Source organism: Seriola dumerili, unplaced genomic scaffold (assembly GCF_002260705.1).
Source record: "Seriola dumerili isolate Sdu_G_001 unplaced genomic scaffold, Sdu_1.0 BDQW01000193.1, whole genome shotgun sequence".
Taxonomy (NCBI): Eukaryota; Metazoa; Chordata; class Actinopteri; order Carangiformes; family Carangidae; genus Seriola; species Seriola dumerili.
In genome coordinates, this window is record NW_019174448.1 from 1,668,308 (window position 1) to 1,739,822 (window position 71,515).

The 71,515-nt window shown below is 41.0% G+C and overlaps 4 protein-coding genes, 1 long non-coding RNA gene and 1 pseudogene across 5 annotated transcripts in view; 5 read left to right on the forward strand and 1 right to left on the reverse strand.

The window, feature by feature from the left end:
• LOC111228009 overlaps positions 1-897 on the reverse strand; it is a 3,336-nt pseudogene extending 2,439 nt beyond the window's left edge.
• Positions 891-3,813, forward strand: LOC111227991 (histone H2A.V). The gene is made up of 5 exons (XM_022753757.1): positions 891-998; positions 2,067-2,144; positions 2,261-2,374; positions 2,501-2,630; positions 2,820-3,813. The coding sequence occupies exons 1-5, from the start codon at positions 996-998 to the stop codon at positions 2,879-2,881; spliced, it is 387 nt and encodes a 128-aa protein (XP_022609478.1). The 5' UTR covers positions 891-995; the 3' UTR covers positions 2,882-3,813.
• A 2,072-nt stretch (positions 3,814-5,885) lies between these two features.
• Positions 5,886-7,176, forward strand: LOC111228018. Its single transcript, XR_002665363.1, has 3 exons — positions 5,886-5,918; positions 6,444-6,535; positions 7,139-7,176. It is a non-coding gene; the product is annotated as an uncharacterized LOC111228018 (long non-coding RNA).
• Positions 7,177-16,379: 9,203 nt separating this feature from the next.
• On the forward strand, positions 16,380-55,369 carry rusc2 (RUN and SH3 domain containing 2). The gene is made up of 13 exons (XM_022753760.1): positions 16,380-16,473; positions 36,472-38,271; positions 39,010-39,591; positions 45,236-45,919; positions 46,802-47,017; positions 47,276-47,446; positions 48,237-48,313; positions 49,114-49,288; positions 49,413-49,518; positions 49,966-50,012; positions 50,118-51,198; positions 51,660-51,824; positions 52,342-55,369. The coding sequence occupies exons 2-13, from the start codon at positions 36,666-36,668 to the stop codon at positions 52,547-52,549; spliced, it is 5,118 nt and encodes a 1,705-aa protein (XP_022609481.1). The 5' UTR covers positions 16,380-16,473; positions 36,472-36,665; the 3' UTR covers positions 52,550-55,369.
• A 1,893-nt stretch (positions 55,370-57,262) lies between these two features.
• LOC111227992 (fructose-1,6-bisphosphatase 1-like) lies at positions 57,263-63,193 on the forward strand. The gene is made up of 7 exons (XM_022753758.1): positions 57,263-57,506; positions 58,772-58,934; positions 59,891-59,983; positions 60,284-60,424; positions 60,515-60,652; positions 61,079-61,198; positions 62,471-63,193. Exons 1-7 carry the CDS (start codon positions 57,337-57,339, stop codon positions 62,660-62,662), a joined length of 1,017 nt encoding a protein of 338 aa, XP_022609479.1. The 5' UTR covers positions 57,263-57,336; the 3' UTR covers positions 62,663-63,193.
• Positions 63,194-64,311: 1,118 nt separating this feature from the next.
• Positions 64,312-71,515, forward strand: part of LOC111227995 (fructose-1,6-bisphosphatase isozyme 2-like) — an 11,044-nt gene continuing 3,840 nt past the window's right edge. The window contains exons 1-5 of the mRNA XM_022753761.1: positions 64,312-64,534; positions 65,677-65,839; positions 67,093-67,185; positions 68,136-68,276; positions 69,047-69,184. Of these exons, the coding sequence (XP_022609482.1) occupies positions 64,362-64,534; positions 65,677-65,839; positions 67,093-67,185; positions 68,136-68,276; positions 69,047-69,184 (708 nt within the window). The 5' untranslated portion in view covers positions 64,312-64,361. The remainder of the gene's footprint in view (positions 64,535-65,676; positions 65,840-67,092; positions 67,186-68,135; positions 68,277-69,046; positions 69,185-71,515) is intronic.

Sequence of the window (71,515 nt, forward strand, 5' to 3'; positions counted from 1 at the left end):
TTTTAACCACACAGCTTCTGGTCGAATTTCCTCAGTTCAAATTCAAAACAGCACTTTCTCAGTTGCACAATAATTACAATACAAATGCAACGACATCCCGATAATGCATTTAGCATCAGCCGAAGCCAACGTACCATTTTTTCCTTGTCGTTATTTGATTGTAAGAAGTGAGTAGATAGCAAACAATTTCGGCTCCCGAAAGCAAAGAAACAATAAACCTTTTCGCAAATCTTTTGCATGCGACCCCTCGTGGGAGTCTGGAAGGCCAATCATAGTGTGCGTTCTTACTTCGAATCTCGGTTTCGACCAATCGCCAAGCGGCTTGCAGAGCTGTCACCCATACCCCCCCACCCTGAGATCGTCGTGCCTGCCTTTGCGCACGAAACCAACAAGTAGGCGGGACTATGAATGCAGTGTGTGTGTGTGTGTGTGTGTTGTGTGTGTGGTGTGTGTGTGTGTGTGTGTGTGTGTGTGTGTGTGTGTGTGTGTGTGTGTGTGTGTGTGTGTGGTGTGTGTGTGGGTGGTTGTGAACAAAATGCGCCAGATTTTTGTCAGTGCACGCAACCACTGAGCTAATCAAACACATCCAAGTGTGTAATCAAAACACAATCAAATCAATGTGGGTAATCTGAGACACTTCAGCAGCTGCAATGAAAAGGCATGAACACACACACACACACACACACACACACACACACACACACACACACACACACACACACACTGCATTCATAGTCCCGCCTACTTGTTGGTTTCGTGCGCAAAGGCAGGCACGACGATCTCAGGGTGGGGGATGGGTGACAGCTCTGCAAGCCGCTTGGCGATTGGTCGAAACCGAGATTCGAAGTAAGAACGCACACTATGATTGGCCTTCCAGACTCCCACGAGGGGTCGCATGCAAAAGATTTGCGAAAGGGTTTATTGTTTCTTTGCTTTCGGGAGCCGAAATTGTTTGCTATCTACTCACTTCTACAATCAAATAACGACAAGGAAAAATGGTACGTTGGCTTCGGCTGATGCTAAATGCATTATCGGGGATGTCGTTGCATTTGTATTGTAATTATTGTGCAACTGTAGAAAGTGCTGTTTTGAATTTGAACTGAGGAAATTCGACCAGAAGCTGTGTGGTTAAAAAGCTCGCTAAAGCGCTAACTGTCAGCTAACAGGTTAGCATTAACATTAGCGTGAGAAGTCCGAGTTTTGTTGCTTTCCAGTCAAAGATAACTTAATATTTTTATGCGACGAGTTGTTCGGATGGTTCGTCTTTTACAGAAGTGGAGTGCATCACTAGAAATATAAACTCTGATTCATATAAAAGTGTTATTTGACGCGGTGTTGCCTCTGAAATGTGGATTAGCAACCATTAGCAAGCTAAGTTTAGCTATTTCATTGGCTTAACGGTCGGTTAGTAGATCATAAGTCTTTGATAATTGGTCTGTAATCAAGGAGAGCGGAGTAAACCCGAGAGGGTGATTTCTGTGCACCTTGGTGAATTCGTGAGGTGAACTTTTTTCCTGTTGAAATTCGTGAATGAAAACTTAAAAGCTGACCGTCTTAAAGCGCCGCGTCTGTTTTCTATTTGCCGCGGGGTCGGAGGCATCAGTCCACTGACAGCGTCTCATGTTTTTGTCAGAATGGCAGGGTATTAGCTTGGTCTACTTAGTCAATTAATTGTTACTCTATGCATGTGATATCTGGCAACCGGTATTGTTGCCGCCTTCGATTTGTTATGTTTTATGCTGGATTGGCGGGAAAGCATAACAGTTTAGCCGGGCATCTGTAACGTTACCCGTAGAACCGCTAATGCGGTGCGTTTAATATCGTCCTTCTGATTTGTTGAATTACCTTTTTTGAAATGATTCCACCTCATGCGCTATTACTTGGTTTTGTTAGCATCTTTGTCCGCGAATTTGACATTCTAAAAAGCTGTTGTGCTTAGTTTGTGTTATATTCCTGCTCAAATCCAAACACCATAACCTCACACATCTGTGCCTTGGTTTTGCTTCTGTTACTTATCTGATTTCATGCTCTTAATGGTTTCCTGTTGTAACTTTCTTTTACAACAGGCTGGTGGCAAGGCAGGAAAAGACAGTGGCAAAGCCAAGGCAAAAGCAGTGTCGCGCTCCCAGAGGGCTGGTCTGCAGGTAAGATTTTTTATCCTCATGTGGCAGTTTGTGGCTTATGTACCATGCTCCTTGATGACAGATAGTTTTTCCCTTTGTTTTACTTCAACCACTGTCTTGTGTCTGTTTCCTGTCAGTTCCCAGTGGGTCGTATCCACAGGCACTTGAAGACTCGCACAACCAGCCACGGTCGTGTAGGAGCCACAGCAGCTGTGTACAGTGCTGCTATCCTTGAGTACCTCACTGCTGAAGTAAGCCTTCCATTTTTTGTGCACATATGTGGTCAGCGGTAGCAGTAGATATCACATCATGCAGTGTTTCTTTGTGGGATGTTGCTTTTTGCATTAATGTGTATTCATGGTCATTTTTGTTTTCAGGTACTAGAGTTGGCGGGTAATGCCTCCAAAGACTTGAAGGTGAAGCGTATCACTCCCCGTCACTTGCAGCTGGCCATCCGTGGTGACGAGGAGTTGGACTCCCTTATCAAGGCAACAATCGCTGGAGGAGGTGAGCTGAGAGTTTTGTTAACAGATGGATTGTTTATATTTTCCATCTTTTATCTAACTTTTTTGTCCAGATTGTATAAGCATTATTTTGCTCATTCTGTGTGGTTTCCTGATTCTGTACTACACATTTCAGGTCACAGCTATGCCTGCGTGAAACTTTTCATCTCACCAGTTTTGTTTTTGTTTTCAGGTGTCATTCCCCACATCCACAAATCCCTCATTGGGAAGAAAGGCCAGCAGAAGACTGCATAGATGCCATGTTGACCAGAAGTTTCGGGGCTTGGGCTTTGATCGGACCAGGAGTTCACATTTGTTCTTTTTTATTATTAATATTATAGCAAACGAAGAGTGATTGTTAGGCTTTGTGTTGTTATATTTTCCCATAACTAGAAAAAAGTACAGAAAACCCCTTAACGACAACAAACCCTTTGTATGTTATTGTAGAAAGTTTGACTGGGGAGTTCATGATTATTTCAAATGGTGACAGTGAATTTGTTTGATTGGCCTGGGACTCTGTAATGTTTTATACTGAAAAAATTGTTAAACCATTTTTTATATAAAAAAAAAAAACTTGTTTTGTGGTTATTTTCTTGAAGTTACAATATTTACTATAATAAAAGTTTTTAAGGAACTGAGTTTTTTTGAACAACAAATTAGGTAACAACAGCTAATGTGAGATGGTGCTTATTTTCCTTTTGACTTACTGTAATCTTTTGAACTGCACAAGAATAGTGATGTATTAAAAGTTGAATTTTTTACATCAAACTGAAAAATGATTGGGAAAAAAATCATTACGACTGTCTGCTACAGTGTCTTGTGTTGGATGTTAAAAGCAGTAAACCTACATGTTTGACAGTGTGACTCTTGGCTGCTGTGACCAGGTGACACTGGTCCTGCAGTTTTAATGTCACTGTGGAAGAAGTGTCCTGTCGTTTGTCAACCTCATATCATGACTGGATTTAGTTGGTACCCTGATATGTGGAGAGGATGGGTCAAAGATTTTAGATCTGGCAGATTTGAACCACATCAGTGCTTCACACCTTTACCTCCAATACTGAAATGTCCCTATACCTAAAGACCATTACAGTTTTCAAGTAAAGAAGTTAGAACCTTTTATAAAAGCTACGTGTTCAGGGAAATGACTTTGCGTATTTTATCTTTGAATAAATACCATTTGCATGTTGTCCATGGCTCAGTTTGAAAGCACTACTTGAAATTATTTTTGCAGTAATGAATTTTGTAAGTTTTATATGTAAGGTGCTATGATTGTCCAACAATACACAAACAAAACTGCAAAATGGGTTTCAGTTTGGTTTTTAAATATTTACATTTTAGATATTTAAGAAATTTTAGGTTTTTTGAAGTCAGCAGGAGAAGTTGGTGTTTTGATCACTTCAAACAGCATTGTTCGGAGTTTTTGCCCATTATAATGTAGAGTGAATTCACATTAGTTCACACATAAACAAAATATCTCATGTCTCACAGACTGGCTACAGATAGTTAATGGTTTCAGTTTAAGACTTGTCTTTAAACAAATCATCGCTTTATTTACATTATTGTCACGACTCATCACTTTCTCATTTCTAACAGCCTCACCACTGAATCGGTCATACATATTTACAGCCTACCAGGAGGGGGAGCCACTTGATTTAAAATAACATCTTCACTGAACGATCACTAAGAACTAATTGAAATGTAAAATAACATATAATATTCATATAATATATAATATTCTTCATTCAGCCAACAAGATGTGCATGTTAGAAATACCTCAAACTGCAAAATGGATGTTTACAAAAATAAAAGTTTTGGAAAAGCTTAAAGCAACATAGAAAGTCTTTGATTAATTATAAATTCAGGAAAAACAGTGTGTTGTGATTTCTATACTGTGCTGCTGCTACTGTTAAAATTCATACCAGACACACTCCATAAAAACCATCAACAAAGCAAAGCTTCATAAAAAAACTTTATTTCACATTAAAACTGTATTAATTTCAACAATTTACAATCAACTGGAGACGTGAACAAAAGAATGTAATAAATGGATGAATTAAATAATGTGTGCAATTTACAATCAACTGTAACTGACAAATTAAAAATAAAAGTTTGCATAATAAAGAGAGGTGGATAAATCCTATTTAGTAGTAAGTATAAAATTATAATAGAAATGTAAAAAATAATACTTCATAGCTTAGCCAAATATGGTTTCTTCTGGCTCCAAAAAAAGATGGCGACGTCCATTAAGCCAAACTAGAGGCAGTTCACAAACCAATGGGTGACGTCACGGCAGTTTGCCACTTGGTCCAGAGTTCAGACTCTCAGGCGGGACAGTCAGCTAGCCGGACTCCGTAAAACTTCAGCAACATGGAATATGATGAGAGCCTCTTAATGCAGCGTTTTGACGATTTTAAACTGATCACAGAGGCACGACACGAGGAACAGATGACTCTCCACTGCGCGCGATGTAACACCGTCCTGGGGGACTCCTTCAGCGTCTGTGGGGAGATTAAATGTATGGACTCTATTTATGTGTTTAAGTAGTTCTCAGTTCGCCGACTCAGGAAGTAATACAAGAATTGTTTGCGTGTTTTAGATATTGAGAATAACGCTCGTGTTGGTAATGTCACCTGTTTGTGTGTGGTGTCCCGACTGTTTGTCTATGACCGTTGACCTTATGGCGGCCCTGAGTGCAAGACTGAACACTTCAGCGAAACACATTAAAGCAGTTAATTGAGACATTTTGGAAATTAAGAAAATAGAGAAAAGTAGCATTTCATAGAAAGATTAATGTGTTTGGACAAAATCTTAACTCAGTACCACCTATGACTTTTTCTGGACCTTTCCACCACATCTCATGGTCTACTAAATGATGCAGCTCAGTTAGTTAGTTGGTTGTTATGGAGATTACACATGATTTTCTAACATTTAGTGGTCTCCATGACAAACTGAGCAAGACTTAATGTTGCATTTTAAAGCTTTATAAATGTCTTTTTGTATTGACAGCATGTTTTTAGTTTGTGTGTTGCAAGACTACTGCTCATTATTAATCACAAAAAATGCTATAGTACCTTTTTAATGATTGGTGATTCATCACATTCAGGCAATTTTGAATTTACTTAAATTTTGTATGCTAGTCTTACAATAATTCATTGTGATATATATATAAAATACTACAGTAGGTATACATGTGCACACATGTTGACATTGCGCTTGTCTCTCCAGGGTAACCCAATGATGTGGTCATCAGTGATGCAATGGAGTCAGGGCATACAGGGGTAATGGCTAATTGGTGAGTGAAAGCAGCAATTGTATGTTTGCATTTGAGATTCCCTGAACAAACTACTACAGAAAGAGGTGAAGAAGAGGGAAGAGACATCTTGCTTTTTGGTCCAGAGCACAGACTGTATAAAAAAAATGGACGTCAACTCCGGGTCTGGAAAACGAAGCCAATGCAGAAGTTCGTTAAACTTGCTTTCTATCGAATGACCATCATGGTGACTCCACTGGTTGCAAAAAGAAGTCCGATTGTATTTAAGTCTATGGGAAAATGACCCAACCTGTCACTTGATTTGTTACCTCAGTAAACGTTTTCATTATGTGTTTATGGTCTGAATCGCTAGTTTGAAGTTTTTGTTCAATACAACATGATGTTCATTTTTCAAATTAATGTCCTATTTAAAAAGGTAATAGACGTTAAAGCAGAGTGATCTTAGGGCGTGGCTACCGCGTGATTGCACACGGGGGACCTGCCTATTAATCCGGATATGAGGTCAGAGTGACGTGTCTGACATTTGACTTGTTATTGTGTTTTCAGTTCATCAAAGTTAGCTCCAACATGTCTGCCTGAAACTGCGTTCAGTTGTTCTGAAAGACACTCAGAGGAGTCTGCGGTTCAATTTTTTTCCGGTAAGTACATTTTGTTTTAAGCCTATTTCTTTGCTAGACTAAATTAGCATCCCTGTTAATATCACAGTTCAGTTAAAAATGCACCTTGCTAACCAAGCTAGTGCTAGTGCTAGCGTTAGCTGATAACTTAGCGATTGCGATGCTAATGGTACCTGGCCCGGCTGGGCTGATAACCTGTGTCAACCTGGGTTAGCCCGTGGAGGTGTTCAGTCAAAGCCCAATAGGAAGGTGAATTTAATCGACGTTAATCTAACGACGTTTGGTTTGTGTTTCTCCACATGTGACCCAGTTTAAGTGATCTGAGTTAGTGTAATGCGCAGCGTTAATGTAAATTAATACATTGCCCATCAAGACGTCATGATAGTTCAAGTTAAGATTACGTGACGTATAAAAAATGTGTAGACAAATATTTGTCATATAGAAGATTGTTCATTTAATACTCAAATCAGTCCTCAACTGAAGTAGACATTCATGCACCTATCCTGACAGCTGATCGATATTTGTGATTAACTGTGATCCACCGCATCTTAACTCAAGTGTTTGTGTTTTCTTGTCATTTGAAAGGTTTCCACACTGTGAAAACTGAGTGATCTGTGCCAACAGAAGGAGGACCTCATGTACAGAGCAGCCCGTTTGTTTCCATTCATCTGGTTGTGGAGAAGGGAGACTGCACGGACATCCTTAGTTCTCAAATGTGCTGTGATGATGATGATGATGCTAGAAAACCACTCCCACTTCAGCTTCCTCTGATGAAATGACAGACCAACTGCTGATGAGTTTGTTTATTATTCTCTGTCTTCACTATTCACGGGTTCAGTTTCTTACCTGAAACTTCTTTTCTGCTGTTGTTGACTGGTGATGGTAGCAACACTTTTAAGATCAGAATTTATAAATATTAAACTGTGATTAAGTGATGGATCAACTCTAGCACTGTCACCACCTCCACAGGTGAAAGTATTTACCGATTAACATCAGGATGTTTCTTGATCCTTCATTGTCAGTGTTGTCGGACAGCAACATTTAAATATTTCTAGTATTTATGTTGTCGATTAAAGCTAACAGAAAAAGTCACACAGTGCTGTACGTGTTACTATTGTGAAAATTCATACCAGATGTGTTCTATAAGTTAAAGCAAGAGCTTCATAAATAACTTTATTGGACATTATAAACTACATTAATTTAAACAATTTACAACACTGGAAACATGTCTAAAAGAATGCAATAAATGGATGAATTAAATGGTGTACAATTTACAATCAACCATTTAAAATCAATAAATAGTTGTGGATCAAGTTAAAGCTGAATTTCGCTGTCATATGTAAGTTTGTTTGATAAAAAGAAGTAGGTGAATCAACAGTGCAACAGAATTTTTATTAACAAGTATAATAATTATTCATCATGAGTTCTAATGTGTGAGACAGTTAATATTTATTTGCTCCAGTAACAATCTCCCTCTAAATAAGTGATGCTGTTGGAACAGCACACTGATATTAACTATAATGGCTGAGGACTATGAAATATGAACTCTAATGTTTTAAACTATTGACAGTTTGTTACAGCTACAGTGGAGTCCAAAAGTCATGTGATTGTATGTCTGACACGGGGCAGAGAGTGTAATACGACAGTGAGGGTGTAGGGAACAAGGAAGAGCATAGCTGATCAGACTGAACAATGTTATGGCCACAAGTGTTACATTAAAAAATACTATATTATCATGTAAGACACTGTGTTTATGTTTGGGAAGAAAAAATCTTCATGTGTGGACACTGCAGGTTGTTGAAGAAAATTCACTCAAGTCCTTGGTTTCAAGTTTGCTGTAGTGATGTAAGTTTATTGGTATCCCAGGATACGGTGAGCCAACTGACACAGAGCGGGTCTGAGGCAGTAGACTGACCCAGAGTGAAGGGCAGGGGGACAGTTATACAGTTGAAGACAAGGGGATAGACAATTGTATTTGCATAGACCTGGGGTTACAGACATTTGGTCAGACAGGATAACAAGTTGGAAAGGAGGTTAGAAGCAAAAGGTAACGTTCTCTAAAGGTCTTGCAATGTAACACCTAGGTTCAAGTTATCAAGGGGGTAGGAGGGGCTCTTAGGCTGGATCAGCATATCCACAGGTAGGGCAGGAAGAGCCCTTGGACTGAATCAACATATCTACAGGTAAGATGTTAAGACGATGAGGCCTCGGTGATGTAAGAGGGAAGAAGATGAAAGGATCAAGGGGCCAACTCAGTAGGGTTGTAGAGTTGTTCCTAGGTGTCAGCAAGTCACACTGAATACACTGAAGACTGTGTATATTCTTCCTCAAGGTGGAGGTGGTGCAGGGCCTCCATCATTGCTGCAAGAGGTTGTAGGTGTCCCCAAAGATCCAGACCTTGCCTGGATAGAAAAAAAACATAATGGAGAGAAATCATATCAATATCATATTGTAGAGTATAGAGAAAAAGACAAAAGAAACAGCACTCTGATTAGATGATCACAGATATCTGAAAATACATTATTCCCTCAGCTTAGTTGTAATAAACAGTCTGCTGAACGGTTTTACATGAAATAACAATAGAATAGAAAGTAATACTCAGTTTGGTGTCATTGTGCAGGTGCACATGTCATGATGGTTCTCAGCTCTCAGTGATGTTCTTTATTCTGACAGAGAGACAGAATCAGTCCAACAGATGTTTTGACTCCTGTCATCAATAATGAAAAGAACTAGAGCTGAAAACTAGCCGACTAACACTGAACCAAACTTAATATGAACAAACACGACACACACGTCCGCTGCTCTGCTCTTTAACAGCGCGTCCAGACACGACAGTTCACTGTAATAACGGGATCGTTTAGTGACCGTGACTTACCGACATTGACAACCCGCTGTCTCTGTTAACACTAAGTTCGGTGACGTCACCTTCACTTTGCAGAACTCATTTTAAAACACGTTATAACATATTTTCCCTTGGTCTATGGTTTTAATACAAGCGGTTACACCACACAGTTAGCTTACACACAGTAACTTCAGCTAATATTACAAGCTTTCTCCTCATATACGTGATATTTACCAAATGTGGACATGTATGCAATTAGCTACTAAGATTATTTTAACACTAAGATATAAAGTTTACCTCGAATTATGAATGCTAACTGTGTTAGCAGCGACTTCGTAGCGCGTATCCAGGAGCCTGCTGCGGTCCGGTAGCAGGTGTAGGCGGCCGTGCAGAGCAAAGACTCTCTACAGTTGTTCTTGTTATTACAGCCTGTTGCTGCACAAAGCTCGGGCATTTTAACACTAACTGATGGATTACCTGTCCCTGTCGGAGCAGAGAGGAGGAGCCTCCGACTCCACGGCTTCTCCTATTGGTGCAGCAATGATCCTGCAGCCCTCACCACAGCTGTTGCCGTTTGAGCATCAGAGGAAGAGAGTTTAAGAGCCCGGCCCGCACATCATTAGTGGCGGCTGACATGATAGGCAGCTCGCCTCTGTACCGCCTTTGTGAACATTTGTGTGTAATTTGTGATTTGGTTTGAGATGCTGGTGTTGATTGTTGGGGACTGGGCGAGGTTTAAAATTCTGATTGCGCATCACACCCTTAGAAGAAGACTTTTGGACACATTAGGAACAGGGGCGCTGATTCTAGCGTTTTTGGGTTGGTTAGAATCTCATAGTTAGGCTCTTTGTTGGCGCCTGTTCCCCTACTTCAGTTATCCTCTTGCCTTGTTTATATTTATGTTTACTTATTTACCCTCCTGGTTACGCAATAAATTAAATCAGTAAATTTGATTTAGCAATAACACCTGGTTTTATGTTGCTTCCCTTTTCCCCTAGCTGGGTCATAACATAAAGACTGTCAAAATACGGTGACTGGTAAGACAGCCCATGACTACATATACGGACACCAGAATCAACATAGCAGCAGTGAGCAGTCCGTGGTCAGTAAGTGAAATACTTAGTGAGTAAAATTTCCCGGGCTGTTCTTCTTTGCTTGCAGAGATCAACTGCCTAGTACTGGACGTGAGTCCCGCAGCGTCGGAGGTTTTACTTTTCTCAGCATAGTGGTTCCACAAAGGGTTTATATCTTGATGCTTCATGTGAACAGTGCAACATCTACTGGCCTGAATGCAAAATGGGCAAATATAAATGTTTGTATATCACAGATTTTATGTAAGCATAAGGGAAAGCATGATTGTATTTTATATCCCATGCATAGATTGATATACCATAAAAGTAAATCAAAATGTTTTGTATGCATCAAATGTGTCAATATCAGTCAAGTTAAGCTCAATGTCTTTGTTTTAATTCAAGTGTGAAAACTAAGTTGGTTTGTAATGTGGACAATTAACATGTAGCTTTACTTTTTAAATGTCAGTTTGGTGCTTGTGCTGTAAAGGTGCAATATAAGATGTGGCCAGAACCTTATTTTTAAAAAAAAAAAAAAAAAAAAGTGAAGCAAGCCACAGTGAGGATGTCATGATCAAGACCTCCATCTTTGGTATTTCAGAGTTATCTACTGAAATGCGCATGCTCACCAGCCAGCCCCGACCTGTCCTGTCCTGTGATACCACTTTGTGACGCTAGACGCTGTGTGAGTCGGTGGCGCATCAAGTCTGGTCTTAGTCCCACGAAGAAGAACAACTTCCGGCAGCGCGTCAAGTTAGCATTACAGAAACACATGAATGGCTGAACCTCCTAAAAGGCGATATTCATCTGCATCCCGAAGGACCGCTCCCGACAAGAAACCACGTTCAACGGCAAAGAAAAGAAGCGACACGAGTAAATCTCGATGTGGGTTTCCGCCGCTGGAGACCGCTCCTGAGAGTAAAGAGATGCGGTTTGATGCTGAGCTCGCAACTTTCCTGTTAGCCTGGTGAGTAGCGTCAATGTTGGCTCTGAAGCTAAAAGTATAATCAGTGCAACGACTGACAAACATTTCAGGTGGTGATATTGACGTTGTCGACAGACGTTTTAGCGGTTACTATGATTGTGTCTGTTGCTCTCGGCTGTTGTACAGCTAGTTACGTCAGTAACTTTAGGCTCATTTTGTAACTGATGACTGTAACTTGAGATTGTATGGACCCAGTAGACCATGTTGTAACCACTTTACATTACTGTTAGATCAGCCATGATTGAAAGTGCACTAGGTCTTTACATTTCTCAGGAGATTTCAGCATACCTGTCTTTTTCAGGACCTGAGCCAGTACAGATGCAATACCGCCTCCACCGGTCTCACCAATGGCAGAGTCCAGACAGTGAGGAGGGTCTAGGTGAGTAACATGCTATCATTCACTTTGAAAAGTAAGACTTGTCTATACCACTGATTAAATCAGACCCACAGTGTAAACATGTTCATACTGCTGATTCTTAATAATGAATATATGACTGTATATGTTTATGTATTTTACAGTATATCCATATTTGTACTACTCAATTTGTTGGTTATATAGTGTGTGTACATTGAATTCTTATCACACTTGGTTGTTTACTCTTAATTTTCTTGCATTTACATTTCATGATATTCATACGGTATTTATATTTGCATATTCATATCTATCCTGATTATTGCACACATGAATATAAAGAACTTATATGATGTGAAGAAATTGTCCTATAACATGTCTGTCTCAGGACCAGAAGTCCAGTCTAATCACCAATGATGGACCAGCACCAGCCTTTTCTTCTGCATCTGGCCTCATCCGTTATCAACCATATTACAGTAACACCTTGAGGTATTATCCCTGTACATAACATTGTCTATACTGTGATCATTTGCACATCTTGCCTAGCAGGAGTTTTGTCATTCTAAAACACTTTAGTACATAGTTGTGTGGTATCATTTTCATTGTTTTATATATTTATATTTGAGTGTTGCAGTATTTTATATATTTTGTCATCCTATGAATAAGTTAATTAGTTACTACACCAAGTCAAACATCTTGTAAGTGAAAACCTGCCTGGCAATAAACCTTATTTTCTGAGTCTGCCTTTGTGGTGATGTCATCATCCCTTCCTCATGTTGCTATAGCCTGCCAAGGCCCATCCATGTGTCCTGCAGTATCCCTTTGCCTTCATAAATCTGCAAGTGTATGGAAGTTACAAGTAGACTTCAGATCCTATTTTCACACCTGAATTTAAATTCTACTTGTAAACTCAGTGTCACACACTTGCAGGAATTTTGAGGACCAAGTTTTAGTTTTGTGCTTTGCATGTGTAAACAGACGTTGACAAAAGCTCTTCCTCTGTCTGTGTTGCCTCACCACTAATGTTTTTGTTTATTTTTATATATATATATATATATATATATAAAAAAAGTTTTTATTACAGTATATGCTAAATGAGGTTTAAATGGATGATTGATATGTCTTATATTCTGAAGTCCTTAGAATGCCTCAAACATTTCAGTCAAAACAGGAGCTGCCTGACATGTCCTTTTTCCTTTTGTGATTTCATAGGGATGGCAGAAGCCACCTTGGGCCAGAACCATACCTTGTGGAAACCAGCAAGAAATGGTAACTCATGTGCCTGACTCCACCCCATACATCTTTTTTTAGGCTCAAAATGACTGAGCTTGTAAAGTGACCTCAACAAATAATTCCAATGTTTGTAGTTTTAAAGCAACATTTGTAAACCTGTAAAATCTGCATGACAAATTCAAGTTTCTGCATATGGGAAAAATTCTGCACGTGTAGGAGAGATTTGTATTTGTTAAAGTCTGAATCTAAACTATGAACAAATGATGGACAGTGGTGAGGTTAAACAAAAACATGTAAAAGAAAGAAATGGTTTTGTCAACATCAGTGTCCTGATACAGAGAAGAAAACTGTAAAACGCTGTGCCCAAAAGTTCCCACACACTGAAGTTACAAGGATCAGAATTTGCAGTTGTTGGTGTCACACACTGGGAGTGTTGCGTGCTGAGTTTTAGTTTTCTGCTGTGTCTGCACATAGACATCCGCAAAAGCATTTCTTCTTTCCCTTGCTTTGTTTAACCTCACCACTGAGCATTTCTTTTGATTCATATTCTTCTTGAACAAGTACAAATCTTGTAGCTAAATCACAGGTCATTTCACAGGTTTAAAAAGGTTGAATTGAACTACAAAATGAGTTAATGATTGTTCATTTCTGTTAAAAGCAGTTTGTATTTTCTGTAGTTGCATTTCCACACAGATCAGTCTAACGTTTAAGATGAGTTAAAATGATATTCTGTTAATTACATTTAAGTTGTCATCGTATTGAATGCATCAGAAAAGGTGGATGTGATTTATTTGGCTTGAATATTACAATTAGGATACTGTGTCTGATTTGTTGTTAAGGAACTTATTGTGATGGAGTAATGAGGAACTTCTCAGTAACAACTGTTTATCACTTCACTGACCAAAGCTCTACAAATGGTAAACTACCAGTTAAACCACAACCATGTAAGGTTTAACATAGCCTGTTTTATGCTGAGAGATGTATATTAGTTAGTAAAAGATGTTTTTAAAAATGCAACTGTTGTTAGCTGTAGCTACACATGTGTATAAAGGCTCAAATTAGGGTCAAAATGATTTTGAACTTGTGAAGTGATGTTCACAAATGATTCCAGTGTTTGTAGTTGTAAATCAACCTTTGTAAACCTGTAAAATAAATCTGCTTGAGAAATTCAAGTTTGCATACGTAAAACAATAGTGCTCGTGTTGGAGAGATTTGTATTTGTTGAAATTCTGAATCAAAGACACTGTAAAAGAAGAAATGGATTTGTCAACATCTTTGTTGCGATACACAGCAGGAAACTGTAAAACTCTGGTCAAAACTTCCCACAGTGTGTGACACTGACGTTACAAGGATCAATTTGTGGATTTGGATTTGTACTTGTCAGTGTCACACACAGATCCACAAAAGCATTTCTTCCCTCCCTGTCTTTGTTTAACCTCACCACTGATCATTTGTTCAGTTTTGATTCAGTCTTTTAAACAAATACAAATCTCTTTGCCACAAGCACAATTTTTTTTCAGATGCACAAACTTGAAGGTTGATGGCTCAGACCAACATCCAGCTGTGTGTTGTAATCTGTACTGTGATTTATCCTTTAATGAAAGCTGAAAATCCTAAAACAGTCTGTTTGTCTGTTCCAGGTGCTGACCAGACTCTCCCTTCAGCAAAAGGGTCTGTCCTTACAGACACGTACAGGTGGGACAAGGACAGCCCTTTAACTTCAATGTCTAACCCTGACCCTTCCTAAACTCGTCTGTAACACGTCTCATTCAGGGTGAACTTCTGGAATATGCAGCCTTTTAACTCTCAAAGGACATTTTCTATTCAACCACTGAAATCACATGAGGTCTCCACTGTGCATGTTTACAGCAGTAACCTTGTATAACTACAGGGAATAATCTGTTGGCATAAGAGTGTAGTTTCAAAGTATGCTCTTTGGTAAGTGCAATAACATAAGATAGCCAGTAGATGGAGCTCAGTGTATTAGGCAACAAAAGGATTATTTCAGTATCTAAATCCTACTTACTTATGCCAGACCCCAGCATACGTTTTATCACCTTTACTACCACATTCAATTAGTATTAATCTGATTTAAAAAAATAAAATAAAAAAATAAATAAAAAAAATAAAAAATAAATTAAATAAATAAATACGATTCAATAAATATTTTTAAAGTATACATACATCCCTCGAACCCTATTTTCCCCATTTCCCCTATTAGATATCTGATTCAACAGCAGTGTTACTGATCGTAAGCGACACATTCCGGTTCTGTTAAAGTAATTACTGCTTTAATGCTAAAGGTTGTTTTACATCAGAAGTGAATATATTTGGTCAGAGCTTGAGAGTGTAGTGGATGTTTAACACTCCTAACACACTCTTCTTTAACACTCATCTCTCTGGCTTGTTGGCTCCAGAGAAAACATTGGTTGCAGTTAGTTGGGACTGAAGATGATTAGAAGCTGGAACAGACCTATTTCTGTATATGAAATACTCTGTCTTGTATGATTCCATGTGATAAATCTGACCTGTTATCTGTTTATTTGTTAGCTTTACGATATTGTTGTAACGACTATAATCTTTAATAATCTGTTATACTGTTAGTTCTGTACCTTTCACTGCAGCAGCAACGATACAGTTTCCCCACAGGGAACATAAAGGTTTCATTAAATGACACATTGTGCTCTGTGAAACTGCTGACTACCAGCAGCACTTAGAGAGAGGGACTCAGAACTGAGTCAGCCCAGTGATGCTGATGAGACAGGTCTAAGAGGAGGTAGCAGGGAAAACACAGCTACAGGTGAGCACACTGGCACTGCACAGCAAGTTACTATAAGGAAGGGAAGTTACTAAGACAGAAAGTTTCAAACCCAGTGTCATTTAGCCTCTTCTTACATATTCTTACTTTACTGTGAAAATTAATCTCAATTTTAAAAAGGTAAAGTAAGGATTTTCATACCTTGATTTTTTTTTTTTTTTTTTTTTTTTTTAAACAACCTTCATATATTTTATTTAATCTCAGTTCAAGTTTCATGCATATGTCAGGCCATTCGTAAAGCAATGCAGTCTGTCTTATTGTTATATTATTGTATATTCAGTTTAGCTTCAATTTGTGCAGAAGCAGCAATCCCAGCAACAACATAGTTATTATTCATATTATTTTTTATTATTATTATTATTAGTAGTAGTGTCATCAGTGAAGCTAAATTGAATCCCTGCCGAAGATAATGAGTGGCAGCCGTCCCACCCACGGTTAGATAATCCAGTCTGGGACCAAGCTGTGACCTCAGGCTGACGTATCGCTCCGGCCCAGCCCATCCCATCCTGCGATGCACCGCCGCTGTCTGCCCCGCAGTGTGTCTCACAGAGACAACAATATTCCCACACGTCAAGGACTAGCAGCCCACCAGCTCTGTTATCCAGTGCTACACATGCTTTTGATCGAAAACAGACCGGCTGCCGACCACCTGCGACAAGGTGAGTGTGTTACATGTTGATTTCAGTGCAGTTATTTGGACAGAGCTGGATGGGAGCAGACGGAGGGAAAAGGAGAAAAAGGCTCCGTTCAGCGGCATCGCGTCGGAGGCTGAAAAAATGATGCCTAGCTCGGTCATGACGACAGGGACGACAGCCTCGTCTTTCAACTGGTATTTTCCACTCTTAACCACCTTGTCTCTAAACAAGCTGTTGTTTTCGGATAACGTTTAATTCAGAGGTGATAATTAGCGGGTACGTGATGCTAGCTTAGCTGGTGGCGTGATGTGATTTTTTTTTTGTTTTTTTTTTATCGCAGTGGCACAAAGGCAGGGAAGCGGAGGGTAACGGTCTGACACATCATCGGTGTTTCATCGTTTGTCTGCAGGTTAAACGGTCGTGAATTCTTGATTATTAAACATTACTGGACAGTAATAAACAGACACTTTTCGTTCATGACGAACTGAACTGGTTCGACATTGCCACAACAGCGGCCTGCACCCCGGTAATCACCATATTGATCCCACATTACTGAGACAACAGCGGTACACAACCAGTGTTAAGATCGAAAAAATAAATAAACGGGACTTCCGCTTAAACTATACAAAATAAAAGCTGGGGTAGTAATTAAAAACTAATCAATTACATATATTTTGTATAGTTATCAGGAACAGAAACAAACAAAAACAAGAAATAGAGAAGGGTAACAGGAAACAGTTATAAACAACATTGATACACACACTAAACTTTGTATATAATCCTAACAATAATAATAATCCTAAACATCTTATTCTGTGTAACAGCTAAAATGGGTTAAATGTAAATAAAGTAAAGCAATCAGAAGTAATTGAAACCAAGACCTAGGCTGTATAATGGAGGGGGGAGTCATGAAAGGGCAACTTATTAAATGCTATGATTAAATTTCTCATCAAGACACTTATGAAATATAATTCAATATAGTCCATATTATCTTATAAATCCAGTTTGTTATGTTGGATACAATTTAACGGTCTGATTTAGTCAGTCTTTTCAAAAGGTAGTTGTTGCTCTGCTTATGGATATTGATTTGGCCCTAGTGCATACTCCCAGGCTTTTATTTTGAAGGCTGTCTGACTGGACTTCCTAATGTATACTGGTTGTTTTATGCTACTTCGTGTCTTGAGGTCCATTGCAATATGGTGGGGATGCAGTTTAATCCACTGATGATGATTATAACCTTGGGCCAAGTCGGCAACATTAACCTGTAAGTTTTGCCTTTTCGAGTAATATTGATATTAAATGTATATTGAGTGTAAATCATCAATATGAGTGTGTAATATTCCTGTAGGGACTTACTGTGTGATCTCTCAGTGACATCTTTTGCATTTAGGGGTGTTTTTATGGGGACTTGGTTGTTTCCTTTTGATTTCTATTGTATCTCTCATAAGTATTATCTGGCTGCTACAGTTATTTATTTTTATGTTGTTGATTTTCAATTGTATTTGACATTAGACATAAAGAAATTACAATGGTGCAACATGTCAGTTAATGTAGTAGGTGGTCTTCTTACTTAAGTGACTCTGAGACACATTATGGATAATCTCAGGAGGACAGCGGGGGGAGAGAGGTCAATGCATTATCTTCCAATTATGTAAATTATTTTATTCTGCCTTGTTCGCTGGTCTCCAGAACCCGAGTCAGATTTGTTTACAGACCAAATTAGCTTGTCAACATTCTTACACCTCACTTCTGCAGTGTAATTATCAGCCAGTTCCTACTCCTCATAGAATCCCTCGGATGCAGATAGTGTGCACACTAGGAAAAATAGTACTAAAGATCCTTTATTTGTTGGTATATTAAATGTTGATGGTTTTAGCAGTAGTTGCAGTAACAATAAAAAGTAAAAGTCTTGGGTAGCACCAGCAGTTGTAGCAAAGTAGGTTTTTTTCCCCCCTGTTTATCCACCTGGAATGTTTCAGGTTTGCAGTTGGTTCAGAGACAATACAAATATACTGATATGGTCCACTGAAAGAGATAAATCCTGAATAATGATTAACAAATATTACAATGCCTGCTGCTGTGTTATGTTGTCAAAAACCTTTTCTCAAATCCATCCCTCCATTCTGCCGCAATCCAGCAAAAATTAATTGAACTCAAGAGATCAAGAGAGATTTGAGGGAGAGATTTGAAAATCGACAGGCTTAGAGCAACGTTTAAGGTCACAATAGTACCTCCAATCACACCAACCTCCAAACTAGAGTGCACTACCATTTTGATTTACCTGAGTATTTTCTCAAAATTGTGAAAAATACCTATCATAAATGATCAGATTTCCACTTTGTATCTTCACAATCCTTCCTTTTATCAAACCATCCAAAACCCAAAGCAGCAGAACATCACAACTGAGAATTGAAGCCAGTGAATGTTTGCGTGTTTGCCTCACAAATGAATTAAACACTAAAAGTTGTTGTTGATTTATTTTCAGGCTGACGGAAAGCAGCTCTGTTTATAGCAGCAGAATCTTATCACTGTATTAGGCACCCTTGTGTTGTCACTTTGATATGTTCTGCTATATTCTGCTTGCGTCACCAGTCACTGTGAAGGGATGTGTGACTACATATCTAATCATGATGGCATTACAAGTTTAAAGCCTCAGTATTGTGGTTATACACAATTTCTTTCACAATCACAGCTGATTCAGTGTGTCAGGCGACATGCCTGCTCTGAGTGTTCAGCTGCTCCTCCGATCTTGGAATGTGTCTCTTTGTGTTATGTAATTGAGGCCCTGCGGAGGCCGGATGTGCATAGTTTCTCTGTGTGAGCGCATTTGTGTTAATGTGTGTTGTGATTTAATCTGTTGTGTGTGTATCTCCGATTTGTAAAAGCACTGTATGCAGATATCATGCTGGTCCCATTGTGTGTTATCTAGTTTCCCTGAATAGAGTGTTTCAACACCGTTATCTGCAGCTGCGGAAATGCTAAATGCTTTAGTTGGCTTGTTTTGAAGGTTGTCCAGTGTCTTGTCCAGGATTACATTTCAATAACGTAATTATTTCGAGAACTTTTCAAGGCCTGCCAACATCCCAAAGGCCTTTTTTGTCCATTCTCTGTATTATTGATGCACCCCAGTTCAAACTGAAAAAAAAGTACACCACACAACTTGTGCTTGTGTAACTTGGAGCTTGGTACATCCAATTCCCACTGATGCCATTAATGCTATAAATATCTGCAACCATGACATTTAAAAAAGTGTCTTACTAAATTGCGTCCATCAAATTGTTTGCGAGTTAAAGTAAGTGAAAAACAGGAAAGGCACCTATATCTTAAGTTTATGATAGCTGCTAAAGGTGAGTCTGTGAAACAGAAAGTTACTGGCTTAACTATTTTGTAAATAGCATTTAATTGCCCATGAGCAAGACATCTAATCTCCAACAGGTCCGGTGTTTAAACTGATGCATCTAATTCTTGAAGTGCTGTGAAAAGATACAAATCCATGTGAATTTTCTCTGTTTTTAATGCATCCCCAAAGAAAGTCATGTGCAAAACAATAATCCCATTGTTGATCACAAACAGACTTTTATATAAAATGGGCTTTTATTTGAAAATACAGAAGATTCAAAGGAGTTGTTTTATAATCTGAAAGCCACATAGTGTTGAAAACACGCTTGAACCTTGTGTAAACTCACCCAATCAAAGAAACCATTCAGATTAGTCATACGACAGTGTGTGTTCACAGCCAGCTGAGTGCACATGTAGCCTCTGATGGCCTACACTTGAACCACCTTGTGATGTTGATGCAACTTTTCTGTCAGGGAGTTGTGAAAGTATTGTCAGGGCTGTAGGAGTCCCTCAGGGAACGGATCTGGATCCTCTTGTGTTTCCAGTCAGAGATGGATTAACTGACACCCTTTTATGTTATAGGGTGTTGGCAGTTGTGCAAAAGTAACAAAGTATGTTTACTCAAGTCCTGTGCATAAGTAAAATTTATGGTAGTGCAGTTGAGTATTTCCATTTATGTTACTCCATACTTCTACTTCACTACATTGGAGATTGAAATCTAGTTCTTTTGTCTGTAATATATTTCATATAATATATATATTTTTGTCTATAACACATCCAAAATATTATGAAAATGGCTGTCGTAGTTCCAGACTCCAAGGGGACATCTTCAAAGGTTGTTTTGTCTCACCAGTGCTCCAAAACCCAAAGACATTTGCTCTACAATATAATAACCTTGCACTGAACTGTTCTGAACCGTCTCTACTCATTGTCTAGCACTCACTGTATTTATTCCCGCTACCTCATCATTGTAATTCGCTACCTCATCATTGTAATTCATTGTAATTCACAGTGTAATTTATTGTACCCTACATATGCACATCTCCACTTTACTTATGCAAACCCTCACTTTACATACCTGTACAGCACACACTTGCACTTTAACTGCTCTTTTGCACTTCTGGTTAGATACTAACTGCATTTCGTTGTCTTAGTACGTGTACTCTGTGCAATGACAATAAAGTTGAATCTAATCTAATCTAATCTAATCTAAAGAAAAGCATTAGATAAGCACATTTCAGAAGCTCGAACCCGCAAATGTTTGGCAATCAATAATTAAAATAGTTGCTGATCAATACATTATCCATTCATCAATCATTGGACTAATCGTTTCACCTCTAGAAATATGGTCCTTTTATTCTGTGACATTTATTTAACAACTGTAGTTCGTAGAGACTTTGCAGATTAAGATTTTACAGAGAAAATGTTCATTTTATAAAATGTGATGCATTGTTATTGGTTATATACAGTGGTATATTGTTGACATTAACACATTCACATTTTGCATATGAATGCATCAGGAATAATAATAAGATAATGATGTACATAAAGATGCAGCACTTTTATTATACTACTGTATGTACATTTAGTACATTTTGGTGAAACTACTATCTATGTTTCTACATTTATTTAATGTAAGAAAAACACTTTATCGAATACTGGCTGTATGAAAGTGAGCAAATATATTTGAGAGAAAACATTCAGCTCAATGCTGAAGACTACCACTGTACTACTATTTTTTCAATTTGAGTACACTTTGCTGCTAATACATACACACTTTTACTTAAGTAAAACCTTTAATGTAAAAGATGTAAATATTTATTCCACTGTTGGCTTTGTGATGTGCGGATGTGGCCATAAGTTGTGTCTCTGAGAGAAAAATAATGATGTGAATGGTGGCTGTGCCTCTGCCCCTTTTCAGACTTTTGAGTCGCACACGTAACACACACACAGGTTTTACCCTCTAGCTTGTTGTGGTAGTTCTGTTCCTTTCATGGCTCTCTGTTTGCAATGCTTCACTGATTTAAAGGCACCCAGACGACTGGGAGAGCTGTGAGTGTGTGTGTTTATTTCTGGTGCAGATGAATGTTGTCGGGCATGCTCTATAATTTCTGCTTATTTGTTTGCCTGTGAAAGCTGCTGGGACTCTATCAATATACTGTGGACATTTTCTCTGTGCTATCTGGTAATTACACAATGACTGGTAGCTCAGCTGCGGAATCAGGGTAGAACTATAGAGGACGAGAGGGAGGAAATAACTTTCTACGGCAACTACAACAAATGCACTTCAAGAGGTTAGATCTTCTTTTTCTTTTTATATATTTTGTTTAGATTACAGTTCACCATTATAAAAAAAAAAAAAAATAGAACTTCATGCATCACAGGTTCTTCATTATTTGGCTCCTCATGTTGATTCTCTGCTGTCTTTGCGGCTCCAGAGTTATTGGCACAAACATTCAGCTTGATTAAGAGATTAATAGTCTGCTGTAGAGGAGGCAGGACTCACCCACAGATAGATCTTTCCTCTGACAGATACTCTCATTTTGAGATGATTAATCAATTAGTAAATTTAATTGTTTGAGTCCGTTATTGAGCAAAAATACCAAATATTCTCTGATTTCATCTTTTCAAATGTGAGAATTTTAAAGTAGATTAAATCACTCAATCTATTGATTGGAAAAAGAGTCAACTGAGTACTAAGTAATGAAATATTGTTAGTTATAGACCTAATAGCAGTCCATACAGTCATGCCAATTCCAGGGCTTTGGTATTGTGTGTTCTCACTCATATGGCTTACTGGCATAGCTAAATGTAACAGAACCATTACTAGTGTTACTAGTTACACCTGTGGTTTTCCTACTATGGCTAGTCACACTGCCAAATAACAACATGAATTAGGTTTACACCTACAGTATGAATAGTTCCTGGCTCATTTAACATGTAGCAGTGAAGTACAGTGTATTTCTCTGGACATCAGTTTAATTATGTCACATATGATGTATGTTTTGTATATTTTTTTCCATATCTATTACATTTTGCCCAGCCCGATTATTTCTTATTCTTTAAGCTGCAAGTCACTCATGTCATTCAACAGCTTATTTATTATCTAGTTTAAACTTAAGAGTAAGTGATGCCTCCTTTTCAGAGAGGAAGTTATGGTCGACATATTAAAATTAAACATAACTGATACATAAGGTACAGAGTTAGCACAAGCTAATATACAATACAAGAGGACGGTGCAACCAATATACAAGGACTCTCTTGTAATTTTGAGGCAGAAAATGAGGCTTGTTATTTTACTATGAATTGATTGTAATTTCATCCATAATCTTCCTGAAATCATTTATGGGTCAAACCAAGCCTGTGACCAGAAGTCAGCTGGGTTAAAATTCTCTTCCACTTCCTGTGTAAATAGCATTCAGTTTCCCTTCAGCAAGGCATTTCACTTCTAATTGCTTTTGTGGTATACAGGGATTGCTGTCAAAACACATGACAAAGCACAAAACTTCGCAGATTTTCTCTATTATAACTGTTGGAGGTGGACGAATTACAAAATTCCTCTTCCAAACACAATGACAGGCACTGGGTTGTTAAGTCTACTGTGGCCACCTACACTAAAAGCACTGTGGGATTGTGAGGGAATCTAGCTGAAACATTTGCAATTGATGTTGGTTGGATATTTGCGGGTTTAGTAGGGTTGAACAATTAATCGAAATATTATCAAAGTAGTAATAAAGCCGAGTGCAATATTCAAATCGCAGGAGTTGTAGTTTTTGATAAAGGTTTGTGATAAATGTGTCACAACATACTATTAGAAACTAAACATTGCATGCTTATAGCTCATATTCTCCTGATGTAAGTTAACATGCTTTTATATTTCTTTCAGTGAAAATCAAATGCAAAAATTCCCACTAAAAGCATGACTCATGTCGCATTCACAACATCTGTCAAAATAATAGAAATATGATTTTTTTTTTTTTTTTTTTTGCATGTCGTACAGCCCTGGTGTGTGCAGCATGGGAGTTGTGAGGAGAGAGAGATGTGAGGAGAGGAGGAGTGGATTAGAGAGGCAGAAGTGGGTGAAGGAAATACGTATTACACTGCAGTGCTCACAGTGGATGGAAGAGAAGCAGAGAGAGCAGGGATTTAGTGAAGCTAAGGGTGGGGGGTGGGAGAAAAGATGCATGAGGGATCGAAAGAAGGCCGCAAAGAGAGTGAGAGGCGCTTGGATCTGGACCAGCGGAAGAGGAGAATGGCGAGAAAGACCGAGTCAGCACAGTATGAGAAGGAAGGGGTTAGAGAGAGAGATGCAGCTTTTAAAGATGACACCTTAGGGTCTTATCATAGCTTTTGTGTATTTGTGTTAAAGTAAGCCTTGACTTGCAGCAGTGTTAGGTTAAACCTAATTAATCCCCTAATTAATCTCTGACCCAAAAGCAAACTTGACTTGGGGACTGAAGCAGAGAAAGTACGACACATGCGCATCTTTAGTTTATCTATGACAATAATCACAGAGGCAGTAGATGATTACTTGATCCCAATAAGTTAAATGTCGCATTCAAATCTAATACAACTAAATTTATTTTTTAACTCAAATCGATCAAAGCAGGGTCTGACATGTCACAGTCGAGCGGCACGAAGTCCAGAACTAGATTCACAAAGTCTAGTTATTAATCCAGATTTATGTTGATTATATTTGATTTGGTTCGATTTGATTCTCAGATCAGATAAATGCCAATTTTGTGTGAAGCGCTCTTCAGAATTTACACTGGGAACTTAGATTTCTTATAATTTCAACAAGTGAGCAACACTTGTTGTTTCCTTGAATATGATATTGTTTAAATGCAAATTATAGACTAAATTGTAAACACATTTCCTGGTTAATATTTTTTAGGCCTAAATCTGCATAAAAATCCTGCACCACCTACACTCATTATGCATATTTATAAAAAAATAAAATAAAAATACTGTGCCATAAAACTGTAAGTGGCAGACGTTTGAGCTAAGGACAGGCGTCCACTGTAATGATCATTTTGAACACAGACGGGACAGGAACTTAAAGTCTGCTCACTAATTCATCTGCACCGTTTGTGTTGACAAGACATCAGTCTGATCTCTGCAGGCAGCTGTTAGCTATAGTTAGCTCCCCGACAGAGACAGACTGAATAAAGTAGATTCCCAAATACTGTGCAATCGACTTCCACGGTTTCATATCTTGTAGTCAGAGATAAGAGATCGGAGCTCAGATTAGTGTGCTTTTTTTCTCTCTCATAGATGCAATCTCTAGATTTTATAAATCAACACTGGATCATCCAAATAAATCAGAAAATCAAGATCAAGTTTTTATCCAGCATAAAAGATGGATGAATTCCATTTAGCTGCCTTGGTCTCAGGGTCCTGTCACTGTGCATTTTGACTCACTGTCACATTGTCATGACTTACTGGGACACTTGAATAGAACGGAGCCATTGTTAATGTTAATAGTAAGTCAAAATCTCTAAGAATCAAAACAGTTGTATTTCTTGACACATTTTGGCAACAAGTTTCAACAAAAAGTTCATCCCTGAAGCCAAAAAATGTCTGTAATTTGTAATTTTCTGCTAGAGAATGTCATGTTTTTTTCATGTGGAAGGATTATACATGCTCCTCTGCAGACTGAGACATTTCTCCAACCTCTAAGCCTCATTTAACCTTTCCAAATTGCACTGGATAATGCCAAAATACATTATGATTAATCATACAACAAGACAGCTTTTCTTGGATCCTGAAAATTTACATTTCCTACACTTTTCACCCAACAACGGCAGTATAAAAATGTATTGATGCTTATCAATGTTGATGCTTATCAACTTGATTAACTTTTGGAGTTAATTCGGGGAAGGGAGATTATGTGGCTTAAAATTCACAAATGAGATGCAGCTGGTTTCACAAAAAACACATTGAAGTCATACCTATACCAGAGAGACCATATTCAACAATTGGTTGCCTGTCACTGCTGAATCATGCATGCAGAAGTCACTCTATAATTTCTTGTGAAAATTAAGATAATCTCCTCCAAATTCCCTCATTTTCATTTCGAGCAACTACCACACTCCTCTTGCTGTGGTGGACTGTCAGTTAACACTTAATACCTGTTAGCGGTGGCAAACACACCGGTCGACTGTTATGCAAGAGTCTGTAAGCTCCTCAAGTTCAGGCAGAGAAGCAGACGAGGAGGGAGACTGTCACTAAGCCTTCAGGGAAGCTGGGATCAAGGTCGTGCGTTCATCTTTAGCTCCCGGAGAAAAAAACACAGGTAGTTAAGGGGATAGACTTGTGTGTTGCTGAGGCTTGTGCTCATGTGGCATCATGCATGAAAGTGTCTGACTGTGTGTCTGTGAAACTAACTTTAGTGGACATTGTGCCATTTTTTTTAGGTGTGATTACCAAACAATGCATTTGTTACCCTCAAAACAAAAACCTTTTTTCCCTTTAACCCTGTATGTTTTGTGGAATTTGTTGTCTGATGTCTCACTATGTGAAATACAGCGCCAGTAGAGGCTGGCAGTCAATAGTGTAATTTCACTAATGACTCAACATCATTGTGGTGAATTATTGATGTTTAAGTACTTGATAAAGCCCATTTAGAAAAAAAACAACTTTATCTAGCTTCAGGGATGATGTAGAGTTGGCCTGGACCCTTTGACCTGTGGAGGAGGCAAAGGGTACGGAGCATTTTCCTTCCAAGGATCAATAACGCTTCACATTTCGCTGTATCAACGAGTAAGTGGACATCAGTTTACACATTGAGGCTTCCAGTGGGCAATAACACATAATCACAAAGGAAAACACCATAGGTATGTCCTGTTTTACCTTGAACACACCCTTTTTTGAAGTTTCAAAAACACGTATGAACCCCTGTAAAAAGGAAAATAACAAAATAGTGTACTAAAGTGAGTACATGTAATTCACTTACTCAAAAAGTCTATTTAGTTACAGTGGAAAGAGCCGTAGATGAGATTGCTGGTGACTTTTTCAATGGTCATGGCCAGTTTCATTGTCTTTGAATAGATTGGAAAAGGAAGAGGAAGCCTTTAAACTTCTAAGGGGCGCAAACTGAAAGGCTTTTGTTATGAATACACCCATGAGCCGGTCCGTATATGGTCTAACATCAGATTTATGGCTTCCACATGAATCCACATGGACTGACTAGGCATGTGCCTGCTGCAGAAAACACACTTTTGATGCTAATAATCTCCTTTTATTTAGATATGGCAACATCAGTCTCTCTGTAGTTTGGCCCAGTGAGTGAAATATCTCGACTACTGGATGGATTGCCGTGAAATTTGGTACGTTGGACATTCATGGTCCCCAGACCATTTATCCTAGTGACTTTTCATCTAGTGCCACCATGTCGCTTCATGACAGGATACCTGAGAAACTCATGACCAAACTGTTAACCTCAGCTTTACATTGAGATTAATGCAGCATTTTATCAGGTTGCCATGGTAACGTGCATGCCAACATTAGTTTAGTAGCAAGCTGGTGTCAGGATTCGTTCTTGAAGTACAGCTGAAAAAGACAAAATGCAGGTCAGACTGATGAGAGATGAACCAAGTTTGATAAAGTAGAGCAGAGTCTGAAGAGCTGTGTCTGACATGTCCTTAATCGGCCTCAGTTCAAAGGCACATGGCACTTTCTCCCTGTGCTGTCCTCAGGCAAAACATAGCAAGGATGTGTCTTTATTTTTCATCCACTTATCCGTGTTGTTTTCTGGTTTTTAATGAGCGCCACAGAGCCAGTAGAGGCGTCTCTTTTATGATCTTTTACAGTATTTCTAGTTGTTTTTAGTGGTTTGTAGTTGACATAGTAAATATGAATGGATGAATGGAGCAAACCCCTTACATTATGTCTTTTTAACCTGCAGTTAAAAAGACATAATGTCACTTCCTGCAGATGATCCAGTGCTTGGCTGGTGTTAGTTGGAAATTTCCACCCTGAGTGAAGGGCTCGGTGGACCATGACGTGGGTCATTTCCTGGTTGCTTCCTTTGTTTCTCTCTTACTTATCTGTCGAGATTTTTTGACATACTGTTGTGTGTCTTTCTGGTGAGACAAAGAATAACTGCTTATCAATTTGTGATTTAATGAGCCATGGGCAGTGATGTGAGACAACTCTGAAATCTAAAGACACGTCAAGGTGGTTCAGTTTCAACGGTCCTTCTTTTTAACTCTTTTAACTCTCAAATCTTTTTGGAAGAGCTTCTGCTGTGAGATGGTGAATGTGTGCAGCAAACAAAAGCTCTTTCATTCGATTAGGCACACAGAGACACACACACACACACACACACACACACAGCATTGAGCTTGTAACTCAACGACCAGACAGCTTTGCTTTTCGTGCAGGAGAGGAGGGAGAAACAGAGACAGAACAGAACAGAGGATAAATGAACAAATGAGTTCGCAGTGACAGTGCTGTTTGTTTTCTGTAGCTGATATCATCATCATCATCATCATCATCATCATCATCATCATCATCATCATCATCATTGAAAGCAGGATATTTTATAATAAAATATGCTTAACAATTGAAATCTTTTCAATAGTTAAACATATTTATCATAAGGTTTGCTTTAATAAGCTCACAGCATCAGACTATACCTCCACCAGTGGCTGCAAAATCCCTAAAATTTGTTCTGTTTGTTGAGTCTTTTGCATCTCAAAAGGCACCCAGACATTTACATTAAAAACCCAGCTGTTTTTTTTTTTTTGTTTTTTTTTTGTTTGTCTAGTTTACAGTTTAAACAGCATTTAAATGACTGTATTTCAATGTGAAGCAGGTTGGAACTATATAACAGTTTTCTTCTTTTACAAAAAAGTAAATACCCATCTTTAGTATATTTTAAAGATGGTAGACAGTCGATCTTGGCATTGAATTATTTGTTTTATTTTATTTGTTTTTCATTTTGTTCATTTACTTCAGGGTGATATGGACATTACCAACTGTTTGATTCTGTTAACAGTTTACAGAGTACATTATGTAATTTATGAGCTCTTGCCTCACCACTCCCATTTCCCTGAGTTACAGTCACACAAACAGTTGGGAATGGAGACTAGAACTAATAGACATGAACATAGAAGGGTAACACAATGAACTGGGTAAAATAATGGTATAACTTGATTGATTGATGATCAGTTTTTAAACAGTAATAGGTGAATAATCCGATTAATGGAGAATAATGGGGACTTTTTTTACCCTAGAAGGGCAAATGATTGGGGCTGAGAGTTATGGTGGTAGAAATCTCAGCTTCTGGACAAACATTTCTTTATTCTACAACCTTATCAACCATTCCCAAATAAATTATGGTCATTTTCTGCCACAAGGCAAAATGAATTTAACTCACTGCCCCTTTGTATTTTGGAATTTATCGTCTGTCTTGGCTTCTACATAAAGAAGAACTTGTCTTCTTCCTTGTTTTACAAATGGTCACCAGGCTGCATTCAATAAACATGAGTCTCATTGTGAGTGTGGACTCCCATCCATCATCGTAATTGCCGTCTCCACTGGCTGTGTCGTCTGTCTCTGCCTGGTGAGGGTGCGCCTCTGCTCGGATGCCCCCCTCCCAGGCTTAGACTTATTCCTGGAAGTAAAGTCCCGGTGATAGAGGAGTGAGGACATCCGTTGTTACCACTTTGCTTTCCTTTTCCTCAGTATTTCATAAATAGGTCAGTTTCCCACCCTAGTCTCCACAGTGCAGTAACGTGGGTTTTCCAAAGAAATCATTAAGGACATGCTTGTGTAGAACAGTCACAGCTAATTGGCCCTTGAAGAGTCTTCAATGAAGCCCCAATTTCACTGAGTATCGGCATGGACGGAAAGCCTTGGTCGCATTTCTTTCTTTTTGTGTTTTTCCTCTCCTTCTCTGCGACTCTGTTCTGTTTAAATGGAGAACACCAGAAAAGCCCAATCTGAATCTGAACAAGAGCATGGAGGCCAGTAGGCTTAAAATGAATTGTCTGTTCAGTAAGTGCTTCTGTTTGTACCTGTATTTCTGTTTTAGACATCTTACAACTTGTAATCCTCACCAGTGGATCTGGACCAACATGTTACGTGTCTGATTCGCTCTTGTTTTTTCCAGCTGAGAAACACTACAAAGCTCAGGCCCCTTTGTGTCTCAAGCGGAGATGGAAATGTTAATCCACACTGTTACATCGTCCCGTCTTAACTGTTGTAACTCACTTTTCACCTGCCTTAGCAACAGACCCCTGGATCGTTTGCAAGCTGTCCAACCTCTCCACCATGTCCACCCGAAGGTCTCATGAGACAAAGATTCTAGTTTATCTTCACTGGTTCCCCATTGAATAAAGAATCCAATTTAAATCCTTGTGATCACCTATAGAGCTCCACATGGTCGGGCTCCTGCCTCCATTACAGATCTCCTCCAGCTCCATGATACCTGCTGGTCTCTGTGGTCTTCTGATCCTAGAATGAGGTTTAAAACTAAAGGAGACTGCGCTTTTGAGGTTGTGGCTTTGGAACTCTCTCTCATGGGATTTAACATCTGTGGACACCTTTTTTAAAAAGCAGCTACCTACCTGTTTTACGTAATTTTTCTATTTATTGTGCAAATGTCTTTATGCCTCCATTTTATCTCCTCTGTGAGGCACTTTGTGACGTCTCCACCTTGAAAGTTGTGACATAAATAAAGTACTTATTTACTTACCAAAGTACTTAACAAACATTTAAAGGGGAATCACATCCAGAAATAGTATTAAAAGCTAATGAGTAGTGTCAAAGCAGGGGAGGGTATTTGTGGTTCTGATCTGGTAATTAGTTTAATAAAGATTTACAATAGATGAACAGAGATAATAAGAATAAACAGTCTATAAGTGTTCAGGCATAGATACACAGTATATAGTCAGTCTTATGTTCCTCGTCTTTCCTCTTACTTTTGTCGCCACACTGGTTGCCACGGTTACCTCACTTTGTTTTCCGATGCATTCATCATTTCTCCCCTGTGGATTATTTTTGTGTTTGTTTTTTCTCTGTCTCAACACAGGACGGCTGTTCCTGATTGGCCGGCTCTGTAGCTGGGGTTTCTGAGGCTGGGTGGGAAATGAAATGTGATTGGCCCGGCTCGGCCTCTTTGTTCTCGTTAACCTGTTACCTGACCTGATCCGCTGTAATCTGGTAATAACTCAGGTCTCAGTGGTGTGTTATTGTTGGCTTAAAGGGACCAGAAGGGTGTGTTTTCATAAAAAACAATTTCAGTGTGCTAGCAGCTTGACCTACATTGTGCTCTGTGGACCGGTGTGCTGTAGCATTTTCTAACTGTTCACTACTGAGCACAGTCATTTGATTTTGAAAGGTGCAGTAAATGTAGAGGAATTTGCTGCAGCATTGATTTAGGAAAATGTATGGAGAAATGCAAAGTGTGTTTTTTGTCTCGTGTTATGTTCAGATATTTTCTTTTGATAAGTCGGTTTATGTTCGTGTTTTGTATGAAAGCTCCCTTATTGAGCTGCGTCCTGCGGTGGTTAAAGCTGGGAGCATAATGGGGAGTCTATTCAATGGTCCCATTCACAAGTTCCTCTGTTTTCTGTTTCTGTGTGTGTGTGTGCTTGAATACTTGAATAGTCTGGCAGCCTGTAGACATTTGTCCAGTGTGTCACTCTCGTAAGGGACAGCACTGAGTCCAGCAGTTCCACGGTGCAACACAGCGGCTGTGATGGAAGCATTATAAATATCACACAGGAGACTTTGCATCATGTAACACCGACACTGTTTCCTCTAGACAGTGACACATTTCTGATGTCATCTTTTTGCTCAAATCTGCCATTACCTAACTGTTAGTAATGCCGTACCTTTGAATGCAATTCACTGTAGCATCACTACCCTGCCTAAAAGTATCCGTGAATTAAGATGTTATATAATAAGTAATGGAGCTGGAAATGTATCATAAAAACTTTTGCCAGCTAAAGGTGATTCATTACCTATTAAGACTGCAACTAATGATTATTTTCATTATTGATTACTCTGGCAATTATTTTCTTGATTAATTGATTAATAATTTGGTGTCTCAAATGTCTGAAAAACTTTTAGGTTCCAACTAAGGTTTGAAGACATTTGCACCTTTAGTTTAATGAGGACACTGTCACTCAGAGATTTGGGAACACGTAAAGAGTTAAATAGTTTTTCGCTCACAGTCATAGGTTGCATCATATTACTGAGAAAAGCCAAGGTGTCTTTTTACATTGCATTGCACTGAATTTAGAGAAACTGTGCAACTTCTTGTGAATGTTTGATGGGCAGTCAGAGCAGCCAACCGCTGGAGGAACTAACAACAAAGTGTTGTTTAGAGACACAGATGCATCATTTTTTCTTCTCCATTATATTCCAAAAAAACAAAGTTGACAGGAGCAGTCATACTCTCTCAGAGCAGGTACTTTTAGGTACTGTGCAGGTACATCAGGTTTAAAGTGATGGTTACGCTATACAGTATTGTGTTAAAGGTGAAGTTTCCATGTGGATGAGGTTAGTGGTTCATGTTGTTGATCTGGAAAGTCTTTGGATGGTCACCTTGTGTTTTTTTCCCCCTCATAGCTTTTTAGTCTGCAGCAGTCTTGTTTACAAAGCCGTGTACCAGAAAATAGAGAGCAAACAGTTCATCCCCAAACTATCCACCAGACTTTTCATGCGGACATTTCCTATAAAGGTTTGTCAAAAATCACATTGTCTCTACAAGAATATCCACAAGAACAATATAAAAAAAAAAAGACATAAATTCAAACGGGGTGAGACTAAATGAAAAATAAAAAAACTCAACAGACAGTTGCTGCTAGTCTGTGTTAACGTCCTGTCTGAACACGCACTACACAATCCAGCCAGCCTGACCCTGCAGCTAATCTCTTAAACCCATTTTAGTGTCCCATGTCTGGTGTTAACATTGCCTGCACTCTTCATCAGAACCACTCAGCTAATCTCATTAATGTCACTTTCCACTGACAAGAACCATTAGACCTCAGTTACACAAAAAGTTTTATCTTGGTAGTATTTATTTTGAACCGGATATTTATATTCGTGCTATTGTAAATAAGAAATAAGCAAGTCTGTTGCTACTGTTTGCAAATTGCTACCTCTTTCTAGATCTTTGTATTGTCCTCTTGTGTCTTTGTTGTTTCTTATCAGTTTTATTTGTCTTTGATATATAAAACTGTGACACATTTAAAAGATAAACATGTCTAAAAGTATTACAGCTACTGACTGTTGCTGTTAATTGCAGTCGACTGTCTTCTCATGTGCCTCCTTGTTGTTATGTAACAGGAGAATCTCTGACCTGCTTCATGACGTCAGGTTGTTAAAGCAGCAGTGGTGGAAGGTGGCCATTACCACATATTTAATGCATAATAAGCTCATATAATACCACATAATAATATAATATATGATAACTTGACCTTGAGTTAAGATATTTTCTTTTCAAATGATTGTTTCTAAGGTAAAAACAAATAGCTTTCCTTCTCAATAATGAATAGAATTTATACTTTATAAACAAAGTTGCACGCTGTTTTAAGTGGATAAAGCACAATTAAAAGTTTTATAATGACAAATACTAACAATGTGATAATAAAATTAAGCAATTAGGAGTACAAACAAATAATAAATGAAAAGTAGAAGACTGCATGAAGTGCTGTATTAATTCTGTTTAAGGTTTAATTTATTTATTTTTCCAATTAATCGTTTAGTTTTTAACCTTTGACAAATTTCCATCGTAATATCTCAGAATCCAGAACCCAGATATATTTCATTTTATGATGATAAACAACAGAGAAAAGCAGCGAATCACATTTGAGAAACTGGAACCAGCTAATGTTCAGCATTTTAGATGTAAAATGACTTAAACAATAATCGATCCCCCATGAGAATCGATTAATTGACTTATCGTTTCAGTTCGATGTTGGCTGTGTTTTAGCCCTGTGATTTCTGATTGAGATTATGATTCTGAAAACATAGTCGTCAATCCCCAAGACAATTCACTCCCGTCATATTCACTGATTCCTTGCTGTTATTTCCATGCACAGTCTGGTTTTGATTCTGTGTTTGAGCAGCAGCAGTTTTGCACCGACTCTCTGCATGGTGATGAATAGAAAAAAAAAAGGCCCTCAGCAGCCATCACAAGATGTGCTGAAGCAAGGCAGGTGACTCTCAGCTGCTCCAGTGAAGCATGAAGTATATCTATTTATTATGATGCTTTTAATGTTGTGACAAACAATGATGTCGGTGATTGATCGGCTTCCTTTGAAAATGTATTGAGTCAGTCCCAGATGTGAAAGACAATAACTGTCAAGTTGATAATTATCTTCCTTTGCCCTACCCATGATGCCCTGCTGTACACATCACTTCTTTGTTCGCAGCAATGAGATAAAAAGGTCGAGGAGGTGAAGCTGAGGCCTCCCTGACAGCAAATACCATCCAGTCCCCGTTTAAAAAGGTCATTTGTCAAGAGTGGCGTCTCAGTTATTACCCTGCCACTCTCTCACCATGCTAACATTTAGCTTCAGAGCTGCAGTCTGCAGCCTCAGCTGGCCTCTCTCTTTATTTAGCAATAAAAAATGATGGAGCGGTGCTTACTGTGCACCTACTTGCAATTGTGCCCGTAAAGGTCTCATCTGCATATTACTATCAATGTGAATCCATACTTGCATCATATATAATGCACTAAAATGTTTTAATCCCTAAAACAGATTCTCTTTTTTCTGTCATTGATTTATAAATCATCTCCCACATTTCCTTCTGTCGAGTCACAACCACACTCTGACATCCAGAGAGATTTAAGAATCAAAATTTCATTTCAAATTTGCTTTTAATCGACCCAATGTATCTGGGATTATGATTTGCTAAGCAGGTATAATAGAGGGATTACTCTAAGTCTTAGTTAGCATTTATCTAGTCCAGGTCATGAGCCGGTGAACCGATGATTTCAACCTGTCATTCCTAATCCTGTTCATATTGTATAATACTTTGCTCCAGAAACTTAAGGACATTACAAAGGATGGATTAATTTAAACAGTACAGATTTGATTAACCTGGGTCTGGCAGGACGGCCAATAGACGCTGAAGCTGCCCAGTAACCTTGGCAATCTAAAAACAGTGGTACTGACAAAGGATATGAAGGAGTTTCATACAGTTTATGATTTGAGATAACAGTAAAATCACCACAAGCAAACGGTGAAGAAGATAATCAGCATTTACCAGCTGATGAATTGCATTTAAAATTGTGTGACATAGTGTGACTTCTATTATTGTCTTCTGCAAAACAAAGCTGAGTAGTTCCATGTCATTTTAGATAAGGGAGTGAGTGAGTGGCTGAGGGGAAAATGACTTTCAGCATGTTTATCTTCCTCAGTTGAATACATAGGAAAACTGTTGACAAAAGAGATGACTTCCTGCTACAGTGCAGAGCGTGTCACTTCAAAATAAAGTCCAGTTTGTCCACTGTGATTACACCAAGGCACTACACCTAATGAGTAGTGATACTGAACATTCACATCTACACGTAACACCTTTAAGTTAGCTGACGTTCCAGCCTCCATGTTCTGTCAGATTGTCCATGAATCAGATGACAGGTGTGAAAACTGTTTCTAAGTTTAAACTCAGCTGTTGAAAGTAAAACTGATTATCAGCTACATACAACAAAGTGAATCTTACAGGAGAGGGATGTGAATTTGGGGTTTTGATGGATGAATTTTTCATTTCAGGTGTGGCAGATGAGGGTGAGGGAAACGGTTGCTGTACCGAGTGTGTATTGGTATGTGTGTGTCATTTAGGGTGTAATATGCGGATGGGGATGAGATCATAGCCCTGTTTAAGAGTCAGCTGCTTTGTGTGTGTGCATGCGTGCGTGCGTGCGTGTGTGTGTGTGTGTGTGTATTTGTGTGGATCTCACAGTTTCCGCTTCACATGGAGCTGAGTCATCCTGCTCAGTGTAAAGATGAGACTTGATGCTTCTAGTTGTGCTGTTACTGTCGCGGTTTTAGATTATTTTACTGTGGTTTTATTGCACAAATAAAACTGATTCAAGAGAGGAAAAGAAAAACACATAAAACCTCACGGCTTTGTAATGAGCACTGGACATATTCAAATCCTGTCGTTAAAGGGCCACTGATGAAAAAGTGTGGATACTACTGTGTGAAAACAGTTGTTTAATGTCTTGTCAAGTCTGGATAACGAGTCAATAACCCCTGGTGATGTCATCAGGATGATCTCAGCTTTGTCTTGGACCCTAGCAGAAAGCTGCATTATGATCCATTGGTTTTGGACTGGTTTTGGACTTGCTTTAAGGACTAAAAGTCAGAATATCTCGACTTCTGCTGCAGGGATTTTGAATCACAAATTTATGGAAGTATGATACTAAATCGCTGGAGTAGCTTTATTTTAGTCCGACTTAGTGTTTCACATTTTCAACTCTTTGTGCTGGATCGGGATCTGCTGCATGTAAAGCCCCTTAAGGCTTCGTATGACTCACCTCGAACATCTCAAGTATTATTATAATTAATGAACAAAATGAATGAGTTGCAGAAGGAGGCACATTTATCATTAGAAAACAGTGACGATGTAGCCCTGAGCCTGCACGTGGAATGTGTTTGATGGCTGTACTTGCCTGCACCTGTAACACACCTCCTCTCTCTGTGTCTTTGTATTTTCCAGATGTACCACTCTGACCACGGTGTCGACTTCCCCGACCTCTCCTTCCACGTCCCTGGCAGCCCTGCAGAGCTGGGCCCAGCGAACAGAGTGTGAACTCAACCGTCAGCACACCGCGCTTCTACCTTCCTCTTTAGCCGCACAGGGCCTCCCTCAGCCACTGTAGCTCCAGTCCCGCCTCTCCCTCCTCTTGAACGATGGACAGCCCTCCTAAACTGTCTGGTGAGACCCTGATCGTGCATCACATTCCCCTGGTGCACTGTCAGGTGTCAGGGGGGCGGCAGGGTGGCTGTGGGGGCTCGCTGAAGAGGAGCAACCCGTTCAGCCCGCCGGAGAACCTGGGCTTGAGTCGCACCACTTCCCTTCCTGAGAGAGACGTCCTCCAGAGAGAGGCTCTGCTCTACAGCAGCCTGATCCAGACCTCCAGTGGCTCCTGGGCCTCCCACAACGGAGGAAGGGAAAGAAATTGCGTCGGGAAAGGAGGCAGCACAGCGAGTGATGACTCATCCTTTACTTCGAGCAATTCAGAGGACCAGCTGATCACAGCTCACACGTTACCCAGAGTCAAACCGAGGAACAGGAACCCGTTGCGCCATAATCCGTTCCTGCTGAATACTGAAGACGACGAAGAGGAAGAGGAGGAGGAGGATGACGGTGACAACCTCAGCGGTTACCATGAAGACTCCTCTTTTCACCTCCACAGTGACACTAACTCCGCCCTCGATGACGGCATGGCTCCTTTCCGCTTACATGACCTCGGCTTTGCCGCTGAGCCCTTTCTTTTGCACAGCTCGGTGGGAAGGAGCAGCCGGGAGTCCCTGAGGGGCGTGGCTTCTGATCTCTCCACCCACCTGGAAGAACTGGACATCTTAGCTCTGGACAGCCAGCGCCGCCATGGAAGCAGTGGTTCCAACATGTCCATGGATTGTGGAGAGCACGACTGGGGCGACGATGATGAAGATGAAGATCATCCTATGCGGTGTGGGCGGAGCAGTAAGACAGGCTCCTACTCGTCATGCTCCTCCACCCAGCACTGCTCCTGCTGCACGCTATCCCAGAACTACCCCCCGCACTTCCCTGAAGCTTTCTCGGAGCCTTTCTCTGAGTGCCAGCAAGGCTACGGCAGCGACTCCTCTTGCAACAGCTCGGACGGCGTGCTCGTCAACTTCAGCGCCATTTACAACAAGATGAACAACGGCGTACCGGAGAAGCCGCCGGTCTCTGGACACACCAACCTCAACAGCTCCACTGACCACTCCTGCACCTCGTCTGTTTCTGATCCACCGGGAAACCAGCGAGACTCAACCGGAGGGGCTTTCTATTTAGACCTTCACACCTCGCCGACTGAACCTCCCCTGTCACAGCAACAACCCGCTTGTCTTAGCAACGCCTTCCCTCTCATCCGTGAATCACACCTGTCCACCTCCTCCACCTGCTCTTGCTCCGTGGAGCACCTTGGCGCTCTCGACCTGGACGCCAACTGCAACGCCTACCACCCTCCACATTCCGGGTCATCCGGAGACCTTGCGTCCTGTCTGCAGAGCCAGGCCCGCCTGGTCGTCGCCACGCAGAACTACTACAAGCTGGTCACCTGCGACCTTTCGTCCCAGTCGTCCCCGAGTCCCGCAGGCTCCTCCGTCAACAGCTGCTCCGATGAGCACAGCAAAGGCAGCCCCACCCCGACTCAGCCCAGCGAGTACTTCCTGTTCAGACAGCGAGCTGATGAGGCGGGCGTGGAGGAAGAGGAAGAAGATGGAGAGTCATATAGGGTGAGTGGAGAAGGGGAACCTCATTGGGGCGGATGTCAGAACCAAAACTCATTACCACATATTTGCAAGATTAGGCATAAAATACTCAAACTGATAATCGCAATGAACAAGCAAATTATATAAATTAAAAAAAAACATATTCTCTCATGCTTTGATTTGTTCTCCGGTTCCTCTGCATCTGGAAACACAGCTTGCTGCGGGTGGTGTGCATAATTAATCAAGTGTAGGCAGTACATTCAGTTAATTTACACCACCAAGTAAAAAAGAAATACAGTCTGGGTAGGTAGGGCAAGACAAGTGGAAATCTAAATACCAAGCAGAGATACAAGTGATTTGGTCAAATGACATCAGACTCAACAAGGAAGGGAAGAATGCAAAAACAACATGAGGCATGAAGAGTAACTAACTGGTATGGAATTAATTGAAATGGCCCCATGACCGTGACAATAGCCCTGAACTTAAAATAGCCGTGACACTGGTATTAGTCTGGCACTGGCTCGTTTTAGATCACAGCTGTCTGGGTTATCTGATATCATCATGTCTGAGGATTATTTCAACAGTTATGTAGAGCTGAAGGGTTTAACATCAGGCTGCAACAGTGCCACTGTGTCAAAGGAAATCTGGCATTAGCGCAGTTTAGACCTTTGCTCTGTATTTGTTTAATTCTCACATCCATGGTTGTGTGTTTTATCTCTTTTTGACTTTCTTTTCTTTCTTCCCTTGTTTCTCTTCATCCAGGGAGACGATAATGATAATGGTAATGATGATGAAGATGATGATGATAATGATGATGATGATGTTGGAGAGGACGAGGAGGAGGAGGAGAAGAAGGAGAACCAACAGGCAGCTGCTGGGGCTGAAGCTGCTGCTGTGATTGAGGGCCAGGTGTACGTCAACATCTCCCCGCCTGTGGCTGGCCGGGGTGTTATCGGAGGCGGAGCCTCTTCAGGAAGTCGCCCCCGTTCTCGCAGCTATGACCGCAACCTGGACAAGTCTCCGTCTCCTCGGCTCGGATCCCTGGAGCGCATGTTGAGCTGCCCTGTCCGTCTCAGCGACGGCGCCGCCCCAACCCCTCCTCCTCCTCCACGGGTGACCTCCTTCGCAGAGATCGCCAGAAGTAAGAGGAAAAACGGAGGTACGGGGGGGTCGCCGTCGCTGAAGGCAGCTGCAGACCCTTTCTCCTCCACTTACTCCACCCACTCCCACTCCTCAGTGGATTTCTCTCCGATCCTGGAGCAGCGCGTGGAGGTTGACAGTCAAAGCCTGTCACCTGTGCCCTTTACCAGATGTTACAGCCAAGGCAGCATCGAGCGACACCTGGAGGGGGGGAGGGAGACCCGGGCCAAGGCTGAAGGTACGTCACCTTCGACACAACCATTGATTAAAGGTCCATTAATCATTTTTTGGCCACGAGGGGGGGGGGGCATCCAGCAGACGTGCAGCACAATTAGCATTAATCTGGAGTTATGTTTCCCTTCCATCTAATGAATTTAAGTTTAAGTCTCTGTTTTGGTTTTAACCCACTTAAAAACAAAAGCTTGAAGAGCTAACGATGCTGCGAAGCTTCCCATGGGTTCATCACTGTCCCTTTTCATGGTCATTTGAATCTTTGTTAATCTAATAATTAATGATTAGAGAAGCTTTGAACTTCACTGTCAGCTGTTAGCGCCCATCAGCGTTTAACACTTTTCTTGCTTCATCTTTTGTCTAAACTACAGCTAACAGACGTTTTCTCTCCACCTCTGTCTCAGTGAATTAATCCTTAGATAGTGAATGAAAGTAGCACAACAACCATCACCCAACACTTCACCAGCGATGTTTTAAATTGATGGATTTGCACAAACTCTATCTCAGCCAGAAATGTCAATAGTCATATCCTCGTCTCATCTCCATCCAGCCACAAGGATTTAAAAAAAAAAAAACTAATATGTCAAAAAAGGACAAAAAAAAAAGCTATTATTACTTTTCAAAGATTAACAAAAACTTCCAATAAATTACATCCTGACATTGTTATTCTAATATCATGATGTGCCACAAAAATCTTCACTGAATTCAATTCTTAATTACATTATTGAGACACAAACATTCCCACATCAGATGTTTTTTGGGGATGAACAGTGTTTGCTTCTGTATGTTTACAGTTGCTTTGTGTGTATGAGACATCACACACACACACACACACACACACACACACACACACACACACACACACTGTGCTAGCATGTATGACTGTGCTGAGAACAGAGTGACGCAGAGTGTGTATCCTTAGCTTAAGACGCAATGAAGGGTTGAAGTGGGCCGAACGTGTTCAGAGTAACAATCAGGTGAGAGAGGAGAGATAAAGGTGCAGAGAATGCCCCCCTGCTGAGCTGTAGATCAGCATACAGAGCTGTGTGTGTGTGTGTGTGTGTGTGTGTGTGTGTGTGTGTGTGTGTGTGTGTGTGTGTGTGTGTGTGTGTGTGTGTGTGTGTGTGTGTGTGCGTGCTGTACATCCTGATCCGGAAAGCCTGTAGGCACCAACTCGTCCCAAAAACATGGGAAGGTCAGAGAAAGTTTCAGAAGCTTCTTCACTGTGACAGAACAAACGCTGTCACCTCTAACTGTCCGCAGAACCTGTATTTGCTGTAGTGTCATTGAAAGGCGCTGAGTTTTGTTTATGGTTTATTCATATGGCTCTTTTTGTTTGTGTGACAAGCCAGTCGCTGAAATCTCACATGATAAGCATCAATTTGAAGCATTTTATTGTTTCTGAAAATTAAGAAATGTGTGAAAACTGACTCAGCAGCTCAGAAAGTAAAATGCCGCTGCCAGTGCAGTGGGTTCATTTTTATTAATCCAGATTTATTAAGGAAGTCATTCATTTATATTTATTTATATTTAAATATCCAGTGGAGTGAGTCATAACAAAGCAGATTATTATCTTCATCACCTGCTGCATCCTGTTGGACTGTTCTGTAGCGAACTATAAAAAACACTACAGTCAATACAAAGTAATGGGTTGTAAATTTACAGACTCTTTGGAATAAATAGAAGAAGTATTCTGTATCGTTTGGTATAAAAATAAACTGAGGATTTACATACGATGCAAAACATGAAATACTGTATGTAAATCATTAAAAGAAGTAATTAAATTCCATAAATAAATAAGTAGAAGATAGATTGCGTCTGGGTAAATACATATATACTTATAGGAGGTAGAGTTGTTAAATGTATACAGTAAAGAAAGTTCATCATTAAGTTTAGAGAAAGTGGCTGAATTAAAGATCAAAATCAGATCCAATGGAAAAAAGATGTCACAGCAGCTTCCACAGTTTTTTTTTTTTTTAAAAGAAGCGCAGTGCTGAAAGACCACGTGATTTAGTATCATCAACTTAAAAATAAAGAACACGTATCCTGATGAAGAATGTTGTATTGTCCTGAGAGTTTACTGTCGCTGTTTGCATATTCCTGATATGACTGTGCAGCTTAAAGCAAATGTTATTTCATCTCATTACAACCAAGTGCAGTCATGTGCAGGTTAGTGCATGAGGCCAAGAGAATATCTGAACAGGCTGTAAGTGTGACAACAACAACTTAAACAGCAGAGCGCATGAAGAAGCAAGCGAGGGTGAGGGTGATTAAGACAGTGTTTTGAAAAGTGTAATTCAATTCGATGACAGAAAAGTTTTCAGCCACTAAATCTCGCTCTGACGGTTCACCAAGGTCCCAGACACTGATGTAGGCGGGAGCAGCTGGAAGGACTCTGACTGTCCTCATGTAATCTAATTAATCTGAGGGAAGAATGAAATCGTTTTTCTCTGATTCTGCTTGAAGCTCAGTTTATATAAGCTGAGAACAGACACCACCTCCTTCACCTTATAAAGCCCAGTCTCTGCTGCTCGTTGTGTGTGTCTGGTTAGATAAACACACACACACACACACACACACACACACACACACACACACACACCAGGGAGTGCTTGGAATTCCTCTGGAATAAAACCAGGGACAGTTACGGGTAAGTGCACCAGGAAAGGAATGTCCCAGGAAGTCCCAGCTGTCCTTTCATGGCTTCATACAAACAGGAGCTCCCAGAATTATTCAATAACAAAGTAAAAAAAAATCTCAAATTCATTATTATATTATGATAATGCTGTTTAATTAACAGACTATTTCCCCCAGGGTTCTTCAGCTAATTATTAGACAAATCTGCGTACAAATGGAAATCCGTTTCACCGTTGTGTTCAGACCTGTAAAAGGGAGCAGGTGTTGGTTGTTGCTTTGTTAGTTTCTGGTCATATCCAGACCCCAGAGAGAGGTCGTAAAGAACCGTGTCATGTGGTGGAGCTCTTTCATTTTAAGTGAATATCGGTGGAATTCATAAAAAGATTTCTCCTTTTTTAAAATGCGTCACACCAGCTTCGCAGCTTCGAGTCGACCATCCCGCCCTCAGGTCACCATTACCGGCCTCCACAAGTGTAAACAAACAATTTTCTGCTTCGTTTACACTGGGTTTGTTGGATTGGATTTTTTTTTTTTTTTTTCTTCTCTCCCAAGTTCATGTTATGAATGTCAGTCCTGTAACTCAGGCATTAAATGAGCATGGTGTTATACAGTGTGGACCCTCTATACGTCAGTCTGCATTCCTAGGTTGCCTCCACAGTGTTTTGAAAAATCTCCAGTATGCATTAGTCCAGTAAGTTCATTAGTTGCTGCACAGGGTAAGTCATCCTATACTTTCAAAACATAATTTATTTAGCTGTGACTTTGTAATATTGACAATGATAAGAGTATTAACTTGAAATTTAGGAAGAAAGTATTACATTTAAATTAAATAAAATTTTGGCAATTATTTCCATTATCAATTAATCTGCTGATTATTTTCTCACGTCAGTCAATGATACTTGACAAGTGCATATCATAATGTGCCAGAACACAAAGTGATTGTCTTCTTCAACCACCAGCCCAAAAACCAAAAGATTGATAAAGGAAAAAAGCAGCAAATCATCAGACGATTAATTGATTATCAGAATTCTTGCAGATTATTAGACTCTGGATCAACGTTTTTAGTTTGTTTTTTTTTAATTCACATTTATTCACAAGAGACCAAAAACAGCACAAATACAAACCTTGAGGACAGTACGCACGAAGTTAGAGAGAGAACAAAAACATATAAACATAATAAACTTTATTATCGTTGCACCACCAATCCTCCTTGTCAGAACGTCAGTGTTTCAATGTTGATGCTGCACGTTCCGTCACTATCAGTCCTTTATCTGGTGAGTCAAACAAAAACCATTTGGTTTCCTTACTTTCCAGTTCATGAGGATATTCCTTTTCACAGAAAGTGTCAAGGAAATTTGAAATCATTCACACTCTCTGATCAAAGACCTACAGTCTCTTCAGAAACTGAGAAAAACATCCGTCTTAGATATGAAAAGTATAGAAATCAAACATTAAAATAGCCACAAATTATCAAAAGTGATACCCACCTACATATGATTCACTTGACTGGGGCAATGACCAATGATAGTAAGGAAGTGTGGGGGAAGATTGATCAAGAGATTTGAGGATATAAGTTCATCCATTGGAACAAGGCGTGTCTCATACATCCTCCTCAGTTTCTAACACTGTATCCACAAAGACTGCGATGATTTAAGATTATAATGAGAGGCTGTGCAGCATCTTGGAACATATATTATTCATCAGACTTCACTTCGGTCAGCTGCATCGTTTCACTGCAGTGTACAGGCCTCTTTAAAAGCCTTTGGGAAGCAGCAGCTCGCTCGCTAATAATGCTAACGTGATGTGCTGCAACTGAAAAGCCTGAGCTGTCTAATGGATTCATCTCTGAAAGAGGAGAAGAGCAGAAGAGAGGGAGAGGGGAGAGGTGGGCGAGAAGAGAAAATAGAGAGATGGGGAGGAAGAAAAAAGGGAAAAATGGCAATTAGAGGCATGACGGAGCAGATAGAAGAGAGGCAGAGAGGGAGTGTTTCTATCCTCCAACCCCAGTGGGAGCTCTGGGCTGCTGGGTGCACAGTCTTCCTCCCTCCTTCATCGTGTTTCTGCAGCAGCTCGATGTCGCCCCCCTGTGGCCAAAAATACAACACTGCACCCAGCTCGAGTGACATCGGTGGGCCGGCCGTAGGGTGACAAACAGCTTGCGCAACACTGCCGACGTCACACGCGCTCCTGTCTGTCACACACTGTACTGGATCTAGGGGGACACACACACACACACACACACACACAGAAAAACACACACACAAATACTTAGTGGTAGAAAACAAGTGCAGAGAAAGGCTTCTCCATGCTGATGTCTCTCCTGAGCGCCTCCAGGTCTAGTCCTTGTGTGTGTGTCTTCTTCTGTGTTTCTGCATATGTGTGTTTGTGTGCACGTGGGCCTGTCAGAGCAGCGTCTCCAACGTTCGCATGGTTGTCTGTGATAAGGGCTGTGGAGCTTTGTGACTCATGACTGGGCAGTTTTCTCTTAGTCTGTATTTTAGGTTTCAATTCTAACCTTCATGTTTACGCCTGACGTTTCTCTACGTAATGATTTAACTGTTTCTTGACTGGCTGCAGCGTCTGCAACGTGAGCGTTTGCTCTGTTTTATATGATTGTACATTGGATTTCTTTGGGTTTAGTGCTGTTTTTTGGACAAAGTCATTAATTTGAAGATGTCAACTTGGATTCTGGGAAATTGTGATGGTAATTTTTGACTATATCTTGACATTTTACACATTAAAAGATTCATTTATAATTGATTATTCAGACAATAATCAGCAGATGTATAAAATTTTAAAATAGTTATTAGTTGTTCCTCTAAATTAAAGCCTGAACTGAAACAATACATTTTTTAAAATTCCTCTGCTGTTGTAAACTTTCCACTATAAAATCAGTTGGCAGATTATTAGGTACACCAACATAAAAGTAGTTGGTTTTGGTTCAGAGGGGTGTTAAACTACACAAAAATTAAAAAAGTTCTTTGGTTTTCCCTTTTCCCTCCATGTGACTCCAGGTGGTCTCTCCAGCTCCTCAGACAGCCGGCCAGCGGTGGTCCGCTACAGCAGGGACCAGAGGCCCACCACTCTGCCCATCCAGCCCTTCACCTTCCACCACCAGTTCGCCTCCAAACCCCCACAACCCAAGCCTCTGCTACCCCTGCTCACGGGCTACGTGTCTGGGATGCAAGCCCGCTCCAGTTCCGGTCCTGGCTCTGGAGGTCCAGTGGGGGAGGATGGTGAAGATGCAGCTGAAAATGTGCACAGGTACGAGGGGGCTCTGGTCGGGGCAGCCCCTCCTCCTGGATCAGTTCGTCCCTCGCCTCTTGGGAGCTACTCCCCAGTTCGTCTCCAGGGGGCTCCCAGCTCTGGGACCTGCTCCACCTGCACCCCCAGCCCTCAGCGGGCACACAGCCTGTCCTGCCCACTGTCAGCAGGCCTAGCCCCCCTGCACACCCCACCAACAGTAAAACAGGGAGCAGGTTCAGCTCCGTTACCACCAACCCCTCCACCTCCATCCCTGGGCATGAAGAGAGGGGCGGTGCCGCAGATGCTGCCGCCGGTGCAGGGACACTGTTTCCCCCGCGGAGCTCTGCCCAGTTTACCAGCACTCCACAGTGACACACAGAGTCCGCTGGGCTGTCTGGACTCTGGAAAGCAAGGGGAGGGAAGCAAAGGCCCTGGAGCCAGGGCACATAATGGTAGGTTTCCAAAACAATTCTGGTGTGTCCTTGAAGAATTTATTGTTTATTTATTTTTTATTTGGCGTGCACTTTCATTTTTTTACTTTGGCCCATGTGCCATCCACTAATTTGGGTGGGGTGGGGCATAATGACCTGTACCACTGCCTGCCAGCAGAGGGTGATCGAGATGTTTTGGCTTCACTTTTGGGGAGCTGTCATGTCGTCCATCTTTATATACAGTCACTGACTTCACTACGTTTTCTCTCAGCTTTATGACTGTGGTCATCTTTGCTGTTTTGTTCCTCTTTATTACTTTACATTTGATTTCTTGCACGTCTCAGTCTGTTGCCGATAGAAACACTTAACAGGTTTATATGAAAAGAAAAAAAAGAAATTGTATGGACGGTTATAAGAATCACTTGTTGTGGTACATGATGGAGGGTCCAGCCTGCAGAGAGCAGAGCAGCAGCAGCTGGTTTCTTCTCTGTTTGAAACGTATTGACTGATTCACCTTTGTCAGTTCACTGGTCCACACCAACCTCGCCCAAAGAATCAAACCTAGTCTTGGCAGTTTCAGTGATTGATTGTATTGATAAGAAAACAGATAGACAGGCAGCTGTCTGGAGTCTTGTATTAAAGCTTATTTTGTGTGGTTTAGTGTTGATCTGCTCTTTAAAAGCAGTTCTTGCACGTTCTTAATTTCTCTTTTTCTCTTTCTTCTTCCCCTTATGCATGGACTTAAATCTTCTCCCATCCTCTCTTCATCTTTTCCACTTGTCCTCCTTCCTCTTCTTTCCTCCCAAACATTTCTTCCATCCATCTGCTCAACAAACCGCCCTTCAACCCCAACCTGACCACCATCCCCTTGATCACAACCTTAACACCTCCCCTCCCCAACAGCACACCACCTCTCTCCTCAGGCCCTCAAATGGAGGGAGTACCGTCGACGAAACCCACTGGGGGTGGAGAGGGTGTCCGGCGGCCACTCTGGCGTAGGATCAGGCGTCCTGTCTGCTAACATAGAACCCCAAAGGGGCGGAGGAACACGACCTGCAAGACGCAACGTGTTCGATTTCCCCTCAGCGCCCTCTAGCCACATGCTGGGACGGCTCAATGGTGCTAAATGTTGTAGTTTGTTGGGACAAATGCAGAAATATGATATTTTAAAAATAATTTTTTACACTTGTTTAAGGAGAAGTCACTGCAGGGTTCCTTGGAGAACACACACTAGCGATTTATAAAAGTGTGTGTTCCTCAAAGTCTCACTTTCAGTCATGTTCTTACGGATCCCCAAAGGCTTCTCATGCTTTAAAGTGATGTGTGTTTATATGTGTGTCTTACTGTCTGTGTGTGTGTGTGTGTGTGTCTCTGCAGTGGGCCAGTCAGCTAAGCTGCAGCAGAGCTACAATGATTTCCTGCCGGACTACTTCTCCCTGACCGAGAAGCCGCCGGACGAGTTCTGCCTCTCCCCCGACGCCTCGTCCTCCTCCTCCTCCTGCTCTTCCTCACAGTCCCAAATCTCTGTGGACCTGACTCAGAAGAGAGGTGAGGCCCTTGTGCTTGTGTGTGTGCGTGAAAGACAGTTACAGTGGGAAGTCTATATTTTTTTACTCCTGACAGACTTTATGTCCTTACTAATGTGCAGAAGAGCCTCCAACATGACAACACAGCCATGACACCGTCAGTAGAGGAACACAGTGGTTTGTACTGCGAGCCACAAAAGCTCAGACAGAATCAAATGAAATATTGCTGTTTGGAGAGACACATTTCCACATCACACAGTGTTGTTGTCGGGGAGAAGAACGCTGTGTTCTCCCTTAAATCAAGTGGCTCTCTCTGAGAAAAGGCTACTTGACAGTGAGGAGAGTAATTCAAGGCCTCTTGAAGCAGCAGGGAGGGTCGTCCTTCACATGGCTCACCCAGGTTCACCTCCCAGTATGTTATATCTCTAACGTGCACTAGCCAAGAAGCACAGTTTATTTTTTATTTTATGTCTTTTTTTGTTCAGTGGGAATTTCAATTGTGGCTTTTGTTTATTGTTACTTCACTGAGATTTCAACATCAGTACATCTTGTCTCGTTTTCTGAGCAGGCCGACGGCAGACAAATCCCCAAACGGCTTTCCCAGCTGTTCGTTGCACAACTACTTGCTGTCTTTATAAATCAAGCAGTGAATTCATGCAGATTTGAAGCACAGGGAAACAGCAAAATATCTGCTAATGCTGGATCTTAATGCTGTATCTTCAGTAAAACAAAACATTATATTCACTGTAACATGCAGCTGAACAGGTGACTTGACAGACTGTGTCTTTGTTTTCTCCTCTCCTTCCCCTCAGGTTTGGTGAAAGCCGTGAACACGGCGGTGGATCTGATTGTGGCGCACTTCGGCACCAGTCGAGACCCAGACGTAAAGGTAGGAGATGTTGGCGAATCTCTCTCACAAATACTGAGAGCGACTGACCGACTGACCTGAGCCACAGCTGATTCTCTGGTTGATTACGACGCACATAGCAACATTTAAAAAGAAATACCAACTAAACAGCTGGATGTGAGCACTGCAGAACATACCAGAACACAGAAGCTTTCAGCAGCTGAACAACATTAGTTTCACAGGCAGATGGCGCCATTTGATTTCATACGCTCCCTTTTAGTCTTCGCTCCACTCATGCAGCTGTGATGAGTCGCTGCAAAATGATCACAGCTGTCTTCATCTTTGCTTCTCGAGGCAGTCTCTTTATTATACTATATAATAAGTCTGCTTCAACTCTGTCACAGTCACATCCTGATCAGGGCTCATAGGTAAAGTTTGTTTGAGGTGTTTCAATTTAATTTAGTGCCGAGGAGCCGGGAAACAATCTCAAATATTTATCATGAGAAATAGATTTTTACTTAATTTTAGTGACTTCATTTATAAACTGAATTCCTGGCACATAATGTGTTTATTTACACAGAGGCGATAAGACTGTTAATAAACCCGGCTCTAATCCAGAGAAGAGACAGCTATTCACCGCCTGCAAACATGCGTACACTGCTAACATGTTTACTTTCTGTTTCTTTATTATGCCTAAATACACACAGGTCAAACAAACAAACAAACACAGCGTTCTGGTATAAAGCCAAAAGCAGTTTTGTGAAGAAAAGAGAGAAGTTCCATATCTTTCCATATCGCTTTGGTTTGTTTTATCCATTAATGTCTCTATGAAATTCTGCCAGGCTAAGCTGGGGAACAGCTGGGTGAGTCCCAATGTGGGTCACCTCATCCTGAAGTACCTGTGCCCGGCCCTGCATGAGGTGCTGCAGGACGGTCTGAAGGCCTACGTGCTGGACCTGATCATCGGACAGCGGCGTTGTCAGCCCTGGAGCCTCGTGGAGGCGTCCACACAGCTGGGTGAGGATAAAGACCTGCTGTTCCCACCCTCTGCATTTCTAAAGACCAGAGATTTGGAGTTAATCAGCCCGTGGTGCTTTATGTTTAAAGTATAACAGTGAAGTCGTGTGTTTGTCTCCCTCAGGCCCGTCCACACGTGTCCTCCACAGTTTGTTCTCAAAGGTGAGCCAGTACTCGGAGCTCACCAGCCACAGCATGAGACTGAACGCCTTCATCTTCGGCCTGCTCAAGTGAGTCCTTTCTCTTTTTCACCACTGTTTTCACTGTGATTGTGAAACCCAGGATTTTTACTGTAACGATCCTGAACGTAGAAGTTAGGATCTTCAAGAAGGTCAGAAAAGAATTAAGAGAGTCACAACGTTGTTAATTTTATTAAAATGTCTTGACCTTAAAATAAGCGGTTGACTGTTGATCAGTTCTTTATCCCCAGATGGGAGGTCACATATAATTTTCCATACACATTCTTACAGGTAGATCATTTCATGGGTTGTCTCATAGTCTGTGGTTAAGGAGAAAACCTCGGTCTAGACATCGTCAGCTTGTTGTGGTTTGAGTAGACGTTGTTCTACCAGATCAAATACAATGTTAAACCATGACATGAGTGATAGACTCTGTTGTTGTATTTGTTGTTGTTGTTGTCGTCTTGGTTTTAATGTTTGACTCACTTTCTATTTCAGCCTGAAATCTTTGGAATTCTGGTTCAATCACCTGTACACACATGAAGGTAAGACTCAAGGTGATAACTATCATCATAGTCCAGATGTGCATGAAGCCTTGAATCTTGAATCTTGTTCTGAGGCTCTCTCTGTTTTTGTTTTACTTTCCTCAGATATTATAGCAGCACACTACAACCCGTGGGGTTTCCTTCCCCTGTCGCAGGGGGCGTGCCAGCCTCTCTTTGAGGAGCTCCTCCTCCTGCTGCAGCCGCTGTCCCTCCTCCCCTTCGACCTGGACCTGCTGTTTGAGCCGCACCTCCTCCAGAAGGGCCAGGAGCACATGCGTCGCAAGGAGCAGCTGTGCTCCGCGGGCCAGAGTGTCGACCAGTCGGCTCGCTCCACATTCCAGCTCATGAGAGGATGGAGCACCACCGTGAGCGAAATGGTGCGGGACTCGAGCGCCGAGGTGAAAAAGGAGAGGGCGGGGCTGAGAAGAGAGGGAACGTGGCCGAGGATGGAAGGAGCCAAGTCGAGAAGAGAGGGAGCAGGAGTAAGATCAGGGATGAAGAAGGAGGGGGGAACGACTGAAAGCATGACAGCCGGGTCTGTTAGCAGACAGACAATGACGGAAGTAGGGTTTGCCAATCTTTGGAAGGACAGGGCGATGATGGGTGAGCAGAGAGTGAAAGGTGTAGGGCAGGAGAGCCAGGAAGAAGGTGAGGATGGACAAGAGAAGGACAGGAGGAAGAAAAAAGACAGGGATCTGGCTGATGAGGGGCGTCAGCGGCAAGAAAGACAGGCTGGCTGGTGGTACCAGCTCATGCAGTCCTCCCAGGTCTACATCGACCAATCCACAGAGGGGTCAAAGTTCGTTAAGACCGAGAAGAGGAAGAAATCCTCAGAGAGACGACACGGTCAACTACCGCCCACCAGAGAGGGAGTGGTGGAGGGGGCAGAGTCAAGCCAAGAAGGGGAGGGCTACAGAAGCAGGAAAGGCACCAGTAGCTCCAGCGAGGAGTCAGCTGGGTCCAGGGGAAAACCCTCATGGATGGGCAGCCCACCAGAGTCTGTTCTCAACCAGGAGAAAGAGACAAAACCTCTGGAGGTTGCAGGGACCGGAGCCCAAGCGGCAGCCCAGGAGGAGAGCCCCTCACACGGACAGAATTTGCGTTGGGGCAGGCTCTTTGGATCTAGTGTTGGTTCTCCTTCCAGGGCGGAGGGAGCTGAACAGAAGGCAAAAGGTCAAAAGAGCAGGTAAAACGATGAGTCTGCAGATACTTACATCCCGTGAAAAGACCAATAGTAATAAAACAAGTATCAAAAGGCTGATGTAGATTATTCCTCAGTGTTACAGAGCTCCATTATTGAAACATCCAACATGTCCTGATCTGTCCGCAGCTGAAAATAGTCCCTAACAGATACAACTATTTAGTCCTGCTTGAGTAATGTTTGCTAAAATAAAAACTACAGTGACCGGCTATTTTAAGAAATTACTGAGCCTTTTTATAAACTAAATATATTTGAGCTGTTTTTAAAGCCTTATATCTTCAGTAGAAACCAGACAGTTTACCAGAGAAGAAAATACTGAGAGAAGTGTTTTTGATTTTGTTTTTTTTCCTGGGATTTGTTGCCATAATGAAAAATATAGAATAACAGCAGTCTTATCTTTTAAAGCTTCGTTCACATTTTTTCCCCACTGTGTTTTCCTCTCTCAGACCCCCCTCAGGCTGGCTTGGTCTGGACAGGTCTGTTCTTGACCTTGTAGCTCAGACTATTGGAGGTGGGAGCGGGAAGAAGCCAGAGCCTCCGGCCGCTCTCACTCACACCCAAAACCCACCAATGTCGACCCAACCAACTGAAGCCAAACAACGGTCTCCATGGTAGGCTGATACTTTACATTGTCTCCTGTTCAGTCAGAAATCCTCGTAGGATTATTCTCTACATCAGTTTATCCAAATGTTACACTCCAAAAGGAAGCTGTGAGAGTTGTGAACAAAACTACTCTTCAGGAACCAGCTATCCGACTGTCTATGAAATAAAACACTATAATTTAAACAAGGTCTAAAACAACACAAACCATATAAGAGATCGAAAGAAAATCAAAACTTGAAAGTGTCCAAAAGTTGTTTAAAATGAAAGACAGTCGGTTTGATTTGAGAGGAATATGCAGGTTTAAGGAACAAAGAGTCAGGACTAATGTAAATAAAAAATCATTAAAATGTCAGACAATAGCAAAGAAATGTGTGTCACAGTTTCAGTCAGAGTGTTTACTCACATAAACAAAGAAACTGGAAAAAAAGACTTGATTTTATTGATTGGTGAATCACTTATCTGAATAGTTGCAGACTATGGAGTTAACTGAGCTCCACTCACTTTTTGCTCTCGTTCATTCCTCAGTGAAGTACGAGCGCTGTGTCACCACATAGCCACCGAGCCGGGCCAGCTGAGCTTCAACAAGGGCGACGTCCTGCGGGTCGTGAGCAAGGCCGATCCGGATTGGCTGCTGTGCTCCCTCGGCTCCACTCGGGGCTTAGTTCCCATCATCTATGTCACCCTCAACAGCATGGAGGACAGCCAGGACGCCGCCGGACTCGGGCAGTGCTGAACCGAAGCTGCCAACAAGTGGAGATAAAGATGAAGGTGACACCTACCTGCTGAAAACAAAAATCTGTTTTACTTGGCTGCTGTTTAAGTGGGAGGACTGTACGTTGAGGAAGTACTCCTGAAAAATAAACACTGTAGAAAATATGAAGATTATGTAGACAATGTACAGACACATGCAAGGGAAGCATGCAGGCTTAAACACAAACTCACATCTGCTTCAAGGGTACATCCAGACGAGTATGCATGCATACATCTGAAACAACCAAAAGACCAGACGAGAAACAAACCCAAAGACTCTCAAACACACACTTCTTTCTCTGCGTGAAGCTGTGCCACTCGCTTAACTATGTGACTGTCCAGTGTGTACGACATCCATCTCTGCTCTCAGCAAAAACAAGGACGGGCTACGCACACACACACACACACACACACACACACACACACACACACGAGGGCCATCTGTACCATATGATATTCTGTATGCCATGCCTAGCTGCACTTTGCCGTGCTGTCTCTTCACCCAGCTGTGCCACACTCTGCTCAGTTGTACCTCCCAGGTTGGTTTGATGTCCTGTCGCTTACTTAGTGCCGCCTGATCTTTTTGACTCCTTGCTCTTTTGGTAAGATTTAAGGTGGTAGATGTAAAGGCAAAAAAAAAAAAAAAATTCTTGTTCCACCTCTGCTCCAACTGCACAGGTGTGATGATTATTATCATTATTATTATTATTATTACAATAGAGTAGAAAACCACACTGGAGTTTGTTTAGACGGCTGTTCAACCCAAGTGAAAAGGAAACATAAGAAAGCAAGTTTGAATCTTTTTCCGTTCCCCATCCGTCTTATTTGATGACCGCTCATCACAGCCTGTGTCTGCGGAGAGGAAGGGATGGATGCACTGATGAGCAAACAAACTGACAAATAGCCTTTTGTTCTTCCTCTCTTGCTCACAGCTGGGACGAAATCAGAGGCTGACTTTGTTTAAGTGCATGTAACCTTGCAAAAAAAAAAAGAAAAAAGAAAAAAAAAGTTGTCTTTTTCACCTGTATTTCCCGCCACATCCTGCACCTCGGCCCCTCCCCCCCTCACCCTCACCCTCCCCCTCCCCTTTAACCTCTCATCACGGCTTGAGAGAAGCACACGATCAAGTCTGAGCTGTACATGTGCATTTGATCTATTGGTCCGTGCTGTAAATGCATACGACTTACACACGTGTTGTACGAGTTGTATTCATTTACTGACCCGTTCCAGTCGCATCCGGACGGACGGTTGCAGGAGACGAGGGAAGGATGTCCAGTGAAAGCAAAAACGTAGCTGTGGAGATGTCTTTTTTTTTTTTTTTTGAATGTGTTGGGGATTTGCTTCGATTCTTCTTCAAAATTATTACTAATTAGTTCAATGTTTTGCATTTAGAACGGGGTCAGATAACGATCGTATCTATGCCTTAAAGCACTTGAGGGAGGAAAAAAAAACAAGGAGCGAGCTGCCCTGTTGGACACTTACCTAATATTTGCCCTGACATTATAGTATATTTTCTATACGCTATGATGTGTCCCCCCCCCCAGGTTTATGTCTACAGACGAGTATAGTGAAGAAATAGAGATCTATGGTGATATTTTTTTGATGTTTAAAGGGAAACCCCGACACATTTTATGATGGTGGCTTTTATGGGCATTCCTGTGCTAGTGCGTACACGCTGCCTGTCATGGTGTAAAAATGTGGCCTTAGGTTCAAAATGAGTCGACACAGAATTAAAATTACAGCTATATACAGAATACCTGGATAGATGTCGAGTGTATACAGACGCCCAATCCAAATATTACACATTATAAGATGGTAAAAAGTCAATGTACATTTATTAAATAAATGAATGCTTGTGTAGTTTTTGAAAAACTTACATAGGATATAATTTTATCATTTTGATTTTTTCTTTTTGTTTTGTTGCATTGTATTGTACAGTTTTTATTTGTATGTATGATTTTTAACATTGAATTTCACCAAAATGATTAATATTTCCTTCCTCATTGAACTGTACATATATTTAAATCCTTCAATGATTAATTTCTGCCATAGATCTATATGTGTAAATGTTAATAATACATTTTATGTTCAATACAGGAAGCAAGAATAAGCTTTAGTTTCAGTGCTAACAATCTGCTGACTATAATACAAGTTGCCCGTGGTAGTGGAAGCTATGATTTTCAGTCCTCCAGGCAGTTTGGTGTTCATTGGCCTCCTGTTGAGAGTTCACACGGGACAGAACGAAACAAACACATAGTAGTGATGAAACCAGAGAGACGAGGAGGCTCAGGGGAAAGAGGCAAAGACAGAGTCGCTTTTGATGAGGTGAAATGTGCTTTGAAATGTGTAGGAGTGACATAAAAGAGAGAAAGATGTGTTTTCTCTCTGCTTTCTCTCTCTCTCCCCGGCTGCCTCCTTCTGCCTGTAAATACCTTCAGCATCAGTGACACTGCTCTTCTCTCTGTGTCCAGACTATATGATGTGTACGTATGACATTATCAAACTACTATGGATGTTAAATAACAAAGTGCTCATGTGATCACAAACTTAAATGGCTCCTGTGTCTTTTGTTTGTTTGTTTATCTGTTTGTTTATCATCATGCTGGATTGTACCAAAAATTGCTCATTTACATCAGTAGTCCCCGGGCAGCTAGCATAAAACAAAAAAAACATTACAAGTCACAATACACTAATACAAATATAAAAAGACAAATGCATTTTGCTGCATACTGATTTGTGATGTCAGTGCAATGTTTGAGATATGTTTTGAAGGTGGGAAATGTAGGACACTCCCGTACCGGCTCCTGTGTGCGTCACTGAGACTATTACTTTCTCAATAAACGAAACAGACAAGACATGTTTGAACGTACTCAAAACCAATGTGCATGCTTTAACGTTGCCACACGAGCTTGATTCAAAGATGCGAGCGTTTGGAAGATTGAAAGCGTCAAGGTGGAGAGCAGAGAAACAGTCTTGATTATTTCTGTGGAAGTTTAGACTCTTTTGTTTATCTCACCACAGCCAGAAAGAAAAACTATGAATCTGCAAATGTTAACAGCTACAGTGTTTTATTCTCATAAGATAAAGGTTGGGTGATGTATGAGCTGAGTATCTGCATTGTTACTGCAGGGCCAGAAGTAGACGAATGACATATTATAAACTGCCTGCATCATGTTCACTGGTGAGAAGGATGAACTCCAGCCACCAGGTGGTGCTAATGTTCCAGCATGACACGTATCAGCTCTAAGTTCACTGAATTACAACATACAGGCAGACATACAGTGAGCTCACTGCTTCATTGTGAATTCACACTATGCTTTATATTAACAGCAGGATGAGTGACGGTAACAACACACCTGATAAATAAATTATGTCTTACCTAAAAGTAGTTATTAAGCTACAGACCTGAGAACAGTCATTTTGACTAAATTTGTATGAAATGACGCACAAACATGTAGAATATCTGTATGTGGTGCCGGATACAGAAAACACTGCATATATGATACTGAATACAGAGTGAACAGGTAACCAGTCATTTTGCTGGTGTCAAGTAAAAACCATGTATGATGTACATGTAAAATATCCACTTTTAAGGAATTTAAATAATAGTTTCAAGCATGATAGAAGTTTTTTTTTCATCATGATCCAGTTGGATGTTTGAGGGTTTTATTTTTCTAGATGTGGAACTTCAATCCTTCAACAAAAACAACGTTATATGTCCAATAATATGCACAAACCCCTGTCCATACACAGTTTGTTTAAGGCTTTGTCCTGTTAATAGCAGCTCCATAAAGAAAAGATTTTCCAAGTTTCATATGGAAGAGTTTGAGTGCCCAGCACAGAGCCCTGACCTCAACCCCATCCAAACAGCTTTGGGATAAACTGGAACACCGACAGAGAGCCGGAGCTCATCACCTACATCAGCGTCGGGCCTCACTAATGCAAGCCACATTCAGTTATCACATCCACTCACTGAGCACTTTATTAGGAACACCTGTACACCTGCTCACGTGGCAGCAGACATCAGAATGAGGAAAAAAACTTGATAGATGAGAGAGGTCAGAGGTCAAGGGCCAGACTGGTTGGAGCTGACAGAAAGGCTACGGTAACTTAGATAACAACACATCCGACCTTGAAGTGGATGGAGGTGGAGAAACGTACAATGGTTTAGATTTCTGCTGAATCTATGGACCCGACCTGCCCTGTGTCAACAGCCGAGGCTGGTGGTGGTGGTGTAACGGTGTGGGGGATGTTTTCTCGTCACACTTTTAGACTTTTGCTTGGTGACACGGAGCGGCGTTATCCTGCTGGAAGTAGAAGATGGTACAAGGCAACGATACCCAGACTGTGGGGCTCAAACTGGTTTCATGAACCTGACAGTGAGCTCAGTGAACTCCAGTGACCTCCCCCGCTCTCCAGATCTGGATCCACTAGAACACATTTGGGATGTGAAATGAAAATTATGAAACTGTTTTCAAAGCTGCTGAAAAGTGCACGACCCGTCTTGCACAATGAGTGTTAGGCTGCAGGTATGCACACCGTCTATTATTCTGGTCACATCCTCCTATTGGTAACATTATCACTTCATCACTGAACAGTGGAGTTTGTGTAAAGAGGGTAGTGTTCCCATCGCGGCCACACCTCTCCCGCAGCTCTGGATTGGTCCGCGCATCTTCACTCCCTCCAACGAGTTCCGCGTTGCAGCGCACTTAAGTCCTGCAGCGTGTCCTCTCCCCTCCACTCTCAGGCTGCAGGGGACCATCAGTCACCATGTCCGACCGAGGAACCTTCGACACAAACGTGGTCACCGTGACCCGGTTCGTCATGGAGGAGGGGCGGAAGGCGAAAGGCACGGGGGAGCTGACGACGCTGCTGAACTCCCTGTGCACGGCGGTGAAGGCCATCTCCAGCGCCGTGCGCAAAGCCGGCATCGCCCACCTGTGAGTAAACAGTCCTCACCCTACAGTGGGGGATGTCACTTTGTGTCGCGCAGTTGTTTTTTAGCGTTTCAAACTATGAGCCGAGTTTCAGCCTCATACATCCACGTCGGCACAAACTAAGCAGGAGATTCAGGTTCTCCGTGCGCCAATCGGGAAGCGCATACCTGAAACCACCACGCCCACTTTACCATGCCCAACCATGCTTACATTTTAGTGCAACAACACATTTCCTGCATATCTTTAGTGTCAGTCATGTGCACAACCTCCATTAGAAAAGCATGTGCAAGACAAATCTTTCTGACCTCACGTATCAGACACAACAATATTTACATCCAATGTTTATATGAGCATTTAACGACTTTGTGTTTGTATTTGTTGTTTTCATGTGACATGAGCAGAAATCTCTTTGGAGACTGATTTTTGATTCAGACTTGACTCCATCACTACACAACTTCTACTGTTCAGAAATGCAGTGTCATGCATCAGCTGCAGTTTTTCTTTTATTCACATCAAACTTAGCTCAGTACTTTAACTTTTATGTAAGTTAAAGGTCCAATAGTTTATTTGTGTTGTTGCTTTTTATTTTAAGTGTTGATCCATAAGAAGATATATTTGTGGTTTTAAGAACCAAAAACCATCTTAGGGTAGTTTTACATCTCCTCTCTCAGGCTTCTCTCTGGAGCTCTAGTAACAACAGGTCAGTGAGCCAATCAGAAGAGAGGAGACTCTGAGCCTCTCTTCTGATTGGCTGACTGTTTTTCTGAGTGATCAAATAAAAATATAGCTGATTTCAGGTAAAATACTCAGAGAAACCAAATCCTACAATGCTGGGTGGTGGGTCTGTTTGGACCGGGTTTGGGGCATGGCTGAGAGCAGCGACTGCTTTGTTGTGACATCACAAAGTTACAGGAAGTCCTGACGGCTCGTTTTAAGGCTCAGTTTCTGAATACAGGCTGTGTGCATTTCTCTGTGGACTGAGCACTTTGATACTTTCACAGTATTAATATAGAACCTCGACCTGATCTATAATCACACTACACATGGAGATCCCACTTTATACAATATGGGACCATTTTAATATACAGAGAAAAACAGAATAGAAATGATCAGGAAAGAGTTGTAGATTTGTTGGATCATACATGTACAGTGGAGATCTGGTTTTCTATGAACAGGGAAGTGACATTTTTATCAGCGATATTTCTTCCGTGCCAGTTTCCAGTTTTCACTATCACTCTCACTGTTTTCTATCTTTTGTGTGTTATCAGTTACGGCATCGCAGGCAGCACCAACGTGACGGGTGACCAGGTGAAGAAGCTGGATATTCTGTCCAATGATCTGATCATCAACATGATCAAGTCGTCTTTTACCTCCTGCGTGCTGGTGTCCGAAGAGAACGACAAAGTTATCATCGTCGAGCCGGAAACGAGGGTAAGTGTGTCTGTGTGACTTGTGGTGGTGGTGGGAGGGAACTGAGACTTTAAAGTTAAAACAGAATCAGGATCCTCAAGACTGCGATGAACTCAGAAGACCTGCTTTTATTCATCCAGGATTTCTCTTTTCTGGAACTAAAACTGGATAACCCACATTTTAATCTGGTTTATCCGGCTGAGGCACATGTGGTTTGAATCTGGTCTGACACGACCTTTTGCCTTTTAGCCATTCTCTCTCTCCCGGGTCTATTGGTGTAATTGTGCAGACCACAACCATGACATGTGAAACCAAAGACAAAAGCCTATTCATGAAAGCCCCCCCCCACCCCCCCCATATATTTAATTACATGAATGTATTGGCAATTCTACACGTTCTCAAGCCCCCAAGCGTTTGTCACAATGTCCATCTTACTAATGTCGGACCCACGTACATTTCCGTAACACTCAGGTCTGGATTGGATGCCGTCCCGTTCAAGGAAATGCTACAGCAGGACAAGGTTATTGCTAAATGCTGTGTTTTTACCTTGGCTGGGCTGATAAGACCCATCAGGAGAGACCATGGGCGTCTGCGTCATCCTTTCCAAAGATGTAGCCTGAAAGTTTTCTTTAATTATCATTTTTTAATTCAAGAAGAACATAAAATCACTCTAATAAACCACATAGTACTGGGAATGAGACAGTTTCATATCAATGTTCTGATCTGGTCATGTTTGTTTGTTTGTTTGTTTTTGTTTTTCTTTTGATTCGGGGCAAAATAAGTGAAAAAATATTGTAAAGTCGGCTTCCTTAAACTTTAATTTTCATTCATTGCCATCAGTGTTTTTGCAGATTGCAAATGAATATTCACATTAAGAAAGTGTCGGAGAGGTTACAATAATTCCAGATTGACGTCTTGACTGGTAACTCGTATATTCTGTGGTAACCTTGACCGTTCCTGTCACTTTCCTCTTCCAGGGCAAATACATCGTGTGCTTTGATCCTCTGGACGGCTCCTCCAACATCGACTGCCTCGTCTCCATCGGTACCATCTTCGCCATCTACAAAAAGGTACTACCTGAGGTTTTCTCATTATTTCCAAGAGAAATTTTCCAGTTTCCTAAAGCCAAAATACGGCAGCATGAGTCTAAGTCTCTATTAGTTTTACCAACCTGAGGAGATTTTAAAGGTCAGGACAGATCGCTTTAGACTCTGGTTGTCTGCTGATATAAATAAAATCCTTTATTTCTTGTCAAAACTTTTCCAGATATATATTTTTTTTCTTTTGTAACTTCCCTTAACACACACCTAAAATGAGAAATGGTGAATCTATGAGTTTACAACAAAAACAAATTGTGCTCTTTCCGTCAGAACACAGATGATGAGCCGTGCGAGAAGGACGCCCTGCAGCCCGGCAGAAAGCTGGTGGCGGCAGGCTACGCCCTCTACGGCAGCGCCACCATGATTGTGCTCTCCACCGGCCACGGAGTCAACGGCTTCATGCTCGACCCAGTTAGTTCTCTCGATATGATCCGAGCTGTCACCAAAAACCTTTTTTAAATGGGGTTTTTGAATAATACTTCCTGCTTTTCTGCTCATCAGGCACTTGGCGAATTTATCCTGGTTGACCGTGACGTGAAGATCAATAAGCGAGGCAAGATTTACAGCTTGAATGAAGGATACGCAAAACACTTTGACCCCGCCGTCACAGAATACCTGCAGAAGAAGAAGTTCCCTCAGGTAACGACATCAGGCGTGGAGCTTGATAATGAAGTGCGCTGCTTCACCTGAATGGTTGAGGTTCAGTTCTTCGGCTGAGAGCATCTTGGTGCTGGATTTACTTTTCATATCCAGATTGTCCTACCTGCTCTAAGGCTTTAGTCCAGCAACCATCTGGTCAGAAATACTCTGCATTACTCCTTCATATCAGCCAATGTAACAAAAGTTTGGTGTTTATTTGTTAATTAATCAGGGATTTCAGAGATACTGCATTAATCTACGTACATTGAAATCTAAATATGACAGTTTGATCCAGTTTTATCTGCAGTTCTTCTGTTTCAGTTTCCTCCAGATTTCACACTGATGAGATGTTTGTATTTTCAGACATGACTCTTGACCAGTGCAGGTTTAATTAACTTACCCATTCAACATTTTACGCAATTGCAGGACGGCAGTGAACCGTACGGCGCCCGCTACATTGGCTCCATGGTGGCAGACGTTCACAGGACGCTGATGTACGGAGGCATCTTTTTATACCCAGGAAATGTGAAGAGCCCCGAGGGAAAGGTAAGATCCCCGTAACTTCCTCCCTGTCGACTCGCATGTCAGACTACTGAGAGGTGAACATTTCTTAAAGAACTAAAATAAAAGCTGCATCTTAAAACAAAATAAAAGGACATAAAAGTCGTAAATACATCAAAGACATTAACTTGTACAAAGGAGGAAGTTTAACTTAAACTCCTGTAGTTTACAGACGTGTGAACAAGTGTAAAGAATAAGGCTGGAGACGTTCCACATGTCTGTTTTTGACTGTAAACCCCATGAAAAGACCAAAACTAATAATGCATTACTCCATCTCTCAATACTTGACACCCCACACCTGTCAATAAAGGAAGATGTAACCCAGTATGTTTGATAACCACTTCACAGCCGGGCTCTTCCAGAGGTTTTCTCTAATAACAATTGTTGTTATTATTTACAATTGAACATGAGATGCTTTTCGCCATAGATGATACGAAACAATAAATTACTGTTTTTGCATCTTATCTCTTTATCCATCAAATGAGTTAACTATAATAAATAAATAAATACTTTCAAGAACCAGAAAGATTTATTTTTTCTTCAGTTTCACTGACTGTGATATTGATACTGAAGCTTTTTCAGGGGAAATTTTGATCATAAAAAAGTTGCTCTATGTTCATTTGTGTCGCTCGTAGCTTGAGGCCATAATGAAGACGGTGTCGCAATGTTGTTTCTTCACCCTCCACATCCTTCCAGTGTTTGCAAGACTGAGCCAAACATGAGATTGACACACATAAAACACACTGTTGTCTTGAAATGACTTTGAGAGTCAAAGAGGATATCAATAAATCTTTAATGTCAAAATGCAGAGATACCATATTTAATCAAATCAATAGAATATAAACAAAAGATAATAATAAAGTATTTTATTTTAATGAGCCCTACTCAACAAATACAGATGCTCAGAGTCAGTAGCTGCACTGAAAGCGAACAAGATGGAAAAATCCGAGGCAGCCTGTGAGTGAAATCAAAAAGCGATGCAATATTAAAGGCTTTTGTTGCAGCTGTAAGAGTTATAAATAATTAAAAACACAATGGAACAGAGAAGAAAATATTAGGATTGAAAAGAAGCTGTTGAATATTTCTGAGCAGGTTGTGGATTTGTCCCCAATCATTCACATTTGTAGAGATGTTTAGGGCCAGTGCGAACAGGAGGAATGATTAAAGGAGGAAAAAGAAGAAATTGTGAATTTATCCTTTTTAACTGTTGATACAGTTGCTAGGACTCGATATTAAACTCCCCCTTCTTGCTCAAAGCTGCGGCTGCTGTACGAAGGCAACCCAATGGCCTTCATCATGGAGCAGGCGGGTGGCATGGCCTCCACCGGCTTCGAGAACATCCTGGACATCCAGCCCAAGAGCATCCACCAGCGCTCTCCTGTGGCCATGGGCTCCCCGGAGGACGTGCTGGAGTACATCGCCATCTGTAAGAAACACGGCAAGAAGTGAGACCACACCGACTCGCTCTAATAACCATCGCTGGCCGGCGTAAAAACACAAAAAAAACCTTGTATCTCCAAACTGTCTGCCCTTGCAGGTACTGAGAAAGTTGACCTTTTTAATTTAAGCTTAATGTAAATGTATTTTTTTGGATGATGTGTTACTGAGTTTGAAAAGGCCAAACACAAGTCAGGACATTGGAGTTACAAGGTTTTCATGCAATACCAGCAGTGTTCATGTTCTATTTATGGAGAGCTGACGGATAATAGAAATGTGAAAACTGTGGTTCAGAAGCTCAAACACACATAAACGCACACATGCCACACAAAAGCTACGGAAGACCAAAAAAATTTGCCAAAAAATAAAGACGAATGCACCTCAATAAAATAAAAAACCCAGCTGTGCCTTAAGTAGAATAAATACACATTCCAGACATGTGAAGGACCAAATACAAACTCTATGCAAGCGACCTGACGCCTTTGTTATGTGAACAACTACTGTTTGAAATGAAGCCTCAATAAATCCAAGTGAGTCTGACGAGACTAAATCAGTGTTGTCATCATTTTGAAGTGTCACATTTTCACTAATAGGTAGCTTGTGTTTTCGTTTGTGTATTGGCTGTTTTGACAAGTTTATTCTAGTATTAAAAAGCCTAGAAATGCCAAACATGAAGCCCCTTTCTGACATTACGCGTTTTAAACCAACAGAATATGCAAATAATTTAAAAATATAATTATAGAAAACTTAATTTCCTTTTTTTTAAAATGAATTATCCTTATTTTGAAAAATGAAAAAGTTTGAAGGTTCACTGTCTCCAAATGTTAAGAGATACACTCGGAGGAGTCGACCTTTAAGCTAAAGGTCACTTGCAGCTCGCAGAGCACTAATGACATTTAAAGCTCACTTGAGCTGCTGTTGTGCTAAAACGCACTGAGTCTCCTTATGCGCTCTATACTCTAATATAAAATCACATCTCTGTCACATCCCTCAGTCTAAGAGTCATGTGGCCCAGAAAGACCCTAACACAAAAGACTGACTCAAAACCTCCCTGTAAACTGAATTAAATACACTTTTTTGAGTCAGTAATAGATGAAATAAACCGTATTGAACATGGAAGAAATGCATGTGCTGCTCAGAGGTGAATGTGCAGTTCATTTAAAGTATCTGCTTTAAAAAAAATAAAACAACCTTTCCTGCAGAATGTCTTCACTGAAGCAAACACGAGGATTATTTTCTTTTGGACCGGAGTCATTGTTCGCCACATGAACCTGGAGACTGAGCATAGGCAGCTGTTCCTCTGTTGTCACACTGCTCTCAGGTTCATGTGCAAACAAATGTGGTTAAAATACTGAGAGTTTTACTCAAGAACTCTGATGTTGCCCAAGTTCTTGTTACTGTTGTCTAACGTGTTGCAAGCCTGTTCACTAGATGAATAGAGGCGCTGATAAGTGTTCGTCTTCTGCAGGATTAAAGAGTGACAGTCTCCACAGCTGACACCCGACACCCCTCACCCCTCTTTACCCATCCCCGTACACACACACACACTCTTCCACTCGGCTGCACTCACAAATAGATCCCTTGGCTTGGCCTTCGTTGCTCTGGGTATGAAAAGGACTTGGCTGGATATGAGCTCGCTCACTTACTCTCAGGACCTCCGCCCGGCCAACACGCACCCCGCTGCCCTACCACGAGGAACAGAGGAACCAGCATGACGGACCACTCTGCATTTGACACGGACGTATGGACCCTGACCCGGTTCGTCATGGAGACCGGACGCAAGGCTAAAGGGGCGACCGGTGAACTGACCCAGCTCATCAACTCCATGCTGACTGCCATCAAAGCCATTTCCTCTGCTGTGCGCAAGGCGGGCCTCGCCCACCTGTAAGTACTGAGGTGGTGGACGGGGCTTAGTGGGAACCACTGATAGATACCTACCTTTAAGCAAAGACTACTACGCACATTTGTTCTTAAAATATCCACGTGATGATGATTTATTGACTTGTGCTGCTTGCATTCTCAGAGGTCAGAGGTCAGAGGTCAAGGTCAGTGGCAGAGCAGCAATGTCGGAGCCGGTAGAGTGTCAGTGTCTTGTTCAGGCCAGATGTTTAACATTTTGTTCACTCCCACAGTGGATTCAGGAGCCAAGAGTGATTTGTGTCAGACGGCCTCACGTTGTGTTTGTGTTCAGAAGTTTAGAAGTTGTCAGTCAAACACGGATCAGCTCTGATTTCAACACTCGACCATCGAGGAGGTGGAAGAATAGGGGCAGTAGAGCTGATATGAATAATGTTTTGTGCTGCTCTGGTCTGAGATTGTGCAGCTTTGCAAAGGCTTTTTATAGCAGGAGATAAAATGGTCAAATCGAGGCACTGCAACTTTTTTGATTGTTGAAAATTACACAATAAAACACAGTTGACGCTGGAGATTTGTCAGTTTTCTGGAGCATTATCTGAATTCACTGAGGCTAAAAAAGGTTGATTTGTTTCCTCTGGGCTCTAAGTTAAGCCTCATAAGAAGCACTACTTCTTAGCTGCATACAAATCTTCACCATGACCAAATCAAACCTGAATATATTCGACCAACTGTCGTTTTCTGGAGGCAGTAAACGCTGAAATGTAAAAGCAAATTACCACTGAGCTCAGATGAAGTGACAAAGAGTGTCTTGAATATTCCTCCCTGATATTTAAGCAGTAAAACTGAAAATGTTCCACATGAAGGAGAATCACTGAAACCATGCCAACGCAGGAAGAATGGCTCGTTATTCACTGAATAATGATCCATGAATAACGGGTGAATTTAACACTGATTGAAATTATGTAACCAAGCACAAATCAACATTGTTTGACACTAACTGGAGATAATTAGCACTCACGAGCTGACGACCTGTCCCTTTTGACTGAAATGCTAATTTTTTCGGGGAAAGATAATTATGATCTATTTTCTCCCTGTGAGAGCTTTTTTTTTTTTTCCACTGAAGTTTATGTTGCGAGACTAAAGCTCGGCTTCTGATTGGTTCCACGCAGGCAGGGCTTGGCGGGCTCGGTGAACGTGACGGGGGACGACCAGAAGAAGCTGGACGTGCTGTCCAACGAAATGGTCATCAACATGCTGCAGGCCTCCTACGGCACCTGCTGCATGGTGTCTGAGGAGAACAAGGAGCTCATCATCACTCCCAAGGATAAGAGGGCGAGTGTCGAACGCTAGTCGTCTGCTGAGGAGCACAGCAGCACTGCATGATGACGGATACTAGCTTTTTTTAATGTTTAAGTTGCATTAGGCAGAGGTTTTGTGCAGGGATACACCCGTCACATGATCTCTGGGTAAAGAGCCCTTCACACTTCAGTTACCTCTTGTTTCCACTTGGTGTCACCAAAGTGTGACTTTACAAGAAGGAGCTGAAAGAATCCACAAACAGATTCACATTATTATCAGCAAACCACAGTTTTGTCACGACTGGAGCACAGTCTGAGTGTTTCTGTTTCCAGATCTCACCAACTCTCTGCATCAGCACTTCCCAACCTTTTCCAGCTCATGGCCCACTTGAAAAGCCCACATGGTAGCGATACGGAGGCCGAACGATGCCTTCTCAGAGCGCTTTTTATTCTGATGAGAACGACCGAACGTTCAGGACTGAGCTGAAAGCTGGGGAAAGTGATGGGCCTTAAACTAAGCAGTGAAAGGAGTTTTTAAACATTTGTAATGTTTTTAAAGTTAATCTTGTTTTAAAACATTTTAAAAACATTATTCAGATTTTTATTTGTTTATAATTACATTTTTCTGTCACCAAAATATTGGGTGTTTTGCGAATCACGTTGGCCCACTTGCAATACCTTCACCGCCCAGCAGGGGGGGGGCAGAGGCAGCATCGTCACAGTGAGCAACCACTGAACAAAAACTTTGTCATTGTGTATTAATTAAATTTAACATTTGATCACATAGCTGACATTTCCCTGAGCAGATAAAGAGGCATTAACACGACTGAAACGACTCATTTTGAATCAAAACAAAACCTTTTTTTTTTTACTTTTTACTTTAAAAATTGTGAGATTTAAGTACATTTTAAATACATTTGGAGACTCAGAATCATCTGATGCATCATTTACTGAATGAATATTGCATTTTGAATGACACCCGGTCCACAGGTGGACAGTAAAACAATATGTCTACAGCCACAACTATCAGCTGGGATGTTTTTCACTTCATTACCTTGATGTAGAGTCTGATGTTGATAATGATTTCTAATTCTAAAAAGGGCATAATGTTAAAAACAAACAGACTTAGATCATAGTTTGAGACTGTCACATCTGAAGAGCAATTGCAATGAAAATTGAGGATATTTTGCAGAATTTATATTTTTGACATTTACATTTCTGTTCAGTTGCAGAGCTTTTCTTTCCCTCCTGTGTTTTAGTAACTTCTTTGATTTTATGTTGTCACAGGGAAAGTATGTGGTCTGCTTCGACCCTCTGGACGGCTCCAGTAACATCGACTGCCTGGCTTCTATCGGCACCATATTTGCCATTTACAAACGGGTGAGTCAGAACTCAGTAAAGTCAAACCACACAGTCGCTGAAAACAACATCCTACTGTCAAAGTGTCTCTCATTTGCTTCGAAAGATGTATAAACCCTTAAAGAGTTTTTCAGGAATGTGGAAAATAATGCTTTTTTGTTTGGTTTACTACCATCTTTAAAATTATGCAACAGTGGTTCACAGGTCAAGAAGCTCCGTCAGACATAGTAAACGCTCATGTGTTCAGATGTAGGTTTGTGTTTTTAAATCTAACTGCTATAAATGTTGTCAAATGATTATATGATTACGGCTCAGTGTCAACATTCACTCCTCCAAAATTCAAGTGTCAATTAAGAGAAATAATTATGACATAACTGAATTCATCACATTTCATAAAACATGCAAGTGCATGAGTGTCAGGATGGTTGTGGAGTTGTATATTTAGTTTTTGTTTATAGTGTGAAAGTGCAGTTACATGCTGCAGACACTAGAGGGCGACACTGTTCAGCTAATCCAGGTTTCAGCCTGATGCTCTGCAGTCACAGACACAGGTCTAATCATTTTCAGATGATCTTATTTTAACTAAACATGACATGAATAAATTATAAATTGGTGCTTCATCTGTCATTTTTTAATGTGAATCACCACGTTTATAAAACCAGCCCGGACAGGAGTGAGTCAGCCTGTATGAAGTTGTTTAAAATTCAACTTTGAACAGAATGAAATTTTCTTGTTCACAGATTTGTCATTCAAACTGTATAAAATCAACACAACGCAACAAATCTAATGAATCTGATTGAATACTGAGTTTCAGAGGCCTCGTTCATTCCTCTCCACTTGTTTTTCTGTTTCACCCACTGAACCGTTCTCACTGTGAAATCTTTGTCATTTCTGTCGTTCATATCTTTTGAGTGAAGTCAGTGTTACCTGCAGAAAGCCCCTCTGATTACAGCGTTCATGCATCTGTTCAGGTAACAGAAGGCGAGCCCACAGAAAAAGACGCCCTGCAGGCGGGCAAAAACATCGTATGTGCCGGCTACGCCCTGTACGGCAGCGCCACTCTGGTGGCCTTGAGCACCGGCGCCGGCGTCAACTTCTTCATGCTGGACCCTGTGAGTGACTCAGTGCAATTCAATGTCCCCAGTTCTCCCAGTGCTCTGTGAACCGCTCATATTCAGCTCCGCTCAACATTATTGTCTCTTGCTGTCTCTGTTTACAGTTTTATTTCCCTCCATGAACTTCAGTTTGAGATGTCATCATTTCTCCATGTGGCGTGTCTCCATATTACAATCACATGTAGACGAATATTCTGCTTCTTATTCCAGATTCAGATTCACCCACAAGTAGAAATCTATAGAAGGAAAGCATGTTTCTTTTCTACGAGGTAACAACCGATCATTGGGAATTTGCCTTTGGAAAAGCAGCTTTAGTTATTACAGGCATGAATGAAAAAGTCCAGTGTATGTTTGTACTTAATCTGGTTGTTATGCATCCAGAAACATAAGAAAGACTGTCTTCAAGCATGTAATCCACCGACCACGAGAGCTCCTCAGGCCTGAAGAGAATAATGTACCTGCACCTACCTGCCTCTCAGAAAATATCATTGTTTATTACATTGTTTTTCTTTCACCGGAAACTTATGAGTGAAATTTCCAGTGAATCTTTTCTTGGTGAAGCATTTTAATGACTGGATGGGTAAATTAACAGCCTTTTATTCCTTATCTCCTGCACAATGCGTCACCTTTTCCATCTGCTTTTCAAATTTCCCCTGAAACAAATCCAAATTAAACATTAAAGAAACAGAGTTGTCTCAGGAGATTCAGACCTGTGGTGTGTTTTTGCAGGGATTGTGACGCCTGAATGTTTCATTCTTTTTCGCCAGGCCATCGGTGAGTTCATCCTGACTGAGAGGAACGTGAAGATGAAGAGTAAGGGGAAGATCTACAGCATGAACGAGGGCTACGCCAAGTACTTCCACCCCTCCATCAACGAGTACATAAAGCACAAGAAGTACCCAGAGGTGAGAGCACGTTCGACACAAACGTCTGATGCGAGGTTTTCTGTTTAACTTGAGTGACTTGTGTAAGTTGTGACATTAATCAGTTTTACTTTGTGTTTGTTGGTTTTGAATCCGACACCTTAAAGTCAAACTGTACAGAAGAAACGAGCCTCGTGTCCTCAGAGCATCTATTTCGCTGACACACACGCTCAGTCGCGAGGCCGGGTTTCAAACACCGGCGGCCTCTCACACTCATCATGTGAGTCCTGACAAAGCATTTGCTCTGGTAGAATGAATTTACTTCAGGACTGTTTTTTTCAAAAAGCGCTGCACTTAAGTTGAACTCCAAATTAATCTTCCTTTCCAGCTTAATTTCACTCTTGTTTCAGTGGTAATATTTCACTTTACAAATGACGCTGCTTTGCACAGTTTAAACTTCATTTTTGAACAAACATCATATTCTCATTTTAAGGAAATTTAAGTTGAAAATCTAGGGGGCTCCGTGCAGCCAGGTGCCACAGGCAGAGAGGGCAAGGACTAATCGTGTAACATGTGAGAGGTCAGTGCGGTCCGACAGGACGGGGGGGCAGCGGCTCGGTCAGCTGAGCTGAAGGATGGTGACACAGTTACTGCGGGAAACATCCTCTTCCTCAGGAAACTGCAGCAGCTTCTCATCTGGAAACTCTGAACTCAGCACTTCTCCGCTTTAACCAAACATGCAAAGTTTGTTTTGTCATCAGTGATGGGTTTGCTGAAACCTTTATGAAATATCAGCTTGAATAGGCATCTCTGAGGCTTCCTGTTGACCGACACAAAATCAGACTGAAACATCGTAATATATTTACAATTGATACGGCAACAAACAAACTGTTGGCTTCAGCTGCGGTTTAAGATTAAAGGAATTACGCCACATAAAACCTGTACTGTGGCACTACTGGTGTTACTTTAGTGAAAAAAATCACTATTTCTTCCACCACTTGTCAGAAAGGATTCCAGGGTAATGGCAAATAAACATATTAAAATGTCAAAAGAAACGTTTGAAACCTGCAGCATAATCCACTTCTCCTCTGTCCAGTTTACTCAGTGTGTTTCAAACACTTCCACCAAATTATGACTAAATACTTGGCAGCTGCGCACTGATCACAATGTGTTCTTTTATCTTATTAAAGGTTTTTATTTAAATGAACAGTTCAAGATCTTGGGCAAAACACTTATTTGTTTTCTGGTTGAGAATTAGGTGAGAAAATTGATACCGCTCCGATATCTGTCTAATATCATCTAATGTGAACCTGAGCTAGCGTCCAGTTAGCTTAGCTAGTCTACACGAAGCCTGGAAACAGAGGCTTTTTAAACTAATTTATGAATTAAAACATTATATCTCATTTGATTAATCCATTAAAACAATATGAAAGTGTAAAAGCACAGACATCAGAGTGGTATCAATCCACTCATCTCTTGGCAAAAGGCAAAAGTTTTTCCAAAAATGTCAAACTATTCCTTTAATGCTAATGTCACATGCAAAACCTTAGAATTATTATTAGTGTAACACGGTTAAGCCACAAAATACATGTAGAAAAATGGAAAGAATAGATTTAGTTTTTTTTTAACAATTCTTCTGTGAATGGAAGAAATATTTTACATCTTACAAAAGTAAATGAAATGCATGAATGCATGAAAATGTCAGATAGAAATTGTTCTATAGTGTATATATATATATATATATATATATATCTTTTACTAAAGTCTTCTACCAGTTAAACAACAACACTGGTTGAACACTCATCATCATGTTACTCTTCAACCAACATGACCCAGCACAATGCAACAGTAACCACAAAGCTACTCACTGTCATGAGGTCATGAAATGTTGACAACTTGTCTCACAAGGTTGAACTGAAATGTAAATGTTGCTTTAAAAAAAAACCCAAAGGGAAGTTTGAATCCAGTTCACTGGTGTCCTCTTTTCTTTCTTTTTTTTGATGACCTCAGCATCATCGGAAGCAGGTGCTCAGTTTGTCACCTGATGAAACAAAACACTTTTGGCAACTGAGTGGTAAACCGCAAGAATCAGTTCTGTGGAAATCATTATAATTCACACTACTTTTTTTTCTTACTATTTCAGAAATGATTTTGTAACTTCTTGTAACTAAATCCACTTTTACACAGAGAAGCTGGACAGGAAGTGACTGTTTATTTAACCTCTTAGTAGCAACATTAATGTGGAATAAGATCATTTGTTGTTCTGACTTTGATTTTCATAAAAAACGAGTTCAATGTTGAGTATTATCCGTTCAATTTTGAACCAGAAGCAGATGTTTTTACATGTTTAATCGTGACACACTTTTGTTTCAG

What these genes read in the sequence shown, in the direction of transcription:
- LOC111227991 (XM_022753757.1), top strand. An exon ending in CCCAGAGGGCTGGTCTGCAG is followed by an intron (nt 2,145 to 2,260) that starts GTAAGATTTTTT and finishes GTTTCCTGTCAG; the next exon opens with TTCCCAGTGGGTCGTATCCA. An exon ending in TTGAGTACCTCACTGCTGAA is followed by an intron (nt 2,375 to 2,500) that starts GTAAGCCTTCCA and finishes TTTTGTTTTCAG; the next exon opens with GTACTAGAGTTGGCGGGTAA.
- rusc2 (XM_022753760.1), top strand. Translation starts at nt 36,666, where the DNA reads ATGGACAGCCCTCCTAAACTGTCTGGTGAGACCCTGATCGTGCATCAC. An exon ending in CATGCTGGGACGGCTCAATG is followed by an intron (nt 47,018 to 47,275) that starts GTGCTAAATGTT and finishes GTGTCTCTGCAG; the next exon opens with TGGGCCAGTCAGCTAAGCTG. An exon ending in GCAAAAGGTCAAAAGAGCAG is followed by an intron (nt 51,199 to 51,659) that starts GTAAAACGATGA and finishes TTCCTCTCTCAG; the next exon opens with ACCCCCCTCAGGCTGGCTTG.
- LOC111227992 (XM_022753758.1), top strand. Translation starts at nt 57,337, where the DNA reads ATGTCCGACCGAGGAACCTTCGACACAAACGTGGTCACCGTGACCCGG. An exon ending in ACGGCTTCATGCTCGACCCA is followed by an intron (nt 60,425 to 60,514) that starts GTTAGTTCTCTC and finishes TCTGCTCATCAG; the next exon opens with GCACTTGGCGAATTTATCCT. An exon ending in AGAAGAAGAAGTTCCCTCAG is followed by an intron (nt 60,653 to 61,078) that starts GTAACGACATCA and finishes ACGCAATTGCAG; the next exon opens with GACGGCAGTGAACCGTACGG.